A 64,423-nucleotide genomic window follows, 5' to 3' on the forward strand; every position below is an offset into this window, starting at 1 on the left:
TTTGCCCTCCCTATCATCCTGTTCCTCCCCTTTCTTTTCCTCTTTCTCTTCCTACTTCTTTACAGGGTTAGATAAATTTCTATACCCAACTGAATGATTAAGTTATTCCCTCTTAGAACCAAAACTGATGAGATAAAGCTTCAGATAATGCTCACCCCCCTCCTTTCTTTCCCTCAATGTAATAGGTCTTTTGCACCTCTTCATATGAACTAATTGTCCCATTATATTTTTCTTTTCCTATATCCCAGTACAGACTTTTTCCCACCCCTTAATGTCTTTTTCTTTGATGTCATCACATTAGATTCCATTCACAACCAATGGAATGTGAATTCAGAAGTCACATCCTCTGACCATGTAATGTCCTCCTCTGTCTGCCCCATAACAGATATAGTTCTCAAGAGTTACAGATAACATTTTCCCATGTAGGGATATAAACAGTTTAATCTTTAAGTAATATATGTACACCTCCCCCCTCCCATTTACCTTTCTATGCTTCTCTTCAGTCCTGTGATTGTAGATTAAAATTTCTGTTTAGTTCTGTTTTTTTCAATAGAAATGATTAAAAGTCTTTTACTTTATTGAAGCTCATCATTCCCCTGAAAGATAATGCTGAATTTTGCTGGATAGTTAATTCTTCATTGTAACCCCAGGTCCTTTGCCTTCTGGAATATGATATTCCAGGCCCTCCAATTCTTTATTGTAGAAGCTGCCAAGTCCTGGGTAATTTTTACAGTTGCTCCTTGATATTTGTTTTTGTCTGGCAGCTTGGAGCATTTTTACTTTGAGATTGTAGTTTTGGACTTTTGCAACAATTTAACTTGAGGTTTTTTTGTGGGATCTCTTTGCAAAGGCGATCAATGGATTTTTTCAATAAGTATTGCCCCCTCTGTTTCTAGAATATTGGGGCAATTTTCCTTAATAATCTCTTGTTGAATGTTATCCAGAATCTTTTTTTTTTTTTTTTTTTGGCCATGTCTTTCAGATAGACCAATAATTTTAAAATTGTCTCTTCTGGATCTATTTTCCAACTTGACTGTTTTTCCAATGAGGTATTTCACATTTTCTTCCATTTTTAATTTTTTTTTTTTTTTTTTTTTTTTTTTAGTTTGTTTGACTGTTTATTATTGCTGTCTCACAAAGTCATTAGCTTCCATTTTGTGATTTTCTTCAGTTGGTTTTTGTATATTTTTTCCCAAATGACTAATTCTACTGTTTAAAGAGTTGTTTTCTTCAGACAATTTTTTCTTTCCTTTTCCACACTGTTGACTCTCTCATGCATACCTCTCATTTCCTTTCTCAGTTTTTCTTCTACTTCCCTTGTTTGCCTTTTAAGGTCTTTTATGAGCATTTCCAAGAAACTTCTTTGGACTTGAGACCAATTTATATCACTCTTTGAGATTTCCTCTGTGGACATTCTGTTTTTGTCTGAGTTTGTGTTTTGGTCTTCCCTGTCACCATAGTAGCTTTCTATGGTCAAAATTCTTTTCTGTTTCTTGCTCATTTTCTTTCCTTTTTTTTTGGTGTTTCCTCTTTTTTTTACTTTTAAGGTCAACCTCTGTTCCTGGGATAAAGAAGACACTGACCCCAGCTTCCTGTGCACTTCTGGGCGTTGGCTTTGAGCACAGGGTCCCTTGTGTTTGCAGGGAGTAGCTTTGTCAGTTATCTTCAGGAAACAGCCTGATTTCCCAGAGTTTGCCTTCTGAGCTGGAAGTGGAAGCTGTCCCTCAATCTGCTCTGCTATTAAGCCAGGACTGAGGGTTTTAATTGCTGATTTGCTGTGGTTAAGCCCCTGTCACTAGCTTTCCCAGAGTCTATCAGATCTAGGTAGAACATCCTTTTCACCCCAGTGAGACTGACCTTTCTTGAAGTTTTTTTCAGTCAATCTATCTATCTACCGCTGGCGAGAGGTTTCATTTCATCAAACTCTGTTCTGAGACTTGGTTTCATGTAGTTTTTGAAGGAAACTGGGAGAGCTCGAGCAGTTTTCTGACTTTACGCTGCCATTTTGGCTTCTATCTATCTATCTACTATCTACCTATTTAAAGAGAACTGTTAGGTGGTACAATAGAGAGAGTGCTAGGCCTGAAATCAGGAAGATTCTTCTCATGAATTCAAATTTAGCCACAGGCAAGACTTTATAGGCATGTGACTCTAGGAAAATCACTTAACCCTGTTTGCTTCAGTTCCCTTAACTGTAAAATGATTGGAGAGGAAATGGCAAACCACTCCAATATCTTTGCTAAGAAAACCCCAAATGGGGTCAGGAAGAGTCGAACATGACTGAAAATGAATGAACAAACAAAAATAGATAAGTAGATAAGTAGATTCTCCCTAGGCTTAGTTGAGATAAGCTCTTGAGGCAAGAATGGGTAAAGCAGCAAAACCAGTTCCACAGAGGGGAATTCATGCTATATATGGGGCATCCATCTTTTAAACCTGCTATAAGGTACACAAAGTCCTATAAATACTGCTCACCCAAATCTTCATGTGGTGGTAAGAAGACAAAATTTGGCATATTTATGGACCTGACCTCTTGCATGTACATATTTTGTGCACATTTATTGTATGTTTTAGGAAAGCAAGGTAGTACAGGTCTGATACTGGAATCAGGAAGACTTTAATTAAAATCTTCAGAGACTTATTAACTGTGTGCTCTTAGCCAAGTATCTTTATCTTAACTTCCTCATCTGTAAAAAATGTATAACAATAGCACCTATCTGCCAGATATGTTGTGAAGGTCAAATGAAATAATAATTATAAAATGCTTAGCACAATGTCTGGTGCACAGTAAATGTTTTATCAATGTTAATTAATTTTGTTACTATTATTATATGCATACATGCTATATCCCTTGACCAAAAGTAAGTTTGTTTGATGGCAAAGGTGCTTCACTTTCCTCTCCAGAGCCATTTGGGTCCAGTGGCTAGATATAGATCATGAGTGTTGAGGTTCAAAAGGAGACCCCCCCCAAAATGTTGGGGTCTCAGATCAGTGTTACGAGGTGTCTCAAAAGAATTTGCTCTCCAAGTCAAGGGGCAAAGTTTGTTGTAATTGTAATGTCAATTGAAGCAGTCTAAGTTCAAGAGGATTTAGCAAAGAACCAGGAGCAAGAAAACAAATTTATAGAAAAAGACAGAGAGATCTGGTTCTTTATGTCATTTATGTGCTGATTTTATGGCTCTGAGGTACAACTGAGGAGTGGTCTAGTGTGCACCTCACTGTTGTCATTAACCAATAGATTGTTATCTGGCGGTCAGCAAAGTTTCTAGGACTATACTATTAGTATTCCTAAATCCAGGAGAACTCACTGAAAAACAGATTGTTAGAACAAAAGCACTCCTAAGGGTTGGAGGCCTCAGGATTGCTGCTGTATTTTTCTAGAAGCTGCACCCCCATCATGAGAACTGGTGATGGCCGTGGATGAAATGGGAAACGTTGGCCTTTTTAAGCTAAGGTCTTCAATAAGTTTCATTTTGATGGAGGCCACATCCAAAATTCAGTGATTAAGGCTAGATGGCAATTGAGGTAAAAAAAAAATCTCCTCTTTCATCTAGTCTTCCCCCCCTCACCCCAAGAAATCTAAATAAATAAATACTTTTTTATTTTTTGAGGGAAGACCTTCAGGATTTGTGATCAAAGCAAAAATTATCTATTTACATTCAATCTGAATCAATCAGGACCTAAACAAGGACCAAATGGGGCTTGGGATAGTACCTATTTGTGGCCAATGAGAAACAGATTGGTTTTGGTTTAAGGCCTAGTTCTGAATAAAAAAATCTAGTCTGTAACTGCCAAGATATCTTGGGAGGGTTCAGAGGAACAAAAAAGAAAAAAGTGCTTTTAAGAGCATCTTTGGTAGGAGATTGGTACCCTATGTGGACAGAGGGAGGGAAGGAGGGAACAAAGGAAGGATGTCTATGAACAACTTCATCATGTGTGCTGATCTGGTGTTGCCAGATCAGCTGAAGGGCCAGTCCTCTTAGTAATTTTTGCCAACTCAAATAGGGACTGGCTCCTGCTGGAATTTGGTGTTTCTAGGACCCTGGCATTCTGCCTGGTCTGATTGTGGGCTGTATTCAGCTCTCATAACCACATTACTCTTCTCCTTTCAATTCACCTGCGAAGTAGAGGTAGTGATGGGACAGGGCCAGGTATGATAGTGGGAGATGAGAGTGCGAGTTCCCTGCAGGAAGGACCTTGCCTTTTTTGGTAACCCAGTGTTAAGCAGGATGCCTGACATATAGTAAACACCTCATGACTGACTAAGATAGCTACCCCGGCACAGTGGCTGCTCACACCTCATAACCACAGAGTCACCAGCGTTGACTGCAATGTGTATAATGTGAAGTCATGAGGTGGGTACACAGAAACTTCAGCTGTACCTCCTGGAGGTTTGTTCTCAGAACAAAGTTTCTTTTATTTGTTCAACACATACTTTGTTGGCAGAAATAATTGCTGGTGCACATGAGGCATGAGGCAGAAATAATTGCTCCCCATGTTGGCTGACTAGGATCTACTGGAATAGGAGTGATCAGAAGAAACCCTACTCAATCTGATGGATTCCCCTATACCCCTGTCTACTTGATGAAGTTACAGGAAATGAAATTTTGTCAAAAAGAGAAGGAACCTTTTATGGACTCAGACAAGTGTCCCGGACTCTTGCTTAAGGACACGCGACATCTGCCCTTGCTGAGAAGGATGAACTTTGCTGGGAACAAACCATGAATTCCTGGTGGGTCCCCAGTGACTATAAATGTGCAGAAGGTGAATAAGAAAAATGCTTCCCCTCTGCTAGACTGGGGCCTGCTCTTTTTTGTACCCTCTGTCTTGGTTTCTTTTCTAGCAAACAGGAGTGAAATCTTCTCAAAATGCCAATAGAAGGCTTACAGCAGAAAAGCATGGCATCAAGAAATGTGCTTAATTAGATGTGCTTGACATTGCAGATCAAGTCTTTGAATGCATCGTTCTGAATTTTTAATTTCCTTTTCTGAGCAGAGGTCAATGGCTAACTATCTTGGAAAATGGACATTTGTAGAATTGGCAGTTCCTTCATGGGTCAAAAGTTCCTGAATCTTCCAGGACATTTCTACAATAGCATATTTCTTGGAATAGATCACTACCAGGATCACCCTGCAGCTAGAGGACTAAAGAAAATAATTCCCTTGGCTGGCCAGGAGATTGGGACCTTGCCAACTTACCATCATAAATCACTGCAAATTGTTCAAACAGTGTGTCAGGTTCAAGGTGGATGTGAAATATCTGCATTCAAATCTGGCCTCAGACACTTAACACTTCCTAGTTATGTGACCCTGGGCAAGTCACTTAACCCCAATTGTCTCAGCCAAAAAAAAAAAAAAAAGAAGAATCTTTACCTTCCAGGGGCATAATGGATTTAATAGTCTACTTGATTGCTTTGTTTTCTGTATTTATTCATGGTAATTTTGTGTCCTTTATATTTTCTGAATTTTCTATAATGGAAAAAATAAATCTTATATCTATATTATACGTTGTACCTTTTCTACAGAGAATCCTGTTATCTGCTTTTTCAAGTAACCCTAGATTTGAGCCACATCTAACTAAGCTTTGTTTAAAATTTTTCTTTGCAGTTTTACTTCAGAATGGGGTTGGAATCTGAGAAAGAAATCTTAATCAATTGGGATTAGGCTGCCCACTTCCTTGGATAGTAGGATACAAGAGAGACCTCACTTGGATGAGAAATAATTTAGAATGTGGATTCACTTAGCCTTTGTTAACTGGCTTTGTATCTCCTAACTCTCAGTCTGTTCTTTGGAAAGTCTTGACCCCCTCACTTTAGTTGCTGGGTGTGGGGATTTTTCAGCCTTAGCCAGAACTGTGACTCATATCAGTCGTTTCTTCATTTCCTGGACACTCATTTGGTTCCTGGATGCTATATAAAACATCTGTTTATATAAGTGTATTTTCCAAAAATGAAAACCATAGTGACGCTAACCACACACAAAGAGGTTTTCTCTGGATGATTTGGGTTCCCCAAGATGAGGGGAGAGACAGGCAGATGGGATTCCAGTAAGTCCAGCCAGTAACACATCTAGATTGGGGAAAACTGGAGGAGAAGGTGAGAATCCGGACCAAGAAGGTAGGCTCTGAGAGTAGCAGACAAGCCTGAAAAAATGCAAAGAAAAATCTTAGGGTTCTCAGGAGATTAGGGGATTGGCAACCTTGATAAAAATCATTCATCTCTTAATGGGACACTTTGAGATGCCTAAAGCATCTTCCGCATGACAACGAGGAAATTGGGTAGTACAAATATTATCATCTTTATATTACAAATACTGAGCTTCACAGCAGTGGAAAGATTAAGAGTGACAGAATTTTGACACCTCCCAGCACAAACAGAGACAGACATATATAGCTTGCAAAGCTCTGTACTTGGAGGCAGCAAGGACAGAAGGTTACTTGAAAAAAACTTCAAGGTGGTCTGACGGTGGGGACCTTAGAAGCCCCAGGAATCATGGTATGATTCATCATGGGACTACAGTTTGCAGACTTGAACAGCCAAGGGCCTAAGGTCCCTAATGCTTGAAGTGGGATACCACAGAGGGTCCTAAAGATCCAGTGCTCTGACCCTCAGAGTTCCAATGGGGCTGAACCCTGAGAAATGGTGGCAAAAGGCAAAAAAATAAGAGGCAGTAATCAGGAATAACTTGCCCTGAAAAGCTGAGTATAATTCTTCTTTGTAGAAAAACAGACCTTTCAGGTAATAGATCAGAGGCATTAGACTTAAAAAGGAATACTTTCTTGTCTCATAGTGACTTAGAAAACTACAAATTAACATTATGTATATTATTTTTAATTTTCATTTCTTTTTCTAACCATTTCCCAATTACATTTTAATTTGGTTCTAGTGGGAGTTTGAGGATCTTGAGTTCCTAAAGAGAGGACTTTTGTCTATTTTCAATGAAAAGCCCAGACTAAAAACTCACAAACACATGAATTTAGAGAAACCTAAAACAGTAACTTTATTTGAGCAACTGAAAAACTGTACAAAGACATGGTGTCACATTCCACTAAGTGAAGAAGCAAGTGTCCTGCCATCTTTAAAGGATATTATGAGAGTTAAATAAGAAAAGCAGAGGTACTGTGGTTGGAATGGATTTGTTCTGAGGGTTTTAAGAGGGAAAAGCAAAAGGAAAATGTGTAGAAAAGAGGAAGAAAGAGGTACAACTTGATATTTCTCATAATTTGGGGATATGAAAAGAATAATATATAAATACAAAGGCATTTTGGGGTGGAATATACCAAACTCAACAAGGAAACGACAAGTTAAAAGGAAGGATAATACCAAGGAAGAAATGTTATAAGCAAAACAAACTTGAAACTGAAGAGGTATAGGGTATCAAAGCAGGCAAGATTGGAAAAAATGTAGAATAAAGTCTTAGTTTGCTTCTTAGACAATCAAGGAATGGCTGAGCACATTATAGTATATGAATGCAATACAATATTATAATATTTTAGTAAATCACAAAAGAGATTATTTTAGAAAATCCTGGGTAGTGTGAACTGGTGCTGTTCACAGTCAGAAGACAACTGAAAAGTTTATATGTAAACAACAACTTTGGAAAACCCATTAAAATAATGACCATGTCTCCAGAGCAACTGTGATAAAGCATGTTACCTATCTCTTGACAGAGAAGTGATGGAAATGAAAGTAGAGGTATATTTTGGACGTTGTTACTTTGTGGATGAGGGAATTGAGGGGACTGGGACAACAAGTGGCTAATTGTGGGAACTGAGTGATCCATACTGATTCTATCTTGTGACACAAATCTGAAGCTAGCTGTTTCCTTTCTGTTCAATTATGGGAGTAGTCCAATTTCTGTCTTGTTAGAAAATTTTTATTCAATTGTGGGAATTGGGAGAAAACTTTATTGCATCTTTTGAACCTACTTGCCTCTGATTTGTTAGATAATTGGCATGCATTGCTTAATAAAACAAAATGTTTGACAGTTAGAACCTGTTTCCTCAATTATTTCATCTTTTACTCACCATATGCACTTGTTTCACTTAACTATGCTTACTTGCTAAAAGGTTTTTTCCCTTCCTTTCTGGTTATGGTAGTGGTAGGGAGGGAGATGAAAACATAATGATATCAAAAAAAAGGTCTCCATTGTAACATTTTAAATAATATACGAAAGAACATGACTTTGAAAGTTTATTATATACTTTTAAAAATAGTATGAAATAGACATGTTTTCATATAGAATCTACTTTGTGTTCAGATCTGTGCATGGAAATGCTTTTTTGATATTCAAAATAAAAATCCAAATTAATTAAATGAGAAGTCACTTTCTAGGCCTCTTTCAAGTTACAGATTGACCCTGCATCAGTGGAGATAGTTTCTGTGTTGTGAGGTTCCTACATATTGGTGAAATCACCGTTCCCAAACACAAAAAATTTTGTCATAGAGTTGTGAAGAAAAGTCCTTTGCAAGCCTTAAAGTGCAATATAATTGTGGGTTCATTGGATTGTACATTTAGATCTGAAAGTTCTTTTGGGTCATCTATTTCAACCCTCTTCCTATAGATGAGAAAACAGGCCAAGAGAGGCGAAACACAAGATGTGAGAGACACTAGTGGTGATACAACTCTTTATTTGCACTTGGGAAACAGAATATATATTTAATCCAATACAGCTGTTCTTTTTAGTTTATGTTCTCTTAACAAAAGCTTGTTGATTAATAGTGATATTTCTACTTCCCTTCTAAACATATCCGGGACATTATTATTAGGGTCTAAAGTACTCCTGATGATGAAAAGCTTGCTATAATGACTTTTGCAAATTTCTTCAATTTTCTTCAGTTTGTAATATTCCTTTCATTTTTACCCTTGAATGCTTCCAAGATGACTTCACTTGTAAATCTTGCCAAGGTTCCTTTAAACTGTCTTTGTCCTCCATTGTTTTCTATTTTGTGAGACAATATTGTCCATAATCATCTGTCATCCTTCTTCGTAAGACTTTTCAATTTGTAAAGTTTTTGGGGGGTGAGGTGCATGGGTAAATTTTAAAATGCATTCTATTATTATGATGCCATAGAACTAGGGAATGTTGTGGAATTGGGAGGAAGCAGGGATAAATTCAAGAAGGATGGAAGATAAATAACCTGAAAGGTAAAACAATAGAAATAGGAGTGTCTTAAAGTACTAAATAAACATCAGCTATTCTTATTAATTACTAGGAAAATACAATGTCAAGGAAGTAAAACATTTCCATTCTATTAGAATGGGTCCAACTAATGTTACACAAATCATCTAGGTATTGCACAACTTGTCCTTATTTGAAGAGGTGCTAGGTAAGTATTGGTCATCCCTGAGTTTTTAACAAACTCATGACAAAAAACTAATAAAAGGTGCAAAATTTATCTTTTTCAGTCTAAAATAGCATCTTATGTTGATTCAGAATCTTGCTATGAACAATTCTTCTGGACATAATTTCTCATCGGATATTAATGTAAGTGTAGTACTTAATTAAACCTGGGACAGATTTGATCATTTGAAAAATTCTGAGTTTTGGGTCTGTGTTGCCACACACTAAAAAAATTGATTTCCTGGCTATAGAATCCTTATTTGAAAGTGGGCTTTGAGGTGGGCTTTATTCACTATTTCCCTAATAATGATTTTCCTAGTTTTTATAGAAACTGTTCAAATTCATCTTTGTGAATGGAGTTTATATGTAAGTACTAGCTTTGTATATTTGAATTTTCTTTATCCTGCTTCTGATAAAGAGTTAGCCCAGAACACTTGGGTTTTACTTCACTTTCTGGGCCTTCCTAATTGTGTGACTATGGCAAATTTCTTTATCTTTCTTAATTTCTCTACAAGATGGGGTGAGAATATTTATACCATACCTATTGAGAAAAATACTTTGTAAGTTTGTTATTGTACTTATTGATATTGATTAAATTTGACCAAGTCCCAGAGTATCATAATCTTTATCATTTTGAATTCAGTCTGACTCTAGGTTGATAGTTCATTTTAAATCTTCAGAAACCATCTGATTTCATTCAGTAAAAATTAAATACCAGAATCCATCTTTTGGTTGGTTAGTACTCTGTCATTTTACGTAACACTAAACATCTCTGATATTGAGATTTGATGGGGAATTGCAAATTATTATAAACCACTTACAAGGGCTTGGGATAATTAGCACTCAATAAAGAAACTGGTACAAATCACTTCAGAATAATGTATTATATGAAAAATATGGTTTATTTTCTAATGTTCTCCATAACATTAACTTCCTGGATTACATTAGGAATAATGAATTAGCATTAAAAACAAAACAAAACAAAACAAAAATCCCCAATAATCAATTTGGAGAATGTAAGACATCAGAATGCTGTAAATAGAATTTGTTTATACTCAAACTTACTCTAAGCTGGAACTTGTAAATGCCAATTTCAAATTCTACAGCTGGCTTTTCAAAGGAGAAAAGACTGAAATAGTAGATATCCGTTTCTAGAATATACCCACCCTCTGGGGAATGCTCTTTTTAATTAGCTAAAATGTTTGAATTATATGTGATGCTCAATAAATGCACATATATTTTAACCTTAAGGCAAATACTTCACAAATATAAATAATGAATGAAACTAAAGAACACAGAATAGTCTATACTAAAATCTCCCAAAGACATGTGGCTTTTATTATAACTTTTAAGCTATGCATGTTTGACATAATTCCTGGAGGCAGTATTAACACATCTGTAATACTATAAAGCTGCCAGAAATATTACTTTTGCTCATTTCCTGCCTTGAGATAGCTAACTTCAGGGGCCATTGCAGAGATATAGTTTATAGTCCTTCAAATCCACTGAACTCATCCAAGTCCATCTTTAAAAAGCTTGCCCAAGTTTAAAGAAATCAAAGTCAAGTGCAAAGAAATATGAAATTGTGGATAGGGAATAAGGGTGTTTCTTTTACCATGTTGAAAGTTTTTATGTTACAAGCATGCATGTATATACTTATATATTTGTATACATGTTAATCATTCACTAAAGTCTTATTCTGATATTTGGGCACTTAGGTGACCTTGGTTTCTTGAAGGCAAGTTTTGCCAAACTATTATCCAAGCCCAGTCTAGCTAGGTGTGAAGTGGCTTGGAAGTAAAATGTTAATTATCAAATGATAAATTGTGAAGGCACTAAAACTCAGGAGAGTTGTCACTGATGGATTGTAATTTGTGTCAAAGAACAAGGTGTGCAGAGTCTGGAAATAGGAAAGTATGGAAGCCAACACATATGGGCTAATATGATAGGGTTTAGCCACAAACGCAGGATTCATCCAAATCTAATGTTCACACTGTCCAATGTGATGGTATTCTGAAATCTAAAACCTTTTTCTTTTTTTAAAAGTTAGGAGATATAAGAGGAAGTGTGTTACAGATTTTGTATCTTTAAAATCATACTAGTAATGCAATTAGCTTACAGATCATATCAATTTTTACAAAGATAATAAAATTCATGTTGCAATGTTTTCAAAATTTTAAAACCAAAAATTAATTTCAGTTAAAATGAATAAACCATAAGGTGTTTGTTGATTTTTTTTATCATTTTAAATATTTTAACAATAATACTAAACTATGCATAAAGATAAACATAACACTTCAGTTGTTTTTAAAATAATGAAAATTTAGACATGGTATATAGGAGGCAAATATACAACAAATTGCTTTTTAAAAAAAGTTACAAGAAATGATTACTTCTTTTTCTTTTATATAAAGTTCACATAATGATAGTCCAAGTAGCTGTATCAGATCATTAAATGCTTATTTTAAGCCTCTTATGTCAATTCACACTCATAATGTGTATTAGAGTGTGTGCTGTCAAAATGACAGGTAAACATGGGCATCAAGCTTTAGATTTCATAGGCATTTTACTGTTACACTCTGCAGTCCACAATTAATGTTTGCATTTTCAAAATCATTTCTTTGCAGGACGAGGGACATTTTCTTCAAAGAAACCGGGATTGACAATATTTCCAGCTGGAAAGTATCTGGCAACCACATAGGAAGAACCATCAGTTGCAAAGGCCTTTCCGACCCCCATCTTCTTTGTGTTCTTCCATATCATTGCTGTAAAGTGTCCTAGATGGGGAAGAAAGGGATTAGGTAAAAGATCAATCCCTGGAATCTCTAAAAGGATTTCACAAATTTACAGTTTTTGGCTTGTAGTACTTTAAAAAAACCCTGGACTTCTCCCTGAAATATGAAACCATTTTTATAAAAGCAATCTTGTTCTGGTAATAGTAAGTGATATAAATGATGGGATCCACCATCTCTGAAAATAAAAGTGACAAAGTAGTTCAAAAAATAATAGAGACCTAGTGAAAGTATTTATAGGCTAATTAATTAATTAGGCTATATTACCCATGAAGGGATGTACACCAAAAGTAATATAAAAAGAACTTCAAGATATATTTCTTAGAGTGACACAATATAGAAAGGGTAAGAATACAAATGAAAGTCTACAGCCTATGCTGGTACCTATCAAATGGGGAGATCCTGGGAAGGTCTCCAGCATGTTGGCTGGACCTCTTGTAGAATATTTATAGGAAGATATGGTTGAGAATATCCTTGATATCAATGAGCAATAGCTACTGGGGATGGGGCACGAAAGGCCTACTGCAGAAGGTAGACTTTGACATCTCTGGCTTTACTTGGGGAAGATTCAAATTGATAAGTCTGTTAGAATATCCTAGGTACTGCATTCTCAAACAAACAAAAACCAATACCCTCAAACCCAAGACTATTTATTTTATATGTGTGTATAGTAAATTTAATTGCGCTATGCAAATATTATGCAAATTTGACCTTATATAAAAGCATTCTGAAAGAAATCCACATTCCAAAAAACCTCATCTATGTTAGTTAATTTTACAGAATTTTGTGATACTTACTCATGAGCTTCCTCCCTCTCTCCCTGTTCTTCTCTGTCTCGGTGTCTCTCTCTCTCTCTCTTTCCCTCTCTCCCTGCTCTTCTCTGTCTTTCCATCTCTCTTCCTCTCTCTGTCTCTCTCTTTCCCTCCCACCCTCTACCAGGAACAAAACAAAACAACAACAATCCCCTCCCCCCCACCCCCAGTGAAAGCAAAAAAAAGGATATTAGGAGCCCCCACAAGATGGGGACTTGGCTTAAGACCTCCAGTTCTGTGAAGAGAGTAGACCTCTTCTGCCTGTTTTCAGTTCTAATATGTCTGCCCCTTAAATGTTTTTCTTCTTGGCGCCTGTTAAGCCCTGTTATGTGTCTGATTGCACTTCCCCCATCCCTTCTTCCTTCGGCTCTCATTTCTCTATCTCTGGCCCCTTTCTGTTTCTCTCCTTCTCTCTCTTGTATTATTTTTTTTGAATTGCTGTCATTCTGTCTCTCTGTTTCTCTCTCCTCTCTTTGTCTTTGTCTGTCTGTCTGTCTGTCTGTCTCTCTCTCTGGTTTTGCTTTATTTTCTCCTGAATACAGTTGAATGAATAGCAATTCTGAGGTGGACATTTCTAGCCTTGGAGGCAGACTTGTTTAGGTCCTCAGGCACTTTGGAAGAAGCTCTGACAGGCAGTGCTCACCAGCAATAGAATGAACCCAATCCCTAGCCAGGATGGCCAGAAGAAATGGATGTGGAAAAAACTGGTGGGATAAGAAAAAGCTAAAGTAAAACATGAAATTCTGATTTAACAGTCAGATAAAGGTGCCTTATGGGTTGATATCTGACGTATTAACTTTCCAACAGAGTGTAATGCAGTTCTAAGTTGTTACTGCTCTTGCTTAAGTCTTTGGTGAATATACTTGCAAAATCTCCTATTTTAAGCATTTTTTGCATGTAGAGGAAATACACAGTGGTCAAAAATCCAATTTACATTGTACATTAAATACCTTTTTACTACCCCCTTCTGAAGAGATTCTGGATATAAACCAAATATAAAACTTTCAAGTAATTTTCCTTAGTACTACAGGGCAGTTTTTTACCTGCCACGATAGGAGTATACAGAAGCAGAGAAACAAGAAAAAAGGGGTCTGACTGTTGTGCCACAGTTCTCTTTAATTGTCCTGACTCAGTTTTCCCAATTGGTTTTGCCTCAGTTTCCCTAAATTGTTATGCCTCAGTTTCCTTAACTGTTCTGTGTCAATCCCCTTAGTTGCAAAGCCCTGCTCAAGACTGAGGGCCACTGCTTATAAATTGCTAATATAAGACTCAAGATAAGGAGGAGTTCAGACCTCCTGGCTCCTAACTCTTTCTGTCCTCAAGAATTTATGGCACTACCCCCCTCTAAATATTCCAAAAGATAAGACTATCTCGGATACCTCATTGACATCTTTACTTCTGTTTATTCAGATAGCCTGACTCTGGCTCCCAAATTTCCCGCTCTTTTATTTCTTTGTTTCTTCTTTGTTTCAAAGTCCTATAAAAAGCTTGGGATTCTCACATTTGCCACTGGATACTTTGAGACAAAAGTCCTGTCCAGTCAATCAAACTCTCCAATTAATAAAATATTAAAAATTCTCTAATCTCTTGTTATGCCACAGTTCTCTTTAACTGTCCTGACTCAGTTTCCCTGCACTAGTTTCCCTTGTCTCAGTTTCTTCAATTGTTCTGTGTCAATCCCCTAAGTTGTTAAACCCCCCCCCCCCCCCCCCCGTCTGACTGAGGACCAATTACTGTTAGCAAGATAAACAAGAGAGCAGACCTCCTGACTCTTTTCTGTCCTCAAGAATCTACAATATCCCTCTAAAATATTCCAAGATACCTCACTGACATCTTTATCTCTGTGTATTCAGACATCCTGTCTCTGGGTTTTTTTGGGTTTATGGCCTCCCCCATCCTGACAGCTTCTTATCCCCCTTCCTTTGTTTAGAGAAAAGGTATTTAAGAAGTTGGGGTTCCTCCATTCATTGCTGGAGGCTGGAGACTGGCAGCTGGTGGCTATATGCTGGATGCTGGATTCTTTGAGATGATGGTCTCCTCCAGCCCTGGGACCAACATGGATTCCTTGGTCCCAGTATATCTTTGTCTCTGTCTGACTGGATAATTTGATATGAGAGTTCTGTCCAGTCAATTTTACTCTCCCATTAATAAAATATTAAAAACTCTCTAATCTCTCTCCTGCTTCAGCATTACACTCTATCTTGCCTCCATTTCTCAGGCATTACGTGACCACTCCCGTTGGACTCAGCAGCAGTACTGACTGTTCTATACAAATTAAGTATGAAGTAGTTTTGAGAGGGAGAGTGCTATTTGCTTGAGGAATTGGTGAAGATTTCATGTAGATATTGGCTATTGAACTCAGTCTTGAAGGGAACTAGGAATTTGAAAAGGAAGTGATGAGAGAAGGGTCATTCTGAAAATGGGGAACAATCAATGCAAAGGCATGGAGATGGGAAATGGCCATGATGGGTCCTGAACAGCAAATGTAACCAGTATAACTAGATCACAGAGTGAGTAGAGGAAAACTGGCAAAGAAAGAAAAGCCAGATTTTATATTTTCTCTTAAAGGGAATAGGAGTCCACTGGAGTTTATTGAAGGGATGCAGGGTTGGTGCTGACAATGTTAAACCAGTTCTTTAGGAAAATATGGTAGCAGGATGAAGGATGTAATAAGAGTGTGAAGAGATGTACGATTTAATTCAATAAGCATTTATTAAGCACTTATTAAGACATGCAACTTCTCTTGATGCTGAGGATAGAAAGAACAAATTAAAATAGACTATCAAGGAACTTATTGTTTTAGAGAGAGAGAGAAGGAAAAAGAGAGAGAAGTAGATAAGGAAATGAAAAGCAATTCGAAGAAGCCAAAAACCCTAACTACTGGATCCTGAATTAAGTTTTGAGGGAAAATATGTACTTGGAAAAGTTAAGAGAGGCATAGGTCCATTCCACATATGAATGATGATTTCTGTGAGTTTGTGGAGAGAAAAGGATAAACAGAAGAGACAGCAGTAGTATTATTTATTAGCAACACTATGTGAAGGGGAATTCACAAGGATGGAAAGATGGGTGTAAAACTAAATTGTAGCTAGGCTGAGGATTGTATATTATCTGAATCAACAAGATTCTCCTAAAGGTTTTTTTTTTTTAAACAGGGGGGAAATGTGGTTAGTTCTGTGATTTATTAAAAGGGCTATAGCAGTTGTATGGATGTTAGACTTGAGAAGGGGAGATTATACATATAAGGACCAATGAGGAGCTGTTACAATGGGGATGAGGGCTTATATTAGGGTAGTGGCTATATGTATTCCTAAGAGGAATAGGAAAAATATGATTTTTAAATGGACAACACATCAACTGAATGGCTTTTGGGAATGAGAGAGAAGAGTCAAAGATAGCTCTGAAATTATAAAGTTGTACTACTAGAAGAATGGTGTTACTCTTAACAAGAAAAGCTAAGATTGGAGACAGGAGGGTTTGTGGGGAAAATAATTTGTTCAGTTTGGGGTATGTTTAGTTGAGGTGAACCTTTGGGACTGGACGAGTTCACCAAAGAAGTGAATAAAGACTTGGAGAAAACCAAAGCGCTGTCAGACAAGTAGGAAAAATAGGAAGAAAGAGTATTATGTTAGCAAAGGGAGGCAAGATGAATAAGTGTGAGAGAAAAGAAATGGGGGATGTAGACAAGATCTGGCATGTTGGAAATATTTTCTCTGAGGGCCATTTCTAGTCATCCTTATCTTTATCTGGCCACTTGACCCAGATGGCTCTGGAGGGGAAAGTGACTTTGCACAGTCTTCCCTCACTTAAATCCAATTCATTTGCATGTCATGGCTTCAGCTCCCTGATGTCATGGCCCTCTTTGAAAACCAAAAAAAAAAAACAAACCCAAAACAACAACAGTTTCCTTAATTTTTCTATTTTACCTATTTGGTTTTGTTTATTTTTGGTTCCCATTTCTTCCTCTACTGCTATGAAAATCTGAAACTAATAATCAATATGGGACGAGGCAAGAAGAACTATAGAAATTTCCTTGTAGTGCCTGTATTTTCAACATGAGCTGGAAAACTCTTTTGGGAGAGGTAAAACTATATATTTCACTAGATTAGACTGATTCTAATGGAAGAAAATTTTAAGTTTTGAGAGGAAAACAATGGACTCAATTTTTTGATAAAGTAAGAAGCAAAGTCCTCAAATGATAGAAAGATCTGGGAAAGAGTTGTTGTATGAAACTTGAGGAATGGAAAGGTTTAGAACACTGTGTGTAGTGATATAAGGAATCAATCAATTAAGAGACAAATAACAGGACTGCTTTGATGTAATAAAGGCCCAGCTGAAGTTGGATAACATTTATTTGTAATGAACTCTGGCAAGATAGTTATAAGACTTTCCCCTCACTAAGTAAATAGTGAGTAGTAGTAGAGGTGGATGTAAAACATAACTGATGTTTAACAAGAGAAGAGCAGCTAGGGATTCAAAGGCAGAGGACAGTATAGAGCTAGACAGTGGCTGACTACTGACTTGAGCTTGGAAAGGAAAGAAAGTCAGAGAAGATGTAATAATTTGAGAAGATCCTGAGTAAGTAGAAGGAATGAGAGTATTGATGAGGGCAAAGAACAGGTGTAGTACAGATAAAACAGAAAGGGATTTTGTGGCTGAGGTGGAATGAAGAAGTAGATAATGGGACTTAAGAAGGAGAAGGAAATAGGAAATTGGGGAGCTTAATGAGGCATCTGCATGCAGTTAAGTCTAGTCAGTTAAGTCAGTCAATAAGCATTTGTTGTGTACCCACTAATTGCACCAGACGCTGTGCTAGCCTAAGCTAGCACTCAGATGTTAAGCCAGGTGTTGAACTTTTGAGAATTTTTTTGAGAAAAGACAGAGTTGGGGTTGATATGTTACAGATCCTGTAACTAATTTGAGTAGACTTCAAAACAGGAAAAATTACTGGATTAAATAGGCAAGGAGAAAATAGGATTTGGGACAGGAAAGGGTCTTTTGCAAAAGGTAGACTCTAGATGAGTCTTAAAGGAAGCCAGTTAAGAGGGACAGATGAGGAGGGAGAATAATCTATTGGATACTCAGGAAAAAGGAAAATAGGAGATGGAGTATTATAGATGAAGAATACCAAGAAGGCCAGTATAAGCAGATTAGAACATGGAGGAGAGTAAAGTCTGGGAAAGATTCTGATGCTGGAAAAAAAAAAAAAGTGAAGGCATTAAGAGAAGGGGACAGCAGAGGATGAGATGGAAGCAGCAGCAGACTTAGTGAAAAGATGGAGACCGGATGAGCCTGGACCTACATGGTCTGTAGACTCATAAAGAGTTGGACATATCAGAACAATGATATAGGCCAGTATTGTGCCAAGTCTGGGCACTAAGTATTATTTGTCTGAAATTCCAATCTCTAATTCTTTGGGGTCATGCTGAAGCAGAAACAAGGTCTATAGCTGGAATTTTGAAGTGTGGAAATCTTAAATATTATTACAGTACTTTACTTTGCATATACTTTCCTTCTGACTGAACATTTCCTAATTATATATATATATATATATATATATATATATATATATATAGAGAGAGAGAGAGAGAGAGAGAGAGAGAGAGAGAGAGAGAGAGAGAGATTTTATTTCTTATAAGAAACTACCATATAGGTGTAAGGTTTGGAAACTTCCTCTGTTATATGATTTCAGTGCTCAGGAAGTTAGGTTTGGTAGGGAAGGGAAAGTTGTTTTTTTGTTTTTTACATAACTCTGGTGGAACTAGATGCAATAATTAGTCCTGAAGAGTCTTGGGTTGTTCAATGCAACAGATGCAGGTAGTGTTTAACCCCCAAATCCAGTAATCGTCATATCAGTTTGAAATCTATTTGAAAACTATTATGAAAAACAGCTTCAAATTAATTAGAAAATAGAATGGTACTGGGAAGTGTCTTACTGAATTATAAGCATGAAAAACCATAATTACTAAATTATAAGCATGAAAAAACTTAATAGAAAAAAAAAACCTCTGATTTCTTTTTCTGGAGCAGATGTAAAATTGTATACAAAACTTTTTTAAGAGAGAAAAAATATTTAAATCAGACAAAGTAACAGTACACATTCTCATAGAATAAAAATATACAGATTGGCTAGTGAGCTTGATTATAATTAAAGACAAAATTATTGAATATGTTATTATAAGAAAACTTTGTAAGCATTTATTAAGGGGAAATACTGATGACTAAATGTTATATAGAAAATTGGTCATTCTACACTAAGCTTCTTTTCTTTTCTTTTTTTTTTTTTTTTAAGTTTACCAGATCAGGGATCTAATCAGAGATCAGGATTGCTATATACGTGGTATACTTACATTTCAGTAAAGCATCTAAGTCTATCATATTCTTGTGGGTAAGACAGAAAGACATGGAATAAATGATGATATAATTATGTGAATTCAAAGTAGTTCAATGATAGGACTAATTCTTGAAAGGAGGTCTCTAGAGGAATGCTCCAAGGATCCATTCTTCAACATTTTTATCAGTGACTAGGATGAAAGCATGCTTATCAAATCTGAATATGAAGCTAGAAGCTCTGAGTTCCATGAAATACCTAACATGTTGGAAGACAAAATCAGGACCCACAAAGATTTTAATAGGCTAGAATGATGGGCCAAATCTTAATAGTAAGATGAAATTTGATTAAAGATAAACATAGTCCTATACTTGGGTTTATTAAAAAAAAAAACTCCACAAGGATAAATTACTACATAAGTTTGTTTGAAAAATCTGAGATTACAGAGAACTACAAATTTACTATGAGTGAAAATCTAACATAATAGCCATCAAAACTAATGAGGTCTTAGGCTGCATAGAGAGGCAAATGCCAAATGAAGAGGAAGATCATCTTGCATTTGTGCTCTCCTCAGAGTATTTCTAGAAACTTGGGGTGTTTAGACATGACATGATTTTAACTCATATTTTGAAATTATACTTTTCTAACTCAGTTGCCTCTTCCCTCTAACTGGAGGGCATTATACCAAACTCCTCTGAATGCTTTCTTCTTTTTATAAGTGCTCACAACGTTCCTGGTAATTCCATTTTTCCATACATTGCTCTGTTCCATTCTACTCTTTGGTGTTTTCTCCCCAGTTTTCTTGTCCCTTCCCACTTCCTTTTCAGTTTTCTTTTCTGTGTTGTTTTCCCCCATTGGACTGTAAGTTCACTGAGGGTGGGGACTTTCTTTTTATTTTTATTTGTATTCTCAGTGCTTAGCACAATACTGGCCTATATCATTGTTCTGATATGTCCAACTCTTTATGAGTCTATAGACCATGGAGGGCCAGGCTCATCTGGCCTCCACTTTTTCACTAAGTCTGCTGTTGCTTCCATCTCATCTTCTGCTGTCCCCTTCTCTTTCCTTCACTTTTTTTTTTTCAGCATCAGAGTCTTTTCCAGCGAGTCCCACATTCTTCTTATGTGGCCAAGAGATTTAAATTTCAGTTTTAGTATTTGTCCCTCTAAGGAACAATCTAAATTAATTTAAGTATTGACTGATTTGATCTCTTTCCTGTCCAAGAGACTCTCAAAAATCTTCTCCAGTACCACAATTAAAAAGCATTGATTCCACAGCATTCAGTTTTCCTTTTAATATAGCTCTCACTTTGTTTATAGGGATTTTGGCAAAGTGAAATTGTCTCTAATTTTTAATATGCTGTCTCGATTTGTCATAGCTTTACTTCTAAGTAGCAAGTGTTTTTCAATTTCATGGCTATAGTCACCAATTACAATGATCTTTGAGTCCAATAATAAAATTTGACACTGTTTTCATTTCTTCTCCCTCTTTTTATTTGCCATCAAGTAGTAGTACCAGTTGCCAACATATTAAGGTTTTTTTTTTTTTTTTGATGTTAAAGTTTCAATCCAGGTCAAGATATTTTCTCTTTATCAAGAGTTTTAATTCCTCTTTCTTCACTTTCTGCCATCAAGGTGGTATCATCTGTACATTTGAGATTATTCAAGTTTTTTTCCCAGCAGATTAATTCCAACTTTTTATTCATTTAACCTAACATTATGCATGATGAATTCAGCATGTAAGTTAACTAAATAAGATAACAATATACAGGTTTGTCATACTCCTTTTCCAATCTTAAATCAATCAGTTGTTCCATATTCAATTTGAATTGTTGCTTCTTCACTTTAATATGGATTCCTAGGAGACAAGAAGGATGATCTGGTACTCCTATCTCTTAGAGGACTTGCCATTCATTTTATTGTGATCATCCAGGCAAAGGTTTTAGTGTAGATTTTTTTCTTGAATTCCTTTGCTTTATCCATACTCCAGTGAATGTTGGTAATTTGGTCTATACTTTGTCTCTTTGAAAATGAGTCAATTTTTCTAGTAACTTGTTTTTTATATCTCTGAGGCCTAGTTTGCAGAATCTTAAGCATAATCTTGTTGATGTATAAAATGAACACAACTGTGTGGAAACTTGAATGCTCCTCAGCATTGCCCCCTTCTTTAGGACAGAAATGTAAATTGATCTTTTCCAATTCCAGGACTATTCTTGATTTTTCCAAATGTGGTGGTACATTGAGCAGAGCAATTAAACAGTATTTTAGGATTTTAAATAGCTCAACTTAAATTCAGTCACCTCCACTAGCCTTACTGATAACGATGCTTTTTAAGGCCCACTTGACTTCATTCTCCAGGATGTCTGTTTTTAAAGCAATAACCACATCACAGTGGTTATCAGTAGTGAGATGTTTCTTGCGTAGTTCTTTTGTTTATTCTTGACACCGCTTCTTAATCTCTTCTAATTCTGAGAATTAAATCTGAGAATTTTGTCTTTTATCACATCTATTTTGCATGAAACTTTCCCTTGATATATCTGATTTTCTTCAAGAAATCTCGTTTTTCCCACTCTGTTGTTTTCTTTTATTTCTTTGCATTGTTTACTTAAGAAAACCTTATTTCTTCTTGCCGTTCTTTGGAATTCTACCTTCAGCTAGGTATATCTTTCCCTTTCCTTTTTTTTCCTTAGCTATTTGTAAAACCTCAATGGATAGCAATTTTGTTTTCTTGTTGTTCTTTTTTTTTTTTTTTTTTTGGAATGTTTCTCTTTTTGTCTCCTGGACAATGTTGCAAACCTCTGTCTATAGACAACTGTCTTCAGGCCCTCTATCTACCAGATCTAATCTCTTAAACATCTCTATTTTCTATTCATAAAGGATGTTATTTAGATTATATCTAACAATTTTCCTTATTTCCTTCATTCCTGATGATGAATATGACTTTTTGGGAAGTTGTTATTTCTAGATAATATGGTAGGTCTTCATAGAACTGAGCAACTTTGGCTTCTGGCATTAGTGGTTAAAGCACAGGTTTTTTAATTATTACTGTAATTTTGAATGGTTTGCATTTGATTTGAACAAGAAATGTCACTTCTGACATTATATTCCAGTACTGTTTTTTCTCACCCTTTTGCTGATTAGTTTTGTTGACTACTCGATTAACTATAAAAGATAATTGCCTACAGTCCTATATGTAATGATCACCTGAATTAAATTCACCCAATCCCATCTTTTAAAGTTCACTCATCTGACTTGAGCAAACCTGCCTAGCATAGCATGTTTTCATTGAACTACATAAGCCTTCTCAATCATGACAAAGCAGTGATCCAAGAGGTACTTGGCACATAGGGGATATTTAATAAATGTTACTGAATTGAATTATATTTAGGTGGAATAGGATAGCTGTCTTTAAGTACATGAAAAGATTGTCATGTAAAAGACTTGCTCTAGACATAATGGGTGGATGTTACAGAGAAATAGCTTAGGCTTGATATAAAAAAAATTTTCCAACAAGTAAAGTTGTATAAAAGTGAAATGAGTTACCTTTGGAGGTAATAGAATTATTTAAACAGAGGCTTAGATGATTCTTGGGCAAAAGCATTGGTAAAGGAGACTCCTGTTCAGATAACAATTGGATTAGAACCTTCTTTTCCTCTGTTGCTGATACTTCTAACATCTTATGTATATACATAACTCATCTTTCTTTTCTTGCCTAAATCTTTCTAGTCCAACAAAAAGTAGCATTTATGAATTCTTTTCATTAGTATAAGTCTTATGAAACAGAACTTTCATCTATCACTTTAACAGAAATAGAGAAAAATAATACATTAGTAATTGAAAACTGATCTATGAACTTTCCCAGTATAACTTTTTGAATTGTCAAGTCTTATGATACTTGGTATAGCATAAGATTTCATGGGAAGATTATACTGTGTGCGTGATGGACAAATTTCCCCTTAAATTGTGTGTTTGTGTAAAATTGTTTAAAAAACCACCACTATATATAAGATTATCACAGACTGTCTGAAAACCTGCAACTCTGTAAGGAATCAAAATATTTTAGTCAAAAACCCAATTGAAAAAAAAGGAAATACGAGAAACATAATCTTGGAAATGTTAACTGCCTATCTTCATAATTGAAAGAAAACAAAAACAAAACCTTGTACTTAAGAGAATAAAATCATGGCAAAAAAAATACTCACCTGATTCTGGGGTGAATCCTGGACTTTTAAAATCATAATTTCTCATTTCACTATACCATCTGTCAGATACATCTTGTCCTACAGAAAAAAAAAAAGAGATGATCCTGTCAAAATACAATGACAGCTACATGGCACAGTGGATAGAACACTGGCCCTGAAGTCAGGAGGACCTGAGTTCAAATCTGGCCTCAGATACTTAATAATTCCTAGCTGTGTGTCACTTAACCCTAATTGCCTCAGCAAAAATAAAAAACAAAAAAACAATGACAGTACAAAAGAAATTTCAAACATAGAATTACTAGTCATAGAACATCCTGATAATTTGTAAAAACTTTTTTTTCAAAAAAAGAAAGATACAATCTCTTTCCAATTTCCAATATATGAAAATTTATGTGCCATTCTGCAACTTTAGCACTTCCTTGCTAAGCAGTGAGGAGGCATAATTTAGTATGAGATTTCTAATCATGAATAATCATTGTATTGATCATAGTTTTGAAGTTTTTCAAAGCTACATTTTTAAAAATAATGCATAGTTGCTTTCTTCTGGTTCTGTTCAATTCATTTGGCATTAGTTCACTGACAGCTTCCCAGGTGTATCTGAATTTATCCTTTTTATCACTTCTAATACAGGATAACAATATTCCATTACATTCATGTATGATAAATTGTTCAGTTAATCTCTTATTGATGGGCACTTATTTAAGTGCTGCTATAAATATTTTTATATATATGGACCCTTTTACATCTTCCTTTGACTAATTTGGGGAGTACTTATATGTCTGGGCCAAATGATAGTTTAATAACTTTCAAAGTATAGTTCTAAATTGCTTTCTAAAGTGGTTAGAACATTTCGCAGTTCCCGGAACAGTGCATTAGTGTGCCTTTCCTGACACAGTACAGTAACTGCTATTTTCCTTTTGCCAGTTTAAGAAATGAGACATGAATCTTGGATGCTTTAATTTGTATTTATCTTACAGGTATTGAACTGTGAAATTTTTCATGTAATTATTTATAACTGAATTCTTTCTTTTGGGAACTGCCTCTTCCTATCCTTTAATTCCTTTCTTACTGAAGTTAATTGTTTCAATTAATTTTTAAAACTGGCTTTAGATTCTCTAAGTATACTATTTTATCATCTACATAAAGAGCTCATGCTGTTGTCTTTTTTATATGCTTATTTACTCAATGTAGAATTTCTAGGACAAAGTCAAATGGTGGTGACAAACATTCTTGTTTTACTCACTTTCTTGTTAGAAAGGCTTTATTATTTCCTCATTATAGATAATTCTAAATCTTGGTTTAAGGTAGCTATTTATCAATATTAAGGAATGGTAATTTATTCTTGTGGTTTTTCAAAAAAATATTTTTAACATAAAGGGGTAAAAGAGTATCGTAATTTATTTTAAAAACTTTTCTACGTTTTTGGTATAATTACATAATTTTTATTTTTTCTGGTATGAATAAGATTTATTATGTTAGAAGTTTTTCTAACACTAAATAGCCCAGAATTCCTGGTATAAATCCTGTATCAACTTTAAAATATGCTGCTATAGCTTTTTTTACAAACACTTTTACAGAAATATTTATTAGATATTAATTTAGTTAATTTATTTAATTATAGTTAATTTAGTTAATTAACTTTCTCTCTCCCTGAATTAAATAATTAGGTCACATTTGTCTCATGGAAAGGGTTTAGTAAGATGCCTTTCTTTTCTATTTTTTTCAATTTATGTAACATTGGAATTGTCCTTTGAATGCTTGATAAAATTCATTGGTCCTAGATTTTTTATTCAATTTCTTTTTTTGTTCAATTTCTAGCAGTTTTGTTTATCTCTTTGATTTTCAGGAATTCTATTTTTATTTTGGGTTAATTTTTTTAAATGCTGCTTTTCTAATTGTTTTAGAATTAGAATTAATTGCTTTGCTCTCTCTCTTTTGTTGATCAAAATACTCTAGAGCTATACAATTTCTTCTGAAGACTGTTTTGGCCACAGTATCTTTTCTTTTTATGATCTGTTCTTTCACCCAATGATTCTATAGGATTAAGTTATTTAGTATCTATTTGAGTTTGAATGCTTTGTTCAAAAAAACTTAATTATTATAATTTTTACTGTGTTGTGGTCAACAAATATAGGTTTAATATTTCTGCTCTTCTATACACCCTTATGAAATTTTTATATCTTAGCACTTGGTCAGTTTTTGGTAAAAGTCACTTGAGAAATGTATATTTATTTTAATTTCCAATCAATAATCATTGATCATTTGGATGGTTAATTCATCACCAATTAAATATAACTTTTTCTGAAGTTTTATTTAGGTCCTTTTCTATTGTTCAGTTTTTCAGTCATTTCTGACTCTCCATAACCCCATTTGGGGATTTTCTTGGCAAAGATATTGAAGTGGCTAGCCATTCCCTTCTCTAGCTCATTTTACAAATGAGGAAACTTAAGATAAACAGGGGTAAGTGACTTGCCCAATGTCACTCAGCTAGCAAGTGTCTAAGGCCAGATTTGAACTCAGGAAGATGAGTCTTCTAGACTTCAAGCCTTGTTTATTCAGTGAACCACCTAGGTGCCTTAGTCTAAAAGGAATAATGAGCTTTCCAAATATTATAATTTGAATATTTCTCCCTGTAATTTGAATAACTAGTTTTTCAAGTATTTAGATGTTATATCACTTAGTCCTTATACACTAAGTTATCGATATTATTTGACTATCTAGGATACTTTTTGAACATAATGTCTTCCTGCTTACTTATTTCTTTTAACTATGTCAGTTTTTAATTATTCCCTTGCCTGCAATTGTAAGCGCTAGCCTTCTTTTTTATTATTGTTAAAGTTTTTTATTTTCAAAACATATACGTGGATAATTTTTCAAAATTGACACTTGCATAGCCTTGTGCTCCAAATTTTCCTCTCCTTCCCCCCACTCCCTCCTCTAGATTAGCCTTATTTCTTTAAAACATATTAAATTCTATGACAGAATCATCCTTTTAAATAGTGTGAACCAAATGTGTTGTTTTAAATCTATTTTTTGTAAAGATATTGGATTCTGTTACCTAATTAATTTGTTGTTCTCCTCTACTTTTATGGGTATGTTTATCCACATTTGCTGCTATGATAGTTATTTTTAGATTTACCTCAATCATAATATCATATGCTTTTTATATACTTATATACTTTTTCTTCTTTTCCTGCTTTAAAGCAAAAACAATTTTTGAAGCACTGTGTTTATTTTTTAAAACTCTTTCTGAGATCTTCAAAGACATCCCCTTTAAAATCTTGTCTTTGAACATATCATAGACTCTTCTAGTTGCACAAATATTTCTCTCTTTAAATTATTTTGATTCTGTGTTTATGTTCAACATTTATAGTCACCTCCCTAGTTTCTTCATGAAGAATGCTTGAAATTATTTTTTAAAAAAATTAAAGGCTTATTTCCCCTCCTATATTAGTTTTGAAAAGGGAGTCATGTTTTTGGCCATAAGCCTTTTACCTTTGTAATACTTGTATTCTAAGATTTTTCTTTGCTTTAAAATAGTTGCAGAATGTATCTTGGACAAATCTTGTCTGTACTTAATTGTTATGCTATTAGACTCTAAGACCATTGAGAAAATAAACTTTTATGTTTTGCACAATTTGACATATGCTTTCTCAAGGTGGCGGGGATTCGGGGAATAAGGGGGAGAATCTGGAACTCAAAATTTTAAAAACAAATGCAAAATAATTTGTTTTGCACGTAACTAGGGAAAATGTTAAAATGAGAAAAAAAACTTTTACTTTCCTTTGTATCTTTACAGCTTAATATAGTGCTTTTTATATAATCCTGACTATGGTTTTTTTAAAAAATAATTTAACTCTTTTTTTCTGCTCAGAGTATTTTTTTAAAAATCTGCCATAGAAGCCCAGGGTTTTTTGTCTATGATATTCCTAGGTCTTTTCATTGTGGAATTTCTCTCAGGAGATGATTTTTTCCTCCAGTGAATTTTTAAAACTGAAAACCAGGAAATTCCTTCCCCCCCAGTTTTACTCTGATATTTATAGGTACTGGTAATTTTATTTTATAATTTCTTGAAATGCAGCATCTAGAATTTTTAGCTTGTTCATGCTTTTCAGAGAGTCCAAGTATTCTTAAACTATTTATTTTTCACTTGTTTCCAGGTCAATTGTTTTTGATAGTATATAGTTTACATTTTCTTCTATTTCCCCCCATATTTTGATCTTGTTCTAATATTTTCTGTTGTTCTATACAATCATTGACTTTTGTTTGCTCCATTATCTTCTTCAAGGATTCCATTATTTGGGTTTATTTTAAGCTATTTATTCTTTCATTTTTTCCCTCCTCTAAACTAGTTCCATTAAAATTTCTTTTTTAATAGTATTTTAAAAATTTGTTTTAACTACAAGTATTTATTGATGGATCAAAGAATACAATTTTAATGGAACCACAAGGCACAACCATGGATTAAAACAGTTGTACAGCCAAATGGGGAAAATGCATTTTTTCTTTAAGAAACTTAAATATGCAAATCATGAAGCTGCTAAACTAACTGTCTAATAGATCACATTGAACAATTCTTCCCTTTTATATTTCTATTTAATATTTTCATTATTACATCATTTGAACAGTAAATTTAGGTTCATTCCCTCATAAGAAAGCCATGGGAATTTACATCTACACCGCCCCATCTGACCACTTCCTTACCATACCACATTTTTTCAGCTGGCATTATGATTAAGAATAAGTCAGCAAGAATAAGTTACCAAAGAATCCCATGTACACTTTAATCAGTCTTCTTCTTTTTAAAAATTTCAATAGAATTTTATTTTTCCAAAAACATGCATATATAGTTTTCAACATTCACCTTTGCAAAACCTAGTGTTCCTATGCTCAAAAAGTTATCAAACTGTGCATACCCTTTGATCCAGCAGTGTTTCTACTGGGCTTATACCCCAAAGAGATACTAAAGAAGGGAAAGGGAGCTGTATGTGCCAAAATGTTTGTGGCAGCCCTGTTTGTAGTGGCTAGAAGCTGGAAAATGAAAGGATGTCCATCAATTGGAGAATGGCTGAGTAAATTGTGGTATATGAATGTTATGGAATATTATTGTTCTGTAAGGAATGACCACCAGGATGAATACAGAGAGGCTTGGAGAGACTTACACGAAGTGATGCTAAGTGAAACGAGCAGAACCAGGAGAGCATTATATACCTCAACAATGATACTGTTTGAAGATATATTCTGATGGAAGTGGATCTCTTCGATAAAGAGAGTTAATTCAGATCAAAGATGGACAGAAGCAGCTACACCCAAAGAAAGAACACTGGGAAATGAATATAAACTGCTTGCATTTTTGTTTTTCTTCCCGGGTTATTTCTACCTTCTGAATTCAATTCTCCCTGTGCAACAAGAAAACTGTTCAGTTCTGCACACGTATATTGTATCTAGGATATACTGTAAGCCATTCAACATGTAAAGGACTCTTGCCATCTGGGGGAAGGGGTGGAGGGAGGGAGGGGAAAAATCGGAACAGAAGTGAATGCAAGGGATAATGCTGTAAAAAAAATTACCCTGGCATGGGCTCTGTCAATAAAAAGCTATTCAAAAAAAAAAAAAAAAAAACGTAGTGTTCCAAATTTTTCTCTCCACCCCCCCCCAAGACAGCAAGTAATCCGATATAGGTTAAACACATGTGATTCTTCTGAACATATTTCCATATTCATCATTCTGGGCAAGAAAATCAGGTCAAAATGGAAAAAAAAAACACATGGAAAAAACCATGCAAACAAACAATAACAAAAGTGAAAATAGTATGCTTTGATCTATATTCAGTCTCCACAGTCCTTTCTCTGGTTGTGGATGGCACTTTCCATTACAACACTACTGGTATTACCTTGAATCACCTCATTGTTGAAAAAAGCCAAGTTCATCATAGTTGATCATCACATAATCTTGTTACTGTGTACAATGTTCTCTTGGTTCTGCTCACTTAGCATCAGTTCTTCTAAGTTTTTCCAGGCTTTTCTGAATTCTACCTGCTCATCATTTTTTATAGAACAATAATATTCCATTATACTCATATACTGTAACTTATTCAGCCATTCTCCAGCTGAGGTGCCATCCACTCAATTTCCAGTTCCTTGCCACTATAAAAAGGGCTGCTACAAACATTTTTATCTATGTAGATCCTTTCTCCTCTTTTATGATCTGGGATACAGACCCTGTACAGACACTGTTGGATCAAAAGGTATGCACAGTTTGGGTATAGTTCTAAATTGTTTTCCAGAATGGCGGGATCATTTCACAAAGCATTAGTGTTCCAGTTTTCCCTCATACGCTCCAACATTTTGTCAATTTTCTATTCTATCATTTGGTGTAAAATGATATCTCAAAATTATTTTAATTTACACTTCTCTAATTAATAATGATTTAGAACATTTTTCCATATCACTATATATGGCTTTAATTTCTTCATCTGAAAATTGTTTGTTCATATCCTTTGACCGTTTATCAACTAGGGAATGACTTATATTCTTCTAAATTTGTGTCAATTCTCTATATATTTTAAAATGAGGCCTTTATAAAATTCCCTCTCCCCCAGCTTTCTGCTTTCCTTTTAATCTTGGCTCATTGGTTTTGTTTGTGTAAAATCTTTTAAATTTAATGTAATCAAAATTATCCATTTTAGGTTTCATAATGTTTTCTAGTTCTTCTTTGGCCATAAATTCCTTCCTTCTCCACTTATCTGACAGATAAGACTGTGTCTTGCTCTATTAATTTACTTTATAATATCACCCCTCATTTCTAAGTCATGAACCCATTTAGGCCCACGAGAAAGAAAAAGTAAACAAAAAATTGAAAATATTATAAAGCCATTATATTTATCAATTAAGATATTACTGATAATTCTGTAGAAAACAGTTTCAGTTAAATGTGGTCAAAAGCCAGACAGCAATTTATACAGAAGAGAGTGAGAGAAGTGGAAGTAGAGGCAATGATTTTTGATGGCTTTTCCAAAAAGTTTAGCTGAAAAAGAATATAAAAAGAATCAGCAGGACACAGGAATATTTATAGGCAGCAGGGAAACAGTGAATAGATAGTAAGACTTATAATATTAGTGGGAGAGTAGGGATGATAAAGGGAGTAATATGCTGGCAAGGAATGGGATGAATGAAACAGGCTTAGGTTGTCTGGCAAAAAGGAAAAGGGTCACTTTTTCTCCTATGAGATAGTGATGAGGGAGATGGCATGAGGGCCATCTGAGTTTTGTGAAATGGGGAGAAGAGGGTTGATTGTGGAGAATGATTTCAGCTTTTTTGATGAAGTATGAGTCAAAAAAAAGTCTTCTGCTGAGAGGCAGTGAAGGTTGAGGAGGGATGCAAAGGTTTGGAATAGATTCTGTGCTAAATGGGACAGTGAATTGATTAGGAAAGTGTTGCTTTGCCTTGCTGTAGCAAGGATCCAGTTAAAATTATGTAATATAAATTTGAAGTATACTCCATGAATATAGTTTCAGGAGTTTCTTTAGCTCCATTCAAGTATACATAAAGAGAAGTGTTAAATGTTGTATAATGTTATATGGTGGGAGTGACACTGGGAGTTATACAGGTTGGGACTTAGCAAATCATAATCAAAGAAAGAATAAAGGGAGAAGATATTAATGTATAAAGGATAATGTAGAATTGGACTGATTCACCAAAGGGAAGATAGAGGAAAAGAGATTGTTTTCAGGGCAAAGGCAATGAACTGGGGAAAGAACTGACTGGAGATTTAGAGGTTAGATTGAAGATAAAGAGAAAGTTAGGTATCATCAAAGCAGAAAGAAAGGTGGAATAATAAAATATTGTGATCAAATAAGAGAATTTTTAAGTGAAAAGCGAAGTAGAACACATTTAAGTGATGGCAACATTAAGGTTGACATGAGTATCTCAGATGAAGTGGAGATCATGGGAAATGGGTAATATCATCGGGTATTGAGAAAATCAGGGGTTTGAGGAAGTATCACTATGAGTGCTGAGATTCCTTAAAATGAGGACAGAAGATGCTATGGATGGAAATACTGAGCTAGGTACTGAGATCACTGAGAAAGGATAAAGAGTGCTTTGGGATTCATTATATAACAGCAACCAATATCTTGACTGGGTGATATGTATGGACTGAATGAACCTCAATGGAGAAATTAAGTGAGTAATGATGATTTTGGGAAAGTCTAGAAGTGGTAATGGGGAAGCAAGGAATATTCTGACTCCCTGCCCTAACCAGTTAAGTCAAGATGAATGACTGAAATTACAACCAGTAATGAAAAGGGTAGTCAGGAGGTCCTATTAACAAGTGGGAACCAAGTGTCAGGGAGAGCCAGGAGATGGAGAGCCAAAAAAGAAAGGTATAATATGAAAGCTATGGGGCAGATATTCCAGAGAGTACAGTGGAAGGGGGAGATAGATTTGTAGTAAAACATTTTCGGAATATGGTTGAAGGGGATGAAAAAAAGGAGTAGACAGTGGGGGATGGGCAATGGGATTTATACAATGACATCAGAGGTTAATGGTACTGAAGAAAGGGATTCAGAATCACTGGGATAGAGAGTATAACAGGATAGGTACACGCTACTAAGTCCAGGTAGTATCAGTGGTTGGAGAGAGATCTATTGTCAGAAGGAGGGAGTTAGACTAAGGCTGTTCCTCACCATCCAACATGGAAGCAGGTGGATTTGCTGATTCTTTTTAGGTCCAGAAGGGTCACCTCACAGCAGGCAGGAATAAGTGAGGTATGGGGGAGTCTAGACAGGATGTAAGAACCAGCAATTTCAGATAAAACTGATCTAAGTATGGACTCTGAGAACTGGTGAAGTGGGATTAAGCCAGAAGATATAGGAAAAGTGGCCTGTATGCATTGCAGGAATGATGCAAGACTAAATCTATAAACTGCTTCCAATCCTGACTTTTGTTTCTTTTATGATTTCTTTCTAATAACTGTGAATTGGTCTTTTAATTATCTAGAAGCCAGCTCTTCATTTTTTTAACCAATTCACGATTATCCCTTTCTTCAATGTCTCTTACCAGGAATTCTATTCTTTTTACTTATCACTGTTTATTCTTATTAGATAATAAATAAGAGCAGATAAAGAGATAAAACTTTAAAAACTCTTAGAAGTTTTGAAAAGATTAAGTCAAGGAGCAGTTTAAAACAGCTGAATAAAATAGAATATTCATGGAGTATATACATTTGTTAACATATTGGTTGAAATTATATTTTAAATTATCAATGGATTTCAGTTCCCTATTTTTATTTTTATTCATTATCACTGATAACTGAAAACTAACTCTATAGTTTTTGCAAATGAGATGTTCCCTGGACTTTAACACGAAGATAGATATACTGAATTGACTTACAGATACATGAGAACAGTAGTATTAGAAGAGGGACAAGACTGAATTTAAAAAAATAACGTTCTGTTACAAAGGAAGGCTAGCTGGATTGGAGAGGGATATATCTGATAATGACTGGGTTACAAAAGTAAAAGGCACTGACACTATTTTTTTAAAAAATGAAACAGTGGGCCAAGATAGTGCGTTAAAAGCAACCAAGGTGAACCCTCTCAACATTCCCTTCCAAATAACTCAAAATAAAGGCTCAAATCAAATTGTTGAGTTACAGAGCCAAGAAAAGGTTAAGGTGCATTATTTTCCTGGCCTAAGACAATTTAGGAGGTTGGCAGAAACAGCTACTACAGCTGAGGAAGCAGCAGTTTTGAAAATTTTCAGCCTAGAGACAGTATGGGGTTGAACAACTCATCAGAAAAAAGATTATAGGAGAGCCTTTGCTGGCATTGGGTCCAGCTGGCATTGATTGGCAACTCTATGTCCTTATACAATTCTGGGTCACAGTTCCATGGCAGAAAGGAGTGCTGAGAGTTGGTCAAAAGGGAGCAGAGATCATGGTCACAGTTCCAAGGCACTAGTGTTTGTGGCTCCAGGGGAACAAGAGCCCTTCCTGGGTAAAGACCATAGTGCAGACCAGAAGAGTAGTAACTATATCTTTCCCAGGACCACACTAAAGAAGCATCAAAAATTGCAGATCTTTAGAACTAGCTCTGAAAAAGGAGCACAGAAAAGCCTGAAGCTTAGCATTGTGCCTTTCCACTCTCAGGTAACGAGAGTGCAACATCAATATAAAGTTCAAAGTCAGGGAATAGGCTAGAAAAATGAGCAAACAATAACAACAACAATAATTTGACTATAAAAAGTTACTATAGTGATGGGAAGACTAAGGCATAAATGCAGAAGACAACAATGTGAAAACAGCTATATAAAAATGTAAAATGAACTCAAGCCCAATTAGAATTCCTGGAAGAGTTAAAGAAAAAGATAAGAATAGCAAAGGAAAAATTAGGGGAAAATGATTGATATGAGAAAATTATGAAAAGAGTATTAATAGCTTTGGTAAAAGAGGCAAAAAAAAAAAAAAACTAAAGAAAACACCTAAAAAAAAAAAATAGAATTGAAAGGCAGAGCCACAATAGTGGAGAAAAGTTGGGCACTTGACTGAACTCTTCCAAATTCCCCTCCAAACAATTTAAAATAATTCTTTAAAATGAATTCTAATTCTTTAAAATGAATTCTGGAGTGGCAGAATCCACAAAAGGAACCAGATGAAAATTTCCAGACCAAAACAACTCAGAGGGTAGACAAGAAAGGCCTGTTACTCTCAAGTAAGAGTAGGGCACAATAAAGTGCAGCCAGCAAAGATCATATTGCAGTAAACCAGTAACAGGCTTCAGGATCAACCTATCCAGCAAAACTAAGGATAACTCTTCAGGGAAAAAAATAGATATGCAAATATAACACAGGGGAATAGTACAACTTACATATTTGAGGCAACTACATGGAGCCACTGAAAACCCAAATACAGAACAAAAATAACAGTAAAATATAAGAAAACCAAAACTAGAATAAGAGTTCAAACTGTGATGTAATAAAATTGTCAATGTCAGTGAGAAAGAAAGTAAATAAAATAGTATAAAAAGAAATAAAAATAACAAAATTATATGTCAAATTCAGCAAGCAACAGGCCAGATACAACAGCCCACAATTAATCTTCCTAATAACAGCATAGTTAGTGAGTTCCATATAACGGAAAACTTAGAGCGTAAGAGGAAAATGAAATAACATAAAGAGCCTTAGAAATGGAAATTGTAACAAAGTTAAAATAAATTTAATGGTACAAAGTCAAGGAGTATTTAAATATCTGAGGCTACATTTGAACTCAGAAAGATGACTATATTTAATATTCTTACTATAAATCAGCATTTTGAAAACACAAATATTACATTGCAGCGTACTGTCTTTTGATGGGCATAAATACCAACAAGGGATTCTTTATGACCCCACTTGTTATTTTCTTGCAAACACTGGAGATATTTGCCATTTCCTTCTCCAATTCATCTGATGAGGAAACTGAAGCAAATAGGGTGAAGTGATTTGAGGACAGAGGAAAAATTCCCTGGCTCTAGACTCAGATGGTCTGTGTGGCTTTGGCCAAGTCATTTAAACTATTTGGGGCCTTGGTTTCCTCATGCATAAATGATAAGAGTTGGACTCCATGAGTCCTCTTCCTATTCTAAATCTTTGTTCTTATGATCCTTCTACAAGGCTGGCAAACACTTGACAGAAACAACACGAAGGAAAAGGAGCAGGGACCCCACATCTGAATCCCTGCCAGCTCTAAAGAAAAACCCTGAGTTCAGCTATCAGGAATGCTTACAGACTCAAGTATTTCTGTAGCTCTAGGCTAGTGAGAGAACTAAAACTAAGCAGTAATTCTTGACACAGCTCCCTTCCCCTCCCAATGTGGGGAACCCAATGACTCTTCTCAATCTAATCCTTAGGGATTATATCCATAAAGATATCCCTGGACCTGATTAAAGGCAAGCTTTACTGGTCATCTACAGGCTTATGACTACTCAGAGACAGGCAGGTGGGACCTCTTCTGGTGGATTTCTGAAGCCTGCAGTCACTGTGTCCTTTAAGGTATGTGACCTGCTTTAGCTCCTCTTCATATGGGACGCAGAGGAGTGATATTCTGAGATTCTAAGGGCTATCCTATTCTTACTGTGTTAGACCAAAAAGAAGCCTCCTATTAATTTTTCAATGGCTTGTCTCATTATATTCCAAGTATGAACCTGAATTAAGAGGGTAAGGGCCCTCCTCCAACAGTGGGCAACTTTCCAGTTAACAAATTAAGCTGGGAGACTGATTGTTGTTGTTTTAATCATGTCGAACTCTTTATGACCTCTTTTGGTTTTTTTTTTTGGCAAAAATCCTAGAGAGGTTTGTCATTTCCTACTTCAGCTCATTTAACAGATGAGAAAATTGAGGCGAACAAGATTAAATGACTCACCAGGGTCACCAGGAAGAGGAATCTTCCTGACTTCAGACCTGACACTCTATTCACTGTGCCTCCTAGTTGTCCCTCAGAGACTGGTAAGGGTCACGTATAGACAGTTAACTGTGACCACTTATTTCCTATAGGTGACTGGTTAAACTCTTTTATAAGACAATAAAGACTGATGGGCCCTTATCCCTGGTGAACTCTAAGCAGGGAAAAAAATTCTTCTAATAATGCAGGATTTTTGATCCAAAAAAAAAAAAAAATTGCCCAGAAATAAATATTTCAAGTAAGGAAGGCTTGGTATACTGTCACTAGTTTAAATGAGGGGAGAAAAAAGAACCCAGAGGGAATACTTTTTCTATCAAGAACTTCAGTCAAAGGGACTCCTAGAGTAAAGACACATAATAATATAGCATTGATAGTCAGCCTGTGCCATCCTAGTTCATGCAGAGTTGTGAAAAGAACAGCAGATGATGGGTTAGAGGAGAACTATATTTCTTTGACAGTGACCAGATTAACAGTTTTTATGGGGCAAATTGTAGAAATATGTAGTGAGAGGACTAAAACTAAGCAGTAATTCTTGACACAGCCCCCTTCCCCAGAAGACAGTTTTGATATTTTCCTCTGTAATGTGTATCTTACATGCAAGCATATATGTCTGTTCACCTACATTCTAATTATTTCACGTTTTGAGTGTGCTTGTTTTATTTACTTGTTCATGTTATTTCCTTTATGTCATATCATGTATATATGGTAGATGCATTAAATATTCATAATTTTGTTACTTGCTATTGCTATAAACCCTGCTGTTTTTTGCATATGCTGTTACTTCATAGAGCTACTGATAATAATATTGCTTTACTTTTGTGTTGCTGTTATGCTTGTGTTCTTTGGATATGCATGGATATGCATGACTAAAATGTCAACAGGATTATGTTTATTAAATATACTGTTGATGTATACTTTCTGGGAATTGCATTCTGAGATCCCACCTGGGATGTCTGGATAATTATCTTTGTTCTCTTAAGAGTGGGTCTTTATTTTGATGTTGTGATATGCAATTCCAGGTGCCACTTGTATTTTGGCTGATTTGGTAAGGTCAAGCAAAATATTCTGATCCAGGGATAAGAAGTACCCAAAGGCTGTCCACTTGAGGTCCTGAGTTCCCTGGGGTTAGGAGGTTGTTTTTCTTTTGTTTTTGAAGAGGACCAATGACCTCAGGGAGGAAGTCTTGATTGGTATGTGAAGTAGATTTAAGCGAGGTAAAGTTGTACAAAGTCTTCACCATCGATGTCCAGTGGCAAGACAAAATAAGGATGATTGGCAATGGCCTGGGATGCAGTGGATGATCTTGACATCTTTTATGTCTGACCAAGCTTCTAAGTGCGCCTCAGAACCTGCTGCAGCAGCCTTTAAGCACTGTTGGAACAAATAACTTCCATCTGTCCATTCTGCCAGAGGAAATCATCCAAGCTTAGGGTTGATGGCCCTAACTCACCAACAGGTTTGAAGCCAGTTTGGTTGCCCTCTCTCTGGTTTAGTTTGTCTGCTGAGATAGTTTGTGAGGGTGCTCTGATGCACCTGTTACAACTTCTTGAAGCCACAGAATTCAGTGCCTGATGGACAGGAAAGGTGGATGAAGAGCCTCAAAAGGCTTCCACAAGCCCTCACATCAGAGGTGCTAGTCCTTCTGGAATACCTCCATATACCCCTGTGAGACTGTGCCAGAAAAAGGAAGCCTTTTTCTCCATCCATTTTGGAGGGAGTAGCTAAAATCTCCCACAAGGTAATAAATAAGCATGTACAAGAGAGCTGAGGGATAGTCAAGAAGCCTGAGGTGTTCTGCTACACAATGAATGAAAGATATTGGATTCATGACAGAATGTGGAGGCCAGGGGGCTGCCACTGGTTGTTTCCTTTGCTAATGTCTCTGTGCCCAAGTGGCTCAACCATAGGAGTCACTAGAACTTGGGGGTCATCAGTTCCTCCTCCTCTTGCTGAAGACCCAGATGCAGGAGTACCTGGACTGAGTACCGATGTTACCTTTGTTACCTGTGCTCCCATCAGGTGTAACATACAGGAGACCCTATAGCCACCAGAGTCAAGACAGCAGCTGTTCTTGTTAGCTGGGAAATATTAAATGATTAAAATCCCTTCTTCTTAGGGAGAGTATGTATTTGTTTTCAAGCTTATTTGTTTCTCTAAAGTTTATATATTGGATTGTTCTTCACCTGGTCAGGCAGCCAGTGGAACACTCAATGGAAGGTTGGGCTGGGAGTTACAAAGACCGGCCGGCCTCAGACATTTATGAGCTACATGACCCCAAGCAAGTCACTTAATCTCCATTTGCTTCAGTTTCCTCAAATGCAGAACACAGATAATAACAGTACCTACCTCCCAGGTTGTGTCCACCATATGAGATATTTATAAAAAGTACTTGCACTAGTATGTGGCACTTAGTAGGCTCTATAGAAATACTTGTTCTTTTTCTTTCCTCTGCTGTCTAGAGGCTGGTATTAAAATAAAACAGAAATTAACAGTCTCAATGTATTTTTGTTTGCTCAAGGGCAGTTGAGAGGGAAGTTACATTTGGTTACACAGAGAGGAAACTCTTTCAAAATTGTTGAAGTTTCCCAACTAGAGGTTAGAAATGAAACAAACAGGAATGTAACTGCCCCCAAAGAGTGTAAATAAATAAATCAAGTGAATCTGGCTCTAACAGCATACAGGAATGAGCAGTGTAAAGGAGACAAAGATTTGGTAAGAAAAAAAATTTCTTCCTGCTACACTCTGAGGGAGTTCATTTTCCATTTGTCTCAAAGAAACTTTTCTTCCTTGAAGTGAAATGCTGGTAGCAAAGTCACATCTGAAGGAAAGAGTTAAGTCTCTATCAGATTGGCTAACATATGGGAATATCAGGAAAATGACAAATGTTGGAAGGGATGGGGAAAATAGAGTCATTCATGAACTCTTGGTGAAGCTGTAAGTTCTCCAACCTATTTTGGAGAATAATTTAGAACTCTATACCCAAAAGTCTATAAAACATTTTTTTCACCCAGCAATATCACTACTAGATCTAAATCCCAAAGAGATTTTTTTTTTAAAAAAGGAAAAGAACCTATATGTACAGAATGTTTCTAGTAGTTCTTTTTTGTGGCAAAGAATTGGAAACTCAAGAGATGCTCATCAATTGGGGAATAGTTGTGGTATAATGATTGTGATGGAATATTACTGTGCTATAAGAAATTAAGAGCAGTATGCTCTTTAAAAAAAACCTGGGAAAACTTCTATAAACTGGTACAAAGTGCAGTGTGAAGAACCAAGAAAATACTGTACATAGTAATATCAATATTGCCTGATGATCAACTATGAATGACTTAGCTATTTTCTCAGCAATACAAAATTCCAAGATAGTTCCAAATGATTCATGATGAAAAAATGCTATTTATTTCCAAAGAAAGAATGCAGATCGAAGGATACTTTTTTAAAAAAATTCTTTTTTGGTGTTTTTTCTTCTTCTGGTCTTTGTTTTCTTTTGCAAAATGGCTAATATAAAAATATGTTTTGCATAAATTAGGAGGGGGAAAGAGAGGAAGGGAGAGAATTTGAAATTCAAAATTTTAAAACACAAATGTTAAACATTTTTAATATGTATTTGAGCAAAAAATAAGAGAAAAAAATTTCAAAAGAAACCTTTCTTCTACAGTATTTTGTAAACAAGCAGAGTGCAGCAAAAACAGTAATTACTGGCTTACTCCCATACATGCCACAGATATTTATCATTTATACCAGATTCACTTTTTTCTTAGGGTTTAATTTGAGGGATTTCTTTAAGTGTTTCCAGAAGCTCCTTTTCCCATCTTTTTTTGGGAATTCTTTGCTACTTTTAGAAAGGCCGTAAGAGTTTTAGGTTGGAGTGAAGGGCCCAGGACTGGACATAGTACAAGTAAGATAAAAATGATACAAAGAGGAAGGAGGATTGGATTCTCAGCTTAGTTTTTCCCCCACAGAACACAGTCCCAGTTCCAAGTCCAAAACTGCCCTTGGGCTCAAGTCCCAACACTGTTTTCTCTGGGTTTCCATGCCAGACTGGTTGCTTGCACCATCTGATCTGTAATCTTGGTTCCAGGTATTAAGGTTACCATGGCTCAAATTCCCAGGTCTGTGGTGGTGATCACCTCCAATATCTGAAACAAATGCTTCCAGGCCCATTTCTTGGAGTCAGGAATAACAGTAAGAGAGTAAGGGAAAGATTTTTTTATCCTCTCAGCAGCTTAGTTTATAGCTTCCAGTGCTGGACACAGCAGATAGAGTCACAAAAAGGGCAGTCCAAAGATGTGAAAGACTCAGTCAATCCAGTTTTGAAGATGCAAGTGGCCAATTAGAGGTAGGCTCTCCAACCTACGCACTTACCTGGTAGTTGATATAATAGGCTCCATATTAGGCAAACAGGGCATGGTCAAAAGGCTTCTCAAGGGCATCCTTATGCCAGAATTGGACATAGCCAGAGAAACCTGGACTACAAATATGTACACATATGTGCAAGCCAATTTAACAACAAAATGCCTTCCCAAAGAAAAATCAATAGAGAAAAAAAACCTCTCAAACTGAGGAAATATATTTTAAAACAAAAGAAAACATAACTCAACAAACCCAATGAACATCCTATTTTACTGAGTGTAATTAGGTGTCCTACAATAACTTTTTGATTGCAGCTATCTCTGAGATTGGTGACTGAAAGAGGAAAAAGTGTTCTTTTCCCTGATGAGGTAATTTCTGAGTAAAATATCCCAGTTTTCAAAATACTAATGATACTCAATAGTATATTGAGAGTAGTTCTAATTCAGTTTCACATAGCAGATAAGATGTAGATAAGTCTAAATAACACTTTCATGTAACAAATGGATTTTATGTGATACTCTCAGTTTAACAAATTCAGGAATGGGTTTAACAAATGCAGGAATGTAACAGAGCTATGTCTTAGGAATGCAATTTAAGATATAGGATTTGGGAATGGAAATGGGAGGGAAATAGAGTAGAAAAATCATATGAGAGGAAAGAAAAAAAAAAGGTTTTCATTTTTATACCATGAGTTAGATTGTGGTTCCAAGTGTACATAAATAGATACAAAATAGAACATGTTCAAATTCAGTCCAAAGAGGCATTATGAAAAAACAAACAAAATTCAGGTACAAATCAACTTTTAGGGAGAAAAAATCAGAACTTAAAAATTTTTCCCACAGTTCAGAAAAAAATAAAAGTAAGTAAATTTCAGAGAGATGAATTTAAAATGTAGCAATTCTGACAGGAGAGTATGAAAGAACCAAACATACCTGGTTGATCATAGGAAGCCCATGCTAGATTTTCTCCACAATTTCCCCTACTGGATTCTGAGCTATGTTTGAGAACCTTTGTAGTAGCCAGTGCCTCTGCATACCTAGCAAAGAAACTCAGAGCATTTACTAAAATTATAAGCAGAAATGAATGAACCTTAATCAAACTTCCAAATTCCCCCTTCCATAAAGCATGCTTATGCCTAAACCTTGAAAATGCATTGTCACAAAATCCAATTTCTTAAAAAACAAACAAAAAACCCCAAACTTCTTCCCTAATATTAAAATGACACTAAGAAATATTATGCAGATTCTCAGACAATATAATCACACAGGATACTTTAGATGCTAAGTATTTTCAAAAAGGCAGACAAGAGTATTTCCGAATCGCTAATTGTTAAAAACGGACTCACTGTTGTGCCTCACGGTTCAATTTATTGTCGAGTTTTAATGGGGGGCAGCCATGTTTCCGTCTATAGTCATTGTGAGCTCTTATGATATCTGAAGAAAACTGCTTTGAAGCTGAAACAATTCAAAACAATGAAGCATTCCATTAAATATTGTTAACAAAATAGTAAAAGAAATACCAGTAGGAACCAAAATTACTAAAGTAATGTAACAGAAGTTTGGAAAGTAAGTGGCATTTTAGGATTTGTACTTCAGAGGTACAATTAATTTGTTTTGGGATTGTTACAGAATCTTTAAGCTAAAGAACAATGAGTTAGTTCAGCTCTGAAGTTCTTTTAAGAAATAAAGAGTTTGAAAGGACAAACCAAGAGAAGGGGAAGGGGGTAACTCAAAAGATGAGCAACAGCAACAACATAGTCAACTTCTCTAGCCTTGCCTAGGACTTAATGAGCAAAGCAGGAAAGAATCACTGGCAAAGGAGCTACAGGAGAAAGGAAAAAGGAGGAGCTGTGTGACAAGATCATCAGCCCCTACAAGCATCTCAGATCATTACATTTAGTCTAAAGCCATCAGTTTTACCATTTTTTTTAAGGATGGGAGAAGTTCAAAGAAAAAGTCTGCTTTTTCTCCAACTTACCCTCATGGTGCCTTTTATAGACAGTACACAATACTCTGTCCACTTATAGACACCATACAATACTCTTCTTAATTCTTTACCAAATGTTAGTAAAGTATGTTGCTCAGCAACCTGAATTTTGTCTCAAACATAAAGAGTAAAAGGAATAAGCTAGCAATCAATCTAAATTTAAAAGAGCACAAAGCCAAACTTCAGGCTAATTGTTAGAACTTTCCTAATTGGAGTCTCTAAGCTATTGTGATTGTCTCCCTAACTTTCATTTAATATAAACTTCATAAAACAAAAGAGATAATGTGTGAATCTAATAGGTCAGCAATAAACAATATATAATAGCATAATAAACAATAAAAATAAGCTGTTATAACAGGGATGGCTGATTGAATCTCCAGAGACAAAGAAGGAAAAAAGGAGTATCAAAAACTATTAGCTAACAAATCCTATCTTCCATGTCAATATCTACACCCACCAATGTTACTATGTCATATATTTTAAAATAAAAATCACCATTAAGAAGATGGATACATTTAAAAGAAAAAAAATCAAAATTATAGACAGCCATATGAAAAATGCTCTAAATCATTACTGATTAAAGAAATACATATTAAAAATATGTGATATCTGAGGTATCACTTCATATCTATCAGATTGACTACTATGACAGAAATGGAAAATGACAAAAATTGGAGAGTGTGTAGAAAAATAAGGACACTAATGTACTCCTGGTGGAGTTGTGAATTGCTCTAACCATTAAGGGAAGCAATATGGAATTCTATGCCCAAAGGTTATTAAAAACTTTGTACTTTTTAACCTAGCAATACCATAGTAGGTTTGTATACCAAAAAGATTTTTTTTTAAAAAGGAAAAGGATCTATACATACAAAAATATTTGTAGCAGCTCTTTTTGTGACGGTAAAGAATTGGAAATTAAAGGGATGCCCATCAATGGGGGAATGGCTGAACAAGTTATGTTACATGATTGTGATGCAATATTATTGTGCAATAAGAAATGATCAGAAGGATGCTCTCAGAAAAACCTGGTAAGATTTCTATGAACTAATGCAAAATGAAGTGAGCAGAACTAGAATATCATATACAGTAACAGTATTATTTGATGATCTACTGTGATTGATTTTATTCTCAGCAGTATAGTGATCCAAGACAATTCCAAAGATTTATGATGAAAAATACCATTTACCTTCATAGAAAGAACTGATGGTTTCTGAATGCAGATTGAGGCTTCCATGTATTTTTAAAATTTTTTTTTTTGTTTCCTTCTTTCTCTCTTTTATCTTTTTTCCCTTTTGTAATGTGGCTAATATGGTAATATGTTTTGCATAACTATACATGTATAATCTGTGTGAAAGTGTTTGCATTTTCAAGAAAAGAGAAAGAGAAAAAGGGAATCTGGAATTTAAAAAATGAATATTAAAGTTGTTTTTATATATAATTGAGAAAAAGAAAATGCAAACATTCTTTAAAGAAATATGTACATGTAATTTTGGATATCATCTTCACCTTGAAATGGAATCTTTAGTTGATAGCATGGTTCATACCCTCTAAACCCTAACTTCAAAAAATTTTAAAGGCTACTTCTTTATTTCTCTTCAAGAGATTGTAGCAAGGAACAGAGCTGAAATGGTAAAGTGATAAAAAAAATGCATTAGAGTCTAACTCTCCCTTTCCCATACCTCCTCAACCAATATCTGGAGTGTACAAGAAGGAATTCTTATAAGGAAAGACAAAAAATCTTTCTTCTTCCCCCTCTGAGGATAACTTAGGGAAATGAAAATAAACAAAATAGACAAATTAGCAAATCAGAAGCATGTAACCCTGGCCAAAGTCCCAGTAGAGAACATTCTGGTATCGAAAGAAAACTCAAAGAGGGCCAAGACTGGGCACCAGAAAGAAACCACAGGAGATCCCTGTGCAAACAATAGGTACAGAAATGGATGTTATCTAGCAGCATTGTAATCCACACCTGGTATCATGTTCCAGTTACAGAGGTGAGAAAAATGTCCTTGAGCACTGTCTGAATACTGAACACATTTTGGAAAGCACATGGTAGCCATGTGGCTCTGATCCTAATTGCAGGGCACAACATCCCAGGTCAAAGAAGACTGTGCATTCACAGAGTCTTCAAGCAGGCCAATAGTGGCTAAGTCAAGTGGTGGTAGTTTGAACCTCCCATTCAGAAGCAAGTCAATGGACTCAAACAAACCTGGATTAAGAATTTACAGAACTCAGACAAAGAGGGGCAATGAACAGATCCCTCCCTAAATCACACCACCTCAGAAGCACTGAAAACTTTCAGGCTCCCAGTCAGACCTGGGAAAGCAGCAAAGATTACATGAAAATTAAAGCTCAAGCCAGATATTACTTCCACCCCCAACCCAATAAGTGTGTAGAGTCCAACACCAACTAAAGATGAGAAGTCATCTGGAAGAATGAGCAAACAAAAAAAAAAAAGAACCTAGCAACAAAGAGCTACTATGGCAACAAGGAAGTAAGCTCATGACACCAACATAGAAGACATAGAGTGACTCAAAAAACAAAACAAAACAAAAAACCTCAAATAAGTCCAAAAGCAAACCCTTGAAGATAGATGCAGTGGGATACAAGTCCAAGAAAAATTCCCAGAAGAGTTAAAGCAAGAGTTTTTTTTAAAAGGAGCTAAAAATTATTTTTAAAACCAAATGAGAGCAGAATAGGGAAAATTATGGGAAAAAAAGGTGAATGTTAGGGAAGGAAGACATAAAAAGAGTACAGTTTGAAAAAGAAATACAAAACTTCACTGAAGAAAATAACTTCTTGAAAATAAGAATTGGCTAAATTGAGGTTAATGACTCCATAAGATATCAAGAAACAATAAAACAAATCAAAATACTGAAAGAAAAAATAGAAAATGAAGTATTCTCACAGGAAAAGAATCTGACTTGGAAAATAGAGGAGAAATAATTTAAAAATCATTTGATTACCTGAAAGTCACAAAGAGTCTGAACACTATATTTCAAGAAATCATAAAAGAAAATTGTTCTGCCATCTTTGAACCAGAGTGCAATCCAAAATTTAAAGTTTCCAGGTCAAGGGAAAAAAATAATGTAAACAATCAGAAAGAGGATTCAAGTACCAATGAGCCACAATAAGGATGACATAAAATTTAGCAGCCACCACCATAAGGGAGTAAAGAGTTTAGAATATGATATTCCACAAGACAAGGAATTTAAGTTTATAATCAAGAGTAATCTACCAAGAAACACTTGAATATAATCCTACAGGGGAAAAGTAGACTTTAATAATATAGAGAACTTCCAAGCATTTCTGGACCAGAGATGAGTGAAAAAAATCTGATAAAAGAGTCAAGAGAAGCATTAAGAAGGTAAATATGAATAAAAAATTACAAAGGACTAAACAAGTTTAAATTGTTTACATTCTTATTTGGGGAGATATTATGTAAACTCTCAAAACTTTCTTATTCTCATGGCCCATAACTCTTGTATTTCTTTCTTTTCTTTCTTTTTTTTTTTTAATAACTTTTTATTGATAGAACCCATGCCAAGGTAATTTTTTTACAGCATTATCCCTTGCATTCACTTCTGTTCAGATTTTTCCCCTCCCTCCCTCCATGCCCTCCCCCAGATGGCAAGCAGTCCTTTACATGTTGAATAGGTTACAGTATATCCTAGATACAATATATATGTGCAGAACCAAACAGTTCTCTTGTTGCATAGGGAGAATTGGATTCAGAAGGTAAAAATAACCCGGGAAGAAAAACAAAAATGCAAATAGTTCACATTCATTTCCCAGTGTTCTTTCTTTGGGTGTAGCTGCTTCTGTCCATCATTTATCAATTGAAACTGAGTTAGGTCTCTTTGTCAAAGAAATCCACTTCCATCAGAATACATCCTCATACAGTATCATTGTTGAGGTATATAATGATCTCCTGGTTCTGCTCATTTCACTCAGCATCAGTTCATGTAAGTCTCTCCAGTCCTCTCTGTATTCATCCTGCTGGTCATTCCTTACAGAACAATAATATTCCATAACATTCATATACCACAATTTACTCAACCATTCTCCAATTGCCCATTAATTGGGCATCTACTACCCAATTTCATTTTCCAGCTTCTAGCCACTACAAACAGGGCTGCCACAAACATTTTGGCACATACAGGTCCCTTTCCTTTCTTTAGTATCTCTTTGGGGTATAAGCCCAGTAGAAATACTGCTGGATCAAAGGGTATGCACAGTTTGATAACTTTTTGAGCATAGTTCCAAATTGCTCTCCAGAATGGCTGGATGTGTTCACAATTCCACCAACAATGTATCAGTGTCCCTGTTTTTCATGGCCCATAACTCTTAAATGAAGTGTACAAAGAAGCATTTATATAAGAGGAAGATAGTGGGAGTGAATGAGGGTAGTATAAGCATTTGAACCCCACTCTCATCTGAATTAGAGATTTAATTTAATTTAATTAGATTTAATTTAACATCTGAATTAGTTAAAAGAGGGAAGAATAGGGGGAAGGAAGAAAAAGGGTTAAAAAGGGGGGGAAACAAGGGAGGATAGATTAAGAAAGTCAGTAATCAGAAGCAAAACAGCCTTTAGAGAAGAGGAGATATTCTCTCCTCCATAAAGAAGTATAAGAAAATAGGATGGGGGGAAATACAGTTAGAAGTCATAACTGTGAATGAGAATGGGATGAATTAAATAGCAAAGAATAGGAGAATGGTTTAGAAATAAGGTTGTACTTTCCTTTTCAATAACACTAACAGAATTTCAGTTATTACAAGACTAGTAAAAGAGGTATGGAGGTAGGAACAATAAGGAGGATCTGCCCGACTATATCCAAGCATTTTCTTGAAGAGTGAAGAGAAATAACAAATGGATAAGTAAGGAAAAGACAAATTGTAGAAGACCTTGTATCTATCTCTATCCTAAAGAGTCTGGTTTTAAATTAACTATGTCATTTAATATTTTTCAAAGTAGACAAGTAATAAGATAAAAATGACTTATTAAATATTATCTAATAAGTAAGGTGGGTTAAAGCCAATGCTATAACTAGGTATAACCATGTTTGGTACAAATTCAATAGTAGTGGTGGTGAGAAGGATAGTACTGATGAGGAATACAGACTAGAGGTCTACTAGGGATAGAATAGATCCTCTGAAAAGGGCCAGACCAACCCTCAGAGAATTGAGTCCTTGAGACATGGAATTTTAGGAGAAAGACTGTAGAGGGCTGAAACTCTTGAGTCATTGCACTGAGGTTGGTTCAACCATCTCCAGAAATTGTCTTAGGGCTAATTACTGATTGGACAATAATGCTTGGAAAATCGTCCTTCCCACTATCCTTGCTGGCTCAATGATTGATGTATACAGAGGATTGTAGGAAGGACTAGGGGGTGGTGTAAGATGAGCCAGAGTCACTTTTTGCTGTGGATGAGGAAGAAGGTAGTTGCAGAGATTCTGCGTCCATCCTGTTCAATCCTGCATCTAAAGACCAAGAATAAAGACCAAGGACTTTTGCTTATCCTCATTCCGGCTGATTCTGGGGTGTCTGGGGTGCTAGCACAGTTATCACAAAAGATGGTCCTAGGAGAGAGGTATAATGGTGGTAGAACTGGCAATGGTGGTAGGGATAGTAATTGTGCCTTTCTATAACACTGACAGTAGAAGGCTGTGAAGAAGGCTGCAAGGGTGTAAATGACAATGAAGAAGGGATAAGACTGTGGATATTAGTGCCCTGAGACAAAGTTTGTTATTTGCTAGCTGCCACTTTGATTATAATGAATGAAAACCAGAGAAAAGTAGATCAGACTGACAATTTCATAGTCGATAATCATTTTACCATCTCCAGAAATTGTCAGGAAGACCTAGATTAAATTAATGGTAATGGGAATGAAGAAATGACAAAAACATAATGAAGAAAAAATTGATAAGACTTGTTAAATGATTATATATGAGGTAGAGAAAGGGAAGAGTCAAAGATAGCTAAGTTTTTTAGCATAGACTGAGAAGACGATAGCATCACTAAAAAGGAAAGCTGAGAAAGGCAGAGAAGTTTTAAGGACAAGATGATGAGTTTTGTTCTGAATATTGTTTTTTTTTTTTTTTAAGTTTCTTTGTTTTCATTTTTTTTTTTATTATAGCTTTTTGTTTACAAGATATATGCATAGGTAATTTTTCAGCATTGACAGTTGCAAATCTTTTTGTTCCAACTTTTTCTCTCCTTTCCCCTCCCCCTCCCCCCAGATGGCAGGTTGACCAATACATGTTAAATATGTTAAAGTATAAGCTAAATACAATATATGTACACATGTCCAAACAGTTATTTTGCTGTACAAAAAGAGTCGGACTTTGAAATAGTGTACAATTAACTTGTGAAGGAAATCAAAACTGCAGGCGGACAAAAATAGAGGGATGGGGAATTCTATGTAGTGGTTCATAGCATCTCCCAGAGTTCTTTCGCTGGGTGTAGCTGGTTCAGTTCATTACTGCTCTATTGGAACTGATTTGGTTCATCTTATTGTTGAAGAGGGCCACGTCCATCAGAATTGATCCTCATATAGTATTGTTGTTGAAGTATATAATGACCTCCTGGTCCTGCTCATTTTACTTAGCATCAGTTCATGTAAGTCTCTCCAGGCCTTTCTGAAATCATCCTGCTGGTCATTTCTTACTGAACAATAATATCCTATAACATTCAAATACCACAATTTATTCAGCCATTCTCCAGTTGATGGGCATCCACTCAGTTTCCAGTTTCTGGCCACTACAATGTGCCACAAACATTCTTGCACATACAGATCCCTTTCCCTTCTTTAAAATCTCTTTGGGATATAAGCCAGTAGTAACACTGCTGAATCAAAGGATATGCACAGTTTGATAGCTTTTTGAGCATAATTTCAAACTGCTCTTCAGAATGGCTGGGTGCATTCACAATTCCACCAACAATGTATCAGTGTCCAAATTTTCCCACACCCCCTCCAACAGTTATCATTATATTTTCCTGTCATCTTAGCCAATCTGACAGGTGTGTAGTGGTATCTCAGAGTTGTCTTAATTTGCATTTCTCTGATTAATAATGACTTGGAGCATCTTTTCATATGGCTAGAAATAGTTTTCAATTTCTTCGCCTGAGAATCATCTGTTCATATCCTTTGACCATTTATCAACTGGAGAATGGCTTGATTCCTTATAAATTAGAGTCAATTCTCTACATATTTTGGAAATGAGGCCTTTATCAGAACCTTTGATTGTAAAAATGTTTTCCCGGTTTATTGCTTCCCTTCTAATCTTGTCTGTATTAGCTTTGTTTATATAAAAACTTTTCAATTTGATATAATCAAATTTTTCTATTTTGTGATCAATAGTGATCTCTAACTTACATGAACTGATGCTAAGTGAAATGAGCAGAACCAGGAGATCATTATACACTTCGACAACGATATTGTATGAGGACATATTTTGATGGAAGTGGATTTCTTTGACAAAGAGACCTGAGTTTCAATTGATAAATGACGGACAAAAACAGCTACACCCAAAGAAAGAACACTGGGAAACGAATGTGGACTATCTGCATTTTTGTTTTTCTTCCCGGGTTATTTATACCTTCTGAATCCAATTCTCCCTATGCAACAAGAGAACTGTTCAGTTCTGCAAACATATATTGTATCTAGGATATACTGCAACATATCCAACATATAAAGGACTGCTTGCCATCTAGGGGAGGGGGCGGAGGGAGGGAGGGAAAAAAAAATCGGAACAGAAACGAGTGTCAATATAAAGTAATTATTAAATAAAAATTAAATTAAAAAAACAAAACAAAACAAAAAATAGTGATCTCTAGTTCTGAATATTGTAAACTTGAAGTAATAGAGGAAAGCAATCAAACAGAAATGCCCAATAGACAAACGAAAAGATGAGATTAAAATGAATATGAGAGATTAGGGCTAGAAATGCTGATTTGAAAATCACTAGGATAATTAAACCCATTGGAAAGGATAAGTTCCCCTGGGGAGTAAATATAAAAGGAGAAGAATTCTGAATCTAGATATAATGTGGAGGAAAGAAAAGAAGCCAGCAAAATAGTGGAATAAATAAAAAGATTTAAAAAAAGAAATGATCACTTGTTAGAAATGTTGGATAGGTTACTTTTGTTCAGATAGAAGCTGCTTATCAGATAGATAACGCCTGAAGACTTTTAGCTACCAAGATTCTGTGATCCTATACTGCTAGTTAACAATCCAACTTAAATCCCAGACTATCAACCCTACTTATCAATAGCTAAACTAAATCAAGAGAAAAAAAAGCACAGCAGTGGGTGGTACCTAAAAAAAGATACTGGATTTAGTAATTAGGTCCAGTAATCTATTTCAGTGGAATAAAAAGAATTAAAGTTATTTTAGGATATTAAGGGGAAAAGAATGGGTGTTAAGTAGAGGCAGAGACTGCTATATATTTAGGAAGTTTAGCAATGAAAGCATTATAGGTAGCTAGAGGGGACAACAAAACCAAAGCAAAGTTTGAGAAGATTGTTTTAAGATGGGTAGGCATAAATATTTGTAGAAAGAAAGGAAAGAACCCAGTAAGGCAACTGAAATGCTAGAGAAAAAATGAGGTAAATTGCTGAAGACCTCTTCAGGTTGAGAGGCTAGTCTTGGAAAAGAAATGGAATATTTACATCTTCAAGAGAATAAGGGATAAGGTCATGAACAAAATTTTTACTTTACAATTCATTCATATAGAAAATAGCAAGTGTTAGTCTTACGGCAGAGGATAAACCTAAAGACCAAAAGTTCTAGTAAACTGAACAGAACTAGGAGAAAAATTTATTTAAAATAACAAGATCTTGCATAAAAACAATCTTGAATCTTTAGAACAACAAAAGTCACTTATCACTGCAATGATAAACCATGAAATCAAATGAACGAAGATGAAAGATACCATTTACCGCCCCCTGAGCAGTGAGGAACTTAAAACGCAAAAATCAAACAAACAAAAACCAACTTATTTGGGGGTATGGCTTATGTAGGAATTTGTTTTGCCAGATGATGCAGCTATATATTGATGACTTTATTTTTACAGGTTTTTTTGTTTTGTTTTGTTTTTTGTTTTTTTGCTTAATGAAAGTGGAGTGGGGTGGAGATAATGGAAGAAACAGATTAATTTTAAAATGCTTTTTAAAAGTAAGTTATGTGAAATGGAAAGTTTTATATGCACTTTTTTTTTTTTTTTTTTTGGCATTCTGATACCCACATACACATATATACACACATATCACATATGGAAATGCCCCTTTTTGGTATTTAACTTCAGAATTAAAAAATAATGTTAAATTTAGGGATTTAACATCTGTCTAATCAAATAGTAAGAAACCAAAACCAACAAAACAAAACTAAAAACTTATCCCAAACAATAAACTGTTAATCAAAGCAAATATTTTTTCTTCTTCAAATGATGTTATTCCTTTTTGATATATTTCAACATGAGATTTTTTTCAATTAAATTGTTTTAAAAATAGCTTGTTAAGTTAAAACTAATTCTGCCTCCTTTGAATTCAGATTCAAAATATATGAGCAAAAAAAGAAACTATAACTGACTTAAGTCTCAATTAAAAATTATCTATCCTAAAGGAGAAAGTACCTATTATTGCAGTTACAACTAGATTGGACATAAAGAAATCCACACAATGGCTTTCCTTTGGGGACCTTCAGTCAACTAGCATTTATAAAAAGCATTCTATATACTAGACAATATTCTAAGTGATAGGCAAATTTAAAAACAAACAAGACATTCCTTGCTTTCAAAGAGAATACAATCTAATGGAAGAGGCAACAAGCAAATAATTATGTACAAAAAAGTTCTCTACAGGTTATAATGGAGATAATTAACTGAGGGAAGGCATTAGCATTAAAGTGAATCGGTAAAGGTTTTTTGTAGAAACTGAGACTTAAGTTGAGACTTGAAAGAAGCCTCAACAATTTCTCTATCTGTATGCCTTTTAATGAGTGTGTACTTGTTTTAATTACATCCTTTACCTTTTTATCTTCCTTCCTTCTTAAATCCTCCTCAGTATGCTCTAAAAATCTTTAATTTTCTCAGGTTGCAGGAAGTTTCCAGAAGAAAATAAAGTTATATGAAAAAATTCTATATGACTAATTAAGGAAATGCAAATTAAAACAACTTTGAGGTACCACCTCACAACCATCAGGTTGGTTAAGAGAAGCAGGAGAAAAAAAGAGAAATGCTGGAGGGGATGTGGAAAATTAAAGCACAGTTGGTGAAGTTGTAAACTAGTCTAACCATTTTAGAGAACATTTATCCAAGAAATAATGTTATTTTAAGTATGCCTCCTACTTACCTAAAGGTTTACTAAGGCAACTAGGGATTATATATTTTATTGAAAGCTCTCAATCCCTCCTCTGATATTTGCTAGCTATGTGACTACAGGAAGTTACTTCACCTCATTTTCTCAAGTTCCTTATCTGTAAATTAGTGATGGAGCTCAGATAAGACAAGGAATAGAAAATATTTTGTAAATGTTAACATATTACATAAATTATGTAAATAGCTAAATTTGAAGCTATTATTATTATTGCTAAATTAGTTGTGTGACTATCAGAAATCCACTCACCCTTTTTATTGCCTGTTTTCTCAGCTTGTAACATGAGGAGGCTGGAATAATGAACTCTAAAAATTCCTTCAATTTTAAAATGATTCTAAGACTTTTTTTTTTTTAGGTACCTATATAATTTGTAGAAAGAATAAAAGGTGAAATGTTTTTTTTTTCAAGTTGAGGCTGACAAGTAGATGAAACTACATTAGACTTTACTCCTTTATCTCACCTAAAAGATTTCTGGTTTGTCAGTATAGAAAGCCTAGAAATGAAAGGCCTTTTGCTTCTACTTCTCTCGGCTCCTTTCTCCCATTCCTTGTAGGGATTGTATCTACAAGGATGATTTAGTGTTCATTCTCCATCCTTAAACAAAGAACTAGAAACATAATGTTTAAGGTGTAAATTGATTCTTGGGTTGGAGGCAGATGACGCCATGTCAATAAAGGCTTCTTGTAAGCTTCATTCAGACAGTAAACAAAGAAAGAGAATAGGGGAGAAAGAAGAAGCAAGACAAAGAGAAGTAGGTGCCATTCTTCTTCATTGTCAGAGACAGCTGTAGTGTGTTAATTTGGAAGGAAAGGATGTAAGGGTGATTTGTTCTGCCCCTAACTCGAGGGTAAAACATCAGAAAAAAATGATTTTGCAATAGCTAAAAAAGTAGTACACCAGAAAAGAGAATGGATTGGTCACAAAGACTCTGAAAGTAGTTATAAAACCTCTTAAGTGGAAGGGAAGAAGATGAGTACAACTAAAGTTCTTTATAGAAATCTTGAGCACAAAACAGCTTAGAAAAGAAAATGGATAAATCCTACAGAAAAAAAAAATGAACACCGAAAAAAATGAAGGAAACATAACTCAAAAACCTAATGACAATTAAGAAACATTAGAGCAAAGTCAAAAAACAGCAAAATTGGAAGAATATGTAAGATGTCTAAGTTCAAAAACAATTTACCTGAAAAACATCAGAAAAGCATGATGAGATAAAAGACCCAGGATAGTTCAAGAAACTATAAAATTGCCTAGGAGTATGGGAATTGGGGAAGAACAGAACCAGAGAGAATCTACCCCCAAAACCCCCTAAATTTAACATGACAAAGAATGCTACTGCAACTCTAGAGTTTTCAAGTTAAAGAAAAACTGTTGTAGGGAAACAGGAAGAGAAATTACATACTAAGGAAGCCAGTCAGAATTACAAAGGACCACACATCTATGAGAAAAGAAAGAAAATAATTGGTTCAACTCTTTCATTTTACAAATGAAAAAAAAAATTATGTCTTGAGAGATAAGTTACTTGTCCAAGGTCCTTTGGCAAGTGGCAGATGCAGGATCTTGTCTGGAGTACTTTCACTCAGAACTAGTCTTTCCATTCCTCACACTGACTAGACAAGAAGCAAAGGAAAAAAGTCTACTCTGACCTAGAAAGGTTTATTCCAGGGTAACCATAGGAAAAATCACTGAAATTCTTTTCAGTTTCTATATCTGATGACCTCAAATGTCCTGTTCAGCTTTAAATCTAGGATGCCACAATGATACAGGGGCAAAATGAACTTTTAAAAGATGTTTTTGTTGAAAATTTAAAAAGGGGGGAGGGCCAGCTAAGTGATACAGGGGATGGAGTCAGGAGAAGCTGAGTTCAAATCCAGCTTTAAACACTTATTATTTAATAGTTGTATGACCCTAGGCAAATCACTGAACCCCCCAATAGCATTGCAAAACAAAACAAAACAGAAAACAATATAGCTGGGCAGACTTCAAAAGGCAAATTGTCTTAGAAATTGTCATAAATTACAAGTGAATTCTAACATTTAGAGTGAATCCCCATAAACAATTGAACCCTAAGAACAATAACCCTTTTCCTCAAAAATACATGTGTAGTAAACTCCTTTAATAAGACAAATATGGCCCTGATTCACAAGCCATGGAGAGTTAAAGTAGACAAAATTATAGATCAATCTTACTAATAAATCTTGCAGCATAAGTACTGAATAAAATAATAGAAATGAGACCACAGCAATGCATTTTCTTAAATTATTCACTATGATCAGGTTGGATTTATACTAGGATTGTTGGGATGGTCCAATGTTAGGAAAATGATGAAAAATAACAGATGATACTTGTTGGAATCTTTACAAATTGTTAAGTCATTAGAGTTGATAGAGACAATAATTATCTAATTTAGCATGGTTCAGTATCACTGATCTGATCTTACAAGGAGATGTTTTGGGCCAGAACCTGAAACAAGGTACTAAGTAGAACTAATAGAAACAATGCTTGTGTTCACACCTTTAGAGAACTCATATAAGCAAGAAGTATTTAAGTACTCATTGGAGTTCATAAGTATGGGAGCTTCCCAAAGTAAACTTTGTAACTTTGTGAATTCACACCTCCCTTAGGTGTGCCTCCAGAAGGAGGAGTCAACCTTTGGGAGATCATATATAAAGAGGCTCTTAGCTTCAGGTGAGTTAGTTACTTCAGGTTAGAGAGAGTTACTTAGGAACATTGACTGGGGTCGGAGAGGAGCATTCTGGGAGGAAGCTCAAGCCCTATCTCTGAGGCAAGGGAGATCCATTCCATTTTCCACTTGCCTGGCTGGAGGCTGAAGAAAGCAAAGGCAGAAGCAAAGGACAATCTGCAAGAACTCTTGGAACCGGGCTATTTTGGAAGGAGAAAATAAACATTTGCATTTTATCAGCTGGCTGCATTTTGGGTGATTATTTACTTTTAACTGATACTAAGGCTGCCTTCAGAAAACCTCCCCAAGAAACCTGCTTCCAGAGAGAACTATAATATTTTAATGAAGAAAAACACCACAGATACTAATAACAAAAATGGCTTCAGGGTGTTGAGTATATTAAGATTTTCAATAAAATAAAGAATTAGTGAATTCAAAAGTACTAAAAAGCACAAAGAGTTTCTCCAAACCAAGAACTAGCAATATTTACATAGTAAAATACTAGAAGCATTATCTGTATGGGAAGTATCTTCACTAAACTTTTTCTTCTAGAAACTATTATGAAATAACATGGTCTAAAATCTTTGGTCTATCCTGAATGAAAAAACCTTATCTCTCTACCTTGAACAGAATAATCAATACTTAGGAGTATATGATTCAAAAGTCAAGAAGCCTTGAGTTCATCTAATCCTACTGGATGTATGACTCTGGGCAAATCATTTAACTTGAAAAACAAAACCCATATCTGCCTTCAAAGAAGCTCACATTCTAAAGGGAAGCTGACTGAAGTGTCCCATCTCTCACAGAGCCACCCCCCCCCCCTCCCCCCAGGCAGTGATTAAGAGCCAGGGGAAGACATACAGATATCAGCAAATACCTCCAGATATGATCCACATCCATGATAATTAAAGGCATATCAAGGTTTGCAGTGCTTTACTCACGTGGCCTCATTTGATCCTTATGACAACACTGCAAAGTGGGTGTGCTTATCTCCATTTTAAATATGAGCAAACTAAAAGTAAGTGAAACTCAGTGACTTGCCCAGTGTCATAAAGTTAGTAAGAATCTGATATGAATTCCCATTTCGCGACTCCAAGGCCAGCACCCTATTCACTACTGCTATCGAAGTTCCCAGGAGTGCAGGGATCAGATTAGGAAGTGAAGGTTGGGGACTCTCCCTCTGATGTTAGGCATTTTGTGGAATTTATAGTATTTCAGCCAAAATAAACTTTCAGGGAAAAGGCACTGGAGTATTTGTAAGAAGAAACGATCTCGTGACTATTTTACTGGAGTTAAGAGTATATATTTAAGATTAGCCATGTGGACAAGGATAAACTGTAATGCCAAAGAAACTGAGGCAAGATAGAGATTAGGTTATTTAAAAGGGAGAGATTTACTGGAACCAAATAGATCCATGGTTTGGTCCCAGGGCTGAATGAGACTATCGTCTCCAAGAATCCAGCAAACAATGTGAGTTCTCAATGGCCTATATACACATGGCTCAGACTCAGAGAGTAGACTGAGGCAAGGGCCGAGTTCAGGTGCAGAGAGCCAGACCAAGACTCTGACAGGGGGAGGGGTGAGCCTCTGGAGATGGGATGACATAATAGGCAGAGAAACCTGACATGGAGAGAGGCATCTTGATAAGACAGTATCAGATATTCTGATAGCTTGGGAAGAGGAGAGGCATTCTGATATTCTAAAACATAAGATGTTTTATCCTTATCAAATATTCTGATTAAGAGGGAGGGGAGGTTTGCAGGACTGAGCAGAAAATTATAAACTGAAACATAACAATTAGGGAAACTGAGTCAGGATAATAAAAGAGAACTGTGGCATAACAAAACCAGTCAGTATGATTTTAAAAAAAGGTTTTTTGACAGATTTGCTTACCAGACAAAATCCTTGCCTTTGCTGTAATCATAGTGGTATATTTTATCACTAACAGGGAAATGGTTTAGAGAAAAGAAACAAAATGTAGAGAAAGGAAACAAAATGTGAGTAGAGGACAAAGAACACTATCATTGGAGGAAGTATCAATATCAATGCTAGGTCCTCCATAGGACTGAGGGTGAGATTTTTTTTTAATGTTATTTTTTGGTAGCTCTTCAAGAGATTTAGTGACATCTGGTGGTTATACAATTAGTAGTAATAACAATGTTGGAAACAGTGTGAAGAGAGGAGAAAGCTTGGACTCTGAAAGACAAGACTTAAAGTTCTGCTTCTTTATGTTTAGGGACAAATTATTAACCTCACAGTGCCCGTTTGTAGCATCTCTATATCATTAAAATCGGCAGTTAGGATTGTGAATCAGCCTAAGGACTTCAAAACAGGAAGTCCCCAATCCTCAAATTTCTTAAGAGATTCTTATCTTTAACAAATTAATAAAACAATCTAACCTTTATAGCCTACCATAATGTACAAAGCATTTTAATCATGTTATCTTTGTAATCCTTGTAATATCCCCATGATGTAGGCAGCAAACATATTATTATTAGCATTTTACATGGAGGGTAAGTGACTTACATAAAACAGTCCACCTAGGAGATATAGTTGTATATAAGAGTTGAGACTTGAAACAACATGAACTTACTCTTGTTCTCTTTCTACTTCCCAATTTTGTAGATGGCATTATCTTTGACTGATGGTTAAATGAACTTAAGATTGGGCTCTCTATAAAGGAAAATCTGAGAAAGCTGTCTGGCAGATGTGTTTCACTCTGTTAGGCAAAATTTTAACTCTAGATGTAAAGTGTTTCCTGTTCCCTGAGGACAATGGTCTAATGCATTTCTAGGGCCAAAAAGAAAGCCAAAAAATTCTGGGTATTTGTAAGAGGGTAACAAAAAACAGAATGAATGTAATTCTCATGGCTGCAGATCAAGAAAGATATAAAAAAGCTGAAGAAAATTTGGAAAAAATCAATCACAATGTCTGAACACAATCTTCACTATCATACTTCATGTTTATAGAGTATTTAGGGTTTCCAATAAAATTTTTCCATAATAACCCTGGGAAATGAGCAGGAAATCTGCATTTTACAGATATGAAAACCAAGACTGAGAAGAGTGAGATAATTTTCCCAAGGTCACAGTGTTAGATATAAAATCTGAATTCAGGTATCCTGATGACAAGTTCGGTGCTCTTTGAAAAAAAAATTAAACTGTGAACTTAACAGTTATCAATAAACAAACTACTATAATATATAAAGGACAAGAAAAATTATTATCTAAGAAACAAAGAACTTCCATTATATACAGTTAATTTTTGAGATACATATGTCAATATACATATACACATAAATATATACATTTAACAAAGTAGCAACAAAATTGCTCTATTTATGTTCCTTTCTATTTTTTCTGTGCATTTAAAATTATTGTATTTTTGCTTTGGGGGTATTTATGTATTTATGATATTGTATTTATGCTTATTATCAGTACAGTAAATTTCTCCCATCCAGAACCCTATGGTGTTTGGGACCTACAAAGATGAAGGTTGAGCGTAAAATTTATAAAATTATCAAGAATAAACATATATTAGTTCACCAAATTTCAAGGTACTAGAAATAGAAGGCACTTTTAGAAACCTGCAGTATACACTGAAAAGCCCAATGAAGTTCAAAATTAATTTAGTGAAACTGAGTAACTGAAAAACCAACCATGGGCTTAAAGAGACCAAATAGCAAAACCTCCCCCTCTCTTTTGATAGTGTTATTAGGATTGCTTGATTAGAATGCTGCATACATTGTTAGACATGGGACAGTTGTTTTTAAATTTTTTTTGGGGGGGGAGGGTTGGGAGAGAGAGAGATAACTACCTGAAAATGATGATGTAAAAAAAAAAGCATCTATAAAATTTATTTTTAAAAATACATATATAATATTGGGAGAGTTAGCATGAAATAGTAATTCCAGTCAGGAAGCCTAGGTTCAAGAGCCGCCTCTGACACACAAACTATGTGACTCTATGGAAGTTACCTTACCTCTCAGTATTTTAGACAACAAAGACTACAAGTAGCAGAAGAGATGCTGACCTGTGTAGGTACGTGGGAGTGGGTACCACTGAAATCAGAGGTACAGCCTTCTGAATCCTTTGGTAAATACCAAGAGCTTTGTAAGGGAATCCAGGGCTTTGGGGTATAAATATTCCTAACCACTTGTGGCTAACATTATAACTTGTGGCTGGTGTGGGGGACAGAATACTGAGCTGTGGATTGTGGGCTTAACACTTTACGGTCATTCTTATCTTTTATGATTCACTTAATAAAATTTCCCTTCCTAAACTCTTCAAATTTGTCACTAGAAAATAACTCACTTCAGAGAAGAAAACTGTCACAATTCAAGTGGTCTGCATGAAATCTTCACCCTGCTTTGTTGAGGCAATTTGGTTTTACAAAGAAGGGCGCTCCCTCCCATATCAGCAGAAACCAGCAGTCAGATGCTGTGGCTTTGGTCTTTTCTGCTGGATCAAATCCACAGCAAAGTATAAATGGCTTCCGCAACGTTACACTGCCTAACAGAACATCGAGTCATAGAATCATTTTGAGCTCATTTCATCCAGCACTGTTCTCAAACATTTCCTCTCAGACACGTTATGTTAATTCATGCTTTTTCTCTCTCAGTTTTTCGTTCCTCTGACAGGCACACAAAGTTTCTAACAGCACAATGAAACAGAGAACAGAAGATGTAGTAAAATACACATGATCTTTGCCTCAGGAGCTGGAGGATACAGAAGTGGCTCCCTTCCCCTAATCACATTTGCATGCAGATTAAAACTGAATAATAAGAAAAACTTAGTTCTAACATTACTTCAAAGACATATTCTTTACTGTAATCACAAAATCACTGCAGCTTGAAAAACCAAAGGCAACAGATGAGGCTGAATCATTTTAACTCAGTTTCAAGAAAGTATCAGCATTTTAGAACCCAAGGTTCTCTAAATAAAACCCCATTTGGGAACTACATCATTATGCTTCACACAAATAATGTTCACTTACCGGAACCTCCCATTTTTCACAGTTGATAGTTTAATCTTGTTTCTTTAAAATTTTATTATTTCAAGGCTTGTAACAAAGGCTGAGAGAAAAGCTGCCTGGAGGTATGTTCCAGTCAGCTTACAGCACAATGAAAATGTAACCACCCATTGCCATTACGCAATAGTCTGCCCATGCCTTATAAGGAATAAAGAAACATTTTCTTAACAAGATGCCAGCTGTGGGTCAAAGGCTGCTTATCCTCCAGAGTAAGAAAGCAGATCAGAAAACACCATATGGAATCACATTCCAACCAACTTACTTAAGTAATGTAGACATTTATAACCAGTTATATTAAGGGAAACTGAAAATACTTCTATTTTTTTAAATGTTTAACATTAATACTGATAGTGAACTTTTTGAGGCAAAAAGAAAAACTGGGATAAATGAAGAGGGACCAAAGGTAAAGTTAAGAAAATAAAATCAAAGTAGAATTTGCAATTCAACCTAGAGGTTTATATATATATAATTTTTGTTTACTAGGATTATTTGAATGTTCCTTTTTTTAAGCTTTTCTGGAGTAAAGATGTATATATTATATATGTTTCAATGTGTAGATCATTTAAAAATACTCAAAAAAGCATGGAAAGTAAAATATTTGGGAAAGTTTTGGTTAATCTGCTGAAAGTATCTATAGATTTTTTATATTACTAAAGATGAAGATACTTCGTTTTCTGTCCTTTGGATAAGTAGAATTATTCAAAATGTTAGTTTAATGTTTTAGGATATTAAAGGTCAATTTTTTATATCTAGTGATCTAGTGATAGGTAGATATTCTAATGGAGATACTGTCAAGATTTTTAAAAATCATAAACAAGAGGAAGTTGCAGTTAAATGGAAAGTTGGTTCATAGGTCTTCCTCTGAGAGGTAAATAAGGGAACTAGCAGAGTTGATTTTATGGTATGTCAAAGGGCAACAAGAAATTAATCAACAAGCATTCAGAAAGCTCTTGTTTACTATATGCTAGTCTTTGTGCAAGACAGAGAGACAAAGACAAAGACAAAAACAATTGTCTCTGCCTTCTAAGTCCTTAGAATCTAGCTAGGTGGCACAACAGATATTGCATTATATGTGAAGGTCAGGAAGACCACAGTTTAAAATTGATCTCAGATTTTTACTTGCTTGTGTGACACTGGGCAAGTCATTTTTAATCTGTCTGCCTCAGTTTCATCATCTGTAAAATGAGGATTAAAAATAGCATCTGCTTCATAAGATTATTGTGAGGAAAAATGAGAGTATTTGTAAAATTCTTTGCAAAACATAAATACTACTTAGAAATGCTTACACATATCTACACATACTACATATGCATATATATGCAAACATATGCATATATATCCATCTATACATAATATAGATGTAAGAGATAAATTAAGGGGAGGAAAGAAGGCACCAGAAACTGGAAGGATTAGGAAAGGCAAGGATTCCCGTCATGGAGGATAAAGTGTCAAGGCACAAAAAACTGGAGTACTATGTGTGAGAAACAATACAAAGGCCAGTTTGGCTGCATCACAGCGTGTGCAAAGAGGAGTAATGAGTAATGAGGCTGGAAAAGATATTATGAGTTAGTTTGTGAAGAGCTTTAAATGCTAAACAAAAGGGTTCATATTTTATCCTCTTACATACTCAGACTTTCACTCTAGGACAATTACTTCAGCAGATAGACAAGGGATTGAAATGAGCACAAAGAAGGTAGAGAAACCATAAGGAGCCCCACTGCAACTAAAAGATCATTGCAGTAAGTCAGGGTGTGAGGGGATCAGGACGATCAGGGTTTTAGTAGTGTCCGAGGAGAGAAACATGCAAGTGATATCATCATGAGATTCTTTACAGAGGCAATATCAACAGACCTTGTCAACAGACTGGATATGGGGGGTGAAAGAATCAGAGTCAAGGATGAAACCCAGATTGAGTGACGGGATGATTGGAGCATGTTGGTGCCCTCAACAGCAATAGAGAAGTTCAAATAAGGGAAGGGTTTTAAAAGGGAATGATGGTGAATTTGGTTTGGGGTATATTGATTTTAAGATGTCTATAAGACATTCAATTTCAGATGTCCAATTGGCAATTGGAGATAAGAGAATGGATGTTGGGAGAGAAGTTAGAAATGGACAATTAAATTTCAAAAAAAAATTAACAAAGAGAAAGATAATAATGGAATCCATGGCAGCTGATGCAAAATAGCATACAAGGAGAAGAGATGAAGGCTCAGAACAGAGCCTGGAGAATACCCACTGTTGATGGTTAACACCTAAATGAAGATATCCAGCAAAAGTAAACTGAGGAGTGATCAATTCACACTCAATTAGTTTAAAGCAAAGACATTTACTCAGATAACATAGTTAAGATAATAGAACATTCCTCCCCCCCCACACTTCCTCACAATTACATACACCATTAATGAGAGGAGGGCATGCACAGAGGGATCTTGCATTTACATTATCATCTCAACCCCAGTCTACTGTAGTAGTGTAGCTAGACAAGGATAATCTTTCTGACAACAGTAGGAATATGTCTGGGGAAATGTATGGGCAATTCATGCTTTCAATGCTGGAGGACCACTCTATTTCTGATTATGTCATCAAAATACTAACTCTACCCCTCACTAAGTGTGGAAATTCCACTGAGTGTGTTGCTCTATTGATTTCACATAGAACTGTGGTAGCTACTAGATGCAGAACTCCAGTTGGGTAAGGTACCCTGTATTAGTTTCTAGGTTCAATTCTTCAGGGCCACCTGATGACCATTTTAACTCTTAATCTACTAGAATATAATGACTAGAACTTCTTCCTAACATGAGCAAGCTTGGCAGTTTTTTAGTTGGAGTCACTATGCTGTTTGTCTTTTATGTTCAAAGAGGACCAATGACCTTACCAGGTGATGTCTTGACTTGTGCATGAATTATATTTAAGTAAGGCAGAATTACAAAGTCCAGACTCATTGAAATCCACTGGTAAAACAAAAGTCAGGAGGATTAGCAGTGATGTGGGATGTAAGGGACAAAGACATCCGGAGCTCAAAGCACGTCACAGTACCTGCTTCAGCTGCTTTCTTGACTGCTGGAACAAACTGTTTACATCTGCCTATTTTGCTGAGGGAAGTCTTCAAATGCTTGGGGGTAGATACTGTCCTAACTCATTGATGGGTTTGAGGCTGGAAGGGATAGTGTGCATAGTGGCCACATTCTAAGAAAACCCTGCTGGCAGCCAACCTAAACCAGATGGAGGTAACCAGAGCCATCATCACACAGCTAATAAAAGTCAAGCAGAGTGCTCCCTCTTGCTAAGACTTTTTTCTAAACCCTTTGTCTGTGGGGAGATCACAAGCTTCATTGCCATACATCTTGCCTAGAGAAACATTCCCAACACCCTTTTTCTGCCTTAGCATGCAAAGATAAACTAAGGCTCGAAGTTTATTGTTCTCTAGTACCTAGTGACAATTAAAGTTTTTTCCATCTGGCTTCAGTGTAAAATCTAGGCTGAGCTGAGAATTTGGGGAAGATGATGAAATAAGTCGGAAAATTCCAAGCTCTCAAGATTGCCCCCACAAATGAAACAAAATTGTGCCTCAGAGCAAACTTAGACCAGTGAGAAACAAATAAGACCTGGGGTAGAACAGGCATCCTCCTGGAACAATCAGAGAAGATTCTAAGATCCTAAGATAAAGGTCTGTTCAGTGTGAAGAATAAACATCTAATAGATGAGCTCATCTGGAAAGACAAGACAAAGCTGGGGCTAGCTGGATTGTAAAGTAGCCTCACACTCAACCAGAGGAATTGTCATCCCCTTGAACAGTGTTGGGAGTTCGGGGTCTGAGTTTGGGAAGTTTGAGGGAACCTCTGCTGATAAGGAACCTTAAGCCTACATGTGCTGCTATGACAGGGCAATAGATTAAAAAGAATCAGCCCAAACCAGGTGAGTGAAGAATTAGTGGAGCAAGGAAACTTCTGGCTTCAGGCGCTCAGAGAAGGGTGGAATTCTTGGTTTGGGGTTCCAGGCTAAAGGGGAAAATGAAGAAAGCCCTGAAGCCAGAGGATTATATTAACTTCTTTTAAAAAAAATGAGCAGGCAAAGGA

General features: G+C 35.5%; 1 protein-coding gene across 1 annotated transcript; it reads right to left on the reverse strand.

The window, feature by feature from the left end:
• Positions 1-10,223: 10,223 nt before the first annotated feature.
• On the reverse strand, positions 10,224-60,441 carry GLIPR2 (GLI pathogenesis related 2). The gene is made up of 5 exons (XM_051996290.1): positions 60,312-60,441; positions 41,615-41,723; positions 41,202-41,305; positions 23,479-23,556; positions 10,224-12,119 (listed from the first exon to the last, which is right to left on the reverse strand). The coding sequence occupies exons 1-5, from the start codon at positions 60,322-60,324 to the stop codon at positions 11,956-11,958; spliced, it is 468 nt and encodes a 155-aa protein (XP_051852250.1). The 5' UTR covers positions 60,325-60,441; the 3' UTR covers positions 10,224-11,955.
• Positions 60,442-64,423: the final 3,982 nt, after the last annotated feature.

Source organism: Antechinus flavipes, chromosome 1, assembly GCF_016432865.1.
Source record: "Antechinus flavipes isolate AdamAnt ecotype Samford, QLD, Australia chromosome 1, AdamAnt_v2, whole genome shotgun sequence".
In the NCBI taxonomy this organism is placed as follows: Eukaryota; Metazoa; Chordata; class Mammalia; order Dasyuromorphia; family Dasyuridae; genus Antechinus; species Antechinus flavipes.

What these genes read in the sequence shown, in the direction of transcription:
- GLIPR2 (XM_051996290.1), bottom strand. An exon ending in TTGAACCGTGAGGCACAACA is followed by an intron (nt 41,306 to 41,614) that starts GTGAGTCCGTTT and finishes TTTCTTTGCTAG; the next exon opens with GTATGCAGAGGCACTGGCTA. An exon ending in GGCTTCCTATGATCAACCAG is followed by an intron (nt 23,557 to 41,201) that starts GTATGTTTGGTT and finishes TTTTTTCTGTAG; the next exon opens with GACAAGATGTATCTGACAGA.